This window comes from Lathyrus oleraceus, chromosome 7 (assembly GCF_024323335.1).
Source record: "Lathyrus oleraceus cultivar Zhongwan6 chromosome 7, CAAS_Psat_ZW6_1.0, whole genome shotgun sequence".
NCBI lineage: Eukaryota > Viridiplantae > Streptophyta > Magnoliopsida > Fabales > Fabaceae > Lathyrus > Lathyrus oleraceus.
The window spans coordinates 438299677-438371765 of record NC_066585.1 but is presented as its reverse complement, the minus strand read 5'-3'; the positions used below and the strand labels follow the sequence as shown (position 1 = coordinate 438371765).

Sequence of the window (72089 nt, the reverse complement as noted above, 5' to 3'; positions counted from 1 at the left end):
AAATATTAGCAATAGAAACAAGTAGAGGAGTGATAAGGATTTCCTCCCACATTTAAAAATTTGCATTATCCTCAATGCGACAGTATACAGAAGTAGAAAGGAAAAGAAACAAAAAATCACTGCTCACCATTACGCGGTTGACTTCTTTGTGCTCTGGCTCTTGGCTCTTGGGCGCTCACCTTGTCCTCGCTGGGTAGGATCCAATCCTACGTGCTGAGTGTACTCCTGGATGGCATCTACGCGATAAGTCAGGGCACTCATCTGGTCTGGAAGTTCCGCCATCCCCTGATCATGCCAGTGAGCATAATCGTGTTGATCCCACTGCATTTGCTGGATCGCTTGCATCATTTCTGTTTGGCGGTCTTCCATTATTTGGTTGTGTATCAACATCTCGGTGTAGATGTTTTCCATGGAGGCGGGTCTTCGTTCGCTTCTTCTTTATCCTCGGGAGGAGGTCTCTGCAGCGTGCTCTTGAGAAGGTTGGGGCATGCCTCTGTCAAGCTCTTCTTCGACTTCATTTGTACCATTACCAGGATTTCCATCAGTTGGTTCGGGGGCCTCTAGATCAAAAGTCCAATTTGTCATTTCTCTTGGATCTGTGCGGTTCTTGTTGGGCATGATGATGCTCTTTACTGGCTTGTTTCTGACAATAGGATGCTACTTCCCATCATCTCTTGCTTTGATTAGGTGTGAGGCACGACAGTAGTCGATGTCGAGGAATTCTGCTTCCAGGGCTGGCAAGTTGGCTAGCCTATCTCCCAGGTTCAAGCCCAATGCTATGGAGGTGATAATTCCCCCACAACAAAATGCCTGGCTGCCTCTCATGAAAGCAGCCTGGATGTTGGCTAGTAGGAACGGAGTAACATTGAATGCAATTTGGGGAAACACACAGTGGAGAAGGAAAAGTTCCTTAGAGTTTACCTTGTGGTTGCTGACTCTTCCAAAAACTGTGTGCCCCAGGACTCGGTGAAAGTATCTAATGGTTGGGTTGTGGATATATGTTGCGTTAAGTGTATCCCAGCTCGTTGCGTTCATGTGGGTGAGGTTGTGCCAAACTTGGAATGCTATATCTGACCATCCTTCTGGGATGCAGTAGTGGATTCCTTCTCCATGTCGGAAACCAAGCATTCTTGCAATCAAGGTTTGATTAAGGGAATACTCGGTGCCAAACATTCTAAATGTGGCTACACCGGTGAGATATTGGGTAGCGCCAGGTGGAGTGATGTAAGAGTAGGAACTTAGAAATTCCAGGGTCAGCGCTTTGTAGGTTGGCTGCGGTGTGGTACAGAGTTGCGTCAAGCTAGAGGCAGCTAGCATCCATTCTACACCCTCCAAAAGTCCTAACTCCCTTAGGCATTCGTGATCCACATACCTCGTGGCTTGAACGGAGCGTTGATAGAATTTGAGGGAGTTGCTCCTTTGGCATTCGTCGACTTCTCCATCGTGGAATGTGACGATTGATAGGTCGGGAGTGCCTCTTTCTTGACGGGCCATTTGATGAGTTGGATGTAACTTTTGGTGTTGGTGGATGAGGTGGAAGGTTTGTGAGTTATGCGCTCGCAGAAAAATAGTGAAGAATTGAATAGATGATGATCAGAATATAGGAGAGTGAATATTGGTGAGGAGAAAAGGGAGAAAGAGCGCTTGCTTTTATAGGCGAGCTCTCTGGAATTCGTGACGGTTGTCACAGGGGTGTGACGGTCGTCACGAGCAACGAATGCGTAACGGTCGTCTGCAATGGTCACTTGCTCGTAACGGTCACTTTCATGTGTGTGACGATCGTTCCAGATTCGTGACGGTTGTCACGCGCTAAATTCAAAAAAATTCTCAACACAGCAAAACACAGCAGAATAGCAGCATAAATAATAGCTAAGCAAGATGAATTTAACAACATAAATGCAGAAATGAATAAATAGATGAAATAAGCTTAATTAAATAAATAGCAATTGAATTAGTAAATTGAAATTGGATGTATCATAGAAAAAAAATGTAGCGATAACATAGCAAATGAAAACAATAGAACAAAAGTAATGCAATAAATAAAAGTGCTCCTGTCATACCCCAAAATTTGCCCGTTAACTGTTCAGGACATTTTTCAAGACATTCTAATCCATTTTCAAGACATTAATGTTAAAGGAACAAGGGTCCAGCGCACAGGTTACCAAATCCAGAAGATGACCTGAACTGGCATGCTCGCTAGGTGAGCAAACCCTTCGCTAGGCGAAGCCCACGCGTCATTCCTCGCTCCAGCGAGTTTTGATGAATTAGCTACTGGAATCCTTCGCTAGCTGCTCGCCTAGCGAACCCTTCGCTACCTCACTCGCCTAGCGAGCTCACGAAATACCAAAAAAATTTGGGCTTAATTCTGAGCCCACCAAGACAATTATTATAAATACCAGAACTTCACACAGAGATAAGGAGACGGAGGACAGAGAGGGAACAAGCAAACCCTAACAGAGGCAACCGGAAAAACCCTGGAGGCTAACGAAGAGAATTCAGAGTAACCCCCAGATACCCCGAAGGAAACTCATCTGCACAAAGGTTACCTCCGCCCAACTCAATCTGGTACAAACCATAAGAGTGATCTGCAAGTCCGACGGTGCAATTGCAATTGCAAACAGGTTTGCCACACCCCCACTATTTTATGCTCCTAATTTGACATCTTCAAATACATGAGGCATTATGATTGAATTTCTAAATATATCATTAGGTTTTGCATATGGGTTTAAGTATGCATGAATGTGTAACATGATATCTTGAATGTTTAACCATGTAATTTCTGTAATGAATGCCATAGGGTTTGGGGTTCCTGAAATCGCACTGTTATCAAAGAAGAACCCAGAACCCGCAGTCGTTCGCTAGCACTTCGCTGAGCGAACATGTAGCGAGGGTTCGCTAAGCCTTCGCTAGGCGAGGCAGTAGCGAACATGACAGTATTTGTTTCTTCGTTTGCATTCTAATCTGTTCTGTACTTGATTGACATGTCTTCTATTGCATCTATACGCTGTTTGCCTGACACTATTATTGCTGTGATTCTTTTGTTTGGTGCAACTCTTGGTTGCATCCTAGCTTCGTATTCTAACCCGTTTGTCGAATTTTTGTGAGGGTTCACATACTCCTGAAGAGACAGTTTGCTAGGTATTCCACTTTATTTGTGGGATACCCTTGTGAAGATTCATTTTAATTACTTGACTGATTACATTGCCTTCGAACATATGATTTGGGCCCTCTCTTTGTTGCCTTACGATATTACGGCCATGTCCCGCGAATGTAAGGATACCCTTAGCAAAGACCCTTCGGTTAAATCATCATAGTCCCTCGAATGTTGCCTTCGAATACATGACTTTGTCCCTCGATGACCCTTCGTGGTAGCCTACGGTTAAATGATGATCGTCCCTTCGAATGCTAAGGTATCCTTACAAATGTTGCCTTCAATGACCGATCGACGACCCCACGAAGTCCTCTTACATCCAAAGGATAAGACTACTTACTTCTCAATAGTAAGGACAGTTTTACCCTCCTAAGGATAGGAAACACCTATAAAGACCTTGGTTAAGTATAACTCTTAAATGCTTTCTCGCAGCTTAAAATACTTTTCACACCTCCCACTTTTCAAAACATCTTTTAGAAAATCACCACTTGGTATACATTCGCACCAGAATCATCGCCGAGTTATATTTTTCTAAACATCTTTCAAAATCAAACGAGATAAACACTTTGTACACATTCGTACAAGAATCATTATAAAGTTAAACTCTCTTTTCAAAATATTTTCTAAACACACCACATTTCTCAAACACTTTCTCAAACGAGGAAAACATAAGTGAGTTAAGCAATTAAGAGCCCATGGATAACCATGGATACAAAGGGTGCTAACACCTTCCCTTTGTATAATGTACCTCCCGAACCCAAAATCTAATCAAGGTCTTTCCTGTTCTTTTCCGCCTTTCCTTATTGGATAAAAGAAAAGTCGGTGGCGACTCTTGCTATCCGCGACATTGCTTTTCAAAGCAAAACACAAAAGTCAGTTCACCGTATAACAGAACTGGTGACTCTGCTGGGGAACTTAAAAAGAGAGGTTACCTTAAAAAAAAAAAAAAAAAAAAAAAAAAAAGGTCATTTATGTTTTCGAATTGTTTCTTTGTCTGATTTACTTTTAAGGGATTGTTTAGGTATTATATGCTTGAGTGAAAGATCCTACACCCGGATGTAGTGTACCTTAGGTAAGTAGCAAGAGATCATCGCGACTGTCCGGCGTATACTGGAATGGTTAAAATGATGGCTACGGTTAATGTGACACTTTGGATGTCCTGGCGTCTGCGTGGTGTCATCAAAGCATTAACCAGACCTTTAGAACCCTAATTGACTCATCCTAGCCATTAGAAAGTAGTGAGATAACTGACTTCGGTTCCGACTGGGGTTGGTTGATACTCGATACTACACTCTTTGAGATTGGACTTTAGGGAAATTTTGGTCAACCGCTTGGTGTTGCACTGAAGTGGACTTAAGGAAAGGTCAATGATTTGAGATCCTTCTAGAACCCGGTTACTATTCTAGGACAGGTTGAACCAACCAAACTTCAATGGGGAGGGTATTTACCTATGGAACTCATGCAAGCCTTAAAACCTAGGAATGATTGTGGTGTGACTTGTTTGTGCTTGTTACTTACTTGACATCATAACATCATAACATCATGACATCGTGGCAGAGTACTAACCATTTCGAGGACTTAGGGATTTAACTTTGCTCTGTTTTGTAGGGCTATGGCTTCTAGGAAGACCATCCGGATCAATTTTGTAGTGACCTCTCCTCAACTCAATAATTTAGTGTCAGAACTTCCCGATCATGCTCAGTTCATCAAGAAACGTGGTTATCTCCTCAATTTAGTTACCACCGGTTTCAAGGAAGATATGATGAGAGTTCTATTCCAGTTCTTCGATCCTAAACATCATTGCTTCACCTTCCCAGATTATCAGTTGGTACCCACATTAGAAGAATTTTCCAGGCTGCTTGGGATACCTATCCTTGATCAAATACCTTTCAGTGGTTTAGAAAAGATTCCGAAGTCTGAAGAAGTTTCCGCGGCTTTACACATGACAAAGTCCGACATTGAAATTAATTGGGTAACAAGAAGTGAAGTTAAGGGTTTACTTGCCAAATTTATGATAAATAAGGCCCGAGAATTCCTAAAAGCTATGAGTGTCCACGCTTTCGAAGATCTTCTAGCATTACTAATCTATGGTTTGGTGCTATTTCCTAATCCGGATCAATTCATAGACATGAATGCTATTAAGATATTTCTCACTCATAACCCTGTGCCCACCTTGCTTGGAGACATTTTGCATTCCCTTCACACTCGTACTATGAAAAGGCAAGGGACTCTCATGTGTTGCGTACCTTTATTATCTAGGTGGTTTATTTCGCACCTTCCTCAATCAGTCTTGAAGAATGAGCAAAATTTGAAATGGTCTCAAAGGATAATGTCGCTCTCACATTCAGACATCCATTGGTGTCCCCAACCCAAAGAAAATGTTATCATCATTGACCATTGTGGAGAATTCTCTAACGTACCACTTCTGGGGATAAGAGGAGGTATTACTTATAACCCAACTTTAGCCCTACGTCAGTTTGGTTATGCTCGAAGAGATGGTCCACATGAAATAATTATTCAAGGCACTGTGTTTGACTATGACAACGACTCTCAAGGTCTCCGTCAAAGGTTTGTACGAGCTTGGGGCATGGTGAAAAGAAGTACTTTAGGACAGAAAAACTCTATTCCTATGGAACCTTATCTCAGATGGGTACGCGCCAGAGCTCGTGAGCTTACCATGCCATATCTTGCAATCGGACCTCTGATTGTCGAACCAAAAGTTGAAGGAGGTGCCCCTCAGATCATTCCTTATCCAGATATGCCTACCAATATTGAAGAATTGAAGAAATCCTGGATCCAGTTGAGAGAGGAAAGGGATACTTTTGAAACTCAGTTCGGTGCAGAAAGGAAGAAAGTATTAGAGCTCACCAGCCAGCTTAATGAGGAACGAAGACTCAATGCATATCTCCGCCCAAAAAGAAGCCGTCCCTGGGAGACTTGAGCTTTCATTGTATTTTTAATATTTTTTGTAATGAATATTGATTAAAGAAATTATTAATAAAAGTTCCCCTTTTTGGTGGTTTACGCAAAGTTAAATTCCAAAAGTCCTTGAAAACATTTCATACATTGCATAACATAACATAACATTGCATAACATGTATTCTAAAGGACCAATGTTCTCACGGTCTTCCTTCTAAACAGAAAGATGGCTCTCGAACAAACTGTCAAAGATCTCCAGGCTCAGAATGCTCAATTCCAGGAGATGATCTTGAACTTATCCAAGGGGCAGGAGGAGCTGAAGGCTCTCTTGCTCGAGAAGAAGAAAGACAAGAAAGCTGTGAGTTACATTAACCCGGGAAGAAGGCTTAAAGGACAGGCCGCAGGAGTCAAGATTAGAATTCCGAAGGATCAAGAAGAGGAGACAAAAAATGATTCGGAAGAGAAGAATGTTGATCCCTTCCACCCTGAGGACGATGATGAAGATTATGAAAATGAACAGTACTCTCCAAAAGATGATAAGTATAAGTTGCTGGAAGAACGCATGTTAGCTATGGAGGGTCAGAAGGCGCCCGGTCTGGATTTCGAAGGCTTAGGTCTGGTCTCTAATGTGGTCATTCCCCGCAAATTCAAGGTCCCCGCTTTCACTAAGTATGATGGTGCGTCTTGTCCTCAGATGCATCTGAGAGCTTATGTGAGAAAGATTCAGTCGTATACCACTGATAGGAAGCTATAGATCCATTTCTTTCAAGAGAGTCTGTCTGGCACACAGTTAGAGTGGTATTATCAGCTCGAGAGCTCTAACATCCGCACCTGGACTGATTTAGCGACAGCTTTCTACAAGCACTACCAGTATAATTCTGAATTGGCGCCTACTCGGCTACAGTTGCAGAATATGACTATGGGATCTAAAGAAAGTTTCAAAGAATATGCTCAAAAATGGAGAGATTTGGCTGGCAGAGTCAAACCCCCTATGACTGATCGAGAATTAGTGGACATGTTCATGGGTACACTGCCTGGCCCATTCTACAGCCATCTATTGGGAAGTTCCTCATCGGGTTTCACTGAACTTATATTAACAGGTGAACGTGTTGAAAGTGGCATTCGAAGTGGAAAGATACAGGTGGCTACCTCTGCAAGCACCAAAAAGTCCTATCAGGGGAGGAACGAATCAAATGCTGTGTACGGTCAAAGGGGTCATAACAAGAAAAATCGTGACCATGCTGTCGGAGCAGTTACGATTACAACACCGCCATCTCAAAACTTCCAACACAGACAAGACAGGCCAAGAAGACAGTTTACGAAGATCAATATGACTTTAGCACAAGCACTGCAGGGTATGCTAAAAGCAAATTTAATTACCCTCAGAGATCCTCCTGCAAATCCCAACACTACTTCTCCTTGTTATAATCCCAATGCCAGGTGTGCATATCACTCCGATAGCCCCGGGCATGATACAAACGATTGTTGGTTGTTGAAGAATAAGATTCAGGATATGATCGACGCTGGAGAAATTGAATTTGATCCTCCGGAGACTCCTAATGTCATCACTGCTCCTATGCCTAATCATGACAAGACTGTTAACGCTGTGGATGACGATTCTCACATTTCTAATGTAGCTGACTTAGCATCTCCTCTCCTGATCATCAAGAAGAATTTATTGCAAGCTGGTTTATTTCCAGGTTGTGCTGAAAATTGCGATCTTTGTATACTCCGACCCAATGATTGTTTGAAGTTGAGGAATGGTATTCAACAGCTGATGGATGATCGTACAATTCTCTTTGAAAAGATTCCTAAGGTGGAAAACCCTATTGAAGAAATATCTGTGATTGCTAGGTCCAAAGTTCCAATGAAGATTACCGCTACTAGAGTGCCTGTGAAGATTACTGCTGAGCCCAAGGTAGCTCCCCTAATTATTACTGCACCTAGCCCAGTACCGTATTCCTCAAGCAAAGCCATTCCGTGGAATTATGGAGGTGATGTTTACATCCACGGCATAAAGCAAGATGATAATTCTGCTAATCCTAATGACGTTGACATTGTTGGGACTAGTAAAATTACTCGAAGCGGAAGGATATTTTCTCCAGAAATCTTACCTCCCGTCCCTGAAACTCGAGGAAAGGAACCAGTAATCAATCCTTCTCAGTCAAGGACACCAGTCGAAGTTACTACCGAAGATGTTGCCAAACAGGAAATGGAAGAAATGCTGAAAATCATCCGCAAGAGTGATTTTGATGTGGTAGAACAGTTGGGGCATACTCCGTCTAAAATTTCGATGTTATCCTTGTTGTTATCTTCTGAATCTCATGCCAATGCATTGATAAAATTCTTGAAGACCGCTCATGTGCCTCAGGAGACATCTGTCGATCAATTCGAAAATTATGTTGCTAACTTGGCTGTTGACAATGGCCTAGGCTTTTCCGATGCTGACCTGACACCAGCAGGAAAGAATCACAATAAAGCTCTGCATATCTCCATTGAGTGTAAGGGGATCACCTTGTCTCATGTGTTGATCGATAATGGCTCTTCTTTGAATGTGCTACCGAAAGCTGTGCTCGATAAACTTGACTGTAAAAGCATTGAACTGAAACCTAGTGACGTTGTGGTACGTGCTTACGATGGTGCGAAAAGTGTTGTCCATGGTGAAGTAGTTCTCCCTATCAAGATAGGACCTCAAGTCTTCAACACTACCTTTCACATAATGAACATTCGTCCTGCCTATTCCTGCTTGCTGGGACGCCCTTGGATTCATGGGGCAAGTGTTGTAGCTTCGTCTCTCCATCAAAAGCTGAGGTATCCAATAGAGGGTAAGATTGTCACTGTGTGTGGAGAAGAAGACTATATTGTCAGTAGTGTGCATGCCTTCAGATACGTCGAGATGGATGGTGAATTCTTTGAGACTCCTTCTCAGTCATTTGAAGTAGTTCCTCCGACCAGTCCTGTCCTTAAACCAACTTCCCGTGTGCCCAAGGTCATTCATGCTCCTCCTGCTATGACTTCTCTGAAAGACGCTCAAGCCGTGGTCGAAGATGGTGGTCGTACTGGCTGGGGTCAACTGATCGATGTACCGTATAAGTCTGATAGATTTGGCCTGGGATTTAGCTCTGAAAAGGTGGTCAAAAATCAGATTAATGTTGTAGAAGATGCTGATAGCGATTGCGACTGGGATAGCTGGATTTTCCCAACAATTGGTGACGGACTCAATAATTGGAAGGCTGAAGACACTATCTTGATTTCGTTTAGTCAGGAGTAATTGTTATTGCCTATTTTAGTGTTGCAAATTTTTAATTTTTACAATTGAACTTCTTAAAGCATTGTGTCTATGCCTGGGGCACAAATAGTTAATTTGTTAAGGGTTTTGTCATTTTCATAAGCATATCCATATTCAATAAATCAATGGACTTTTTGCATTCAAATATTGCGCTCTTTATCTTTCCTGTCATCTTTTAAACAAGCTATGATTTCTTACACACACTCACGTAACAAATTGCAGATCCATATCCACTCTGGATCCTGTTGATAATAATTCTGCTACTGTTCATTATGACTTTGAAAATCCGATCTACCAAGCCGAGGATGGAAGCGAGGAAGATTGTGAAGTACCTGGAGAGCTTGCCAGACTGTTACTGCAAGAAGAAAAGACTATACAACCGCATGAGGAATCAATTGAAACTGTAAATCTGGGTACTGAAGTATGTAGCACCTCAAATTTGCACCTACCTCTTGTACATACATTCTCATATTAGGTCATAGCATTAACATGGTCCACTACATAACATTGCATTGTCCCTTTGCCCAAGTGCAAGCCATTTAGAAGAATTAGGTCAAACTGGTCAGGAGATCAGTCAGTCAAGCAAGCCAGTGCAATTTCCATTGAGACAAGGCCCTAGGGTTGGTCCAACATGTTCACATGACCTAGGGGTCCTTTTGAAGTGATTTGGTCAAGGTTTGATTGCTCAGAAGTCATCAATCAGTGTGCAGTCCACCAGAAACCCTAGAAAGTCAACTGTTGGTCAACTGTGCATTTAATCAGGGATTTGATGGTGGGAATTGGTTTGAGAGGTCTCATTTATGTCCATATAAGCCTCATATAACATTTCAAGCATCATCATTGAAGAATTTGAAGTCAAACAAGAAATTTCCAAAAATAGAAAGTTGACCCGTAATTGGAATTTGCCAAAAATGGAAAGTCTTGATCCTCAAAATTACATCATGATACAAGCTTCAAATGAATTTTTGCCCAACATGAAAGTTGAAGATCTTGCTCTCACCTTTCCAAAAAGTCCAAGAACACTCATTTATCGTTTATGGTTGGCAAGTTATGATCAAATCATTCTCAAGAATTTTTGAACTTCAAAGTGGCATATCTTCCAAACCATTTGGCCAAATTGGGTGGGGTTTTTTGCTACAAGTCATATTTGATGCCCTATTTCCAAATCTTTCATCACATTTTACCAAAACTCAACCAAGCAAAATGGCATTTTTTTAGTTGACTTGAATTAAGTAAGTGAGGTGAAAAATTGAGTTTTCAAATTAAGCCTTTGCTATGCATTATACCACTTGCCAAAGTTCATAAATGATATTTAGAGTTTGTTCAAGGCCCAATTCGTGTATGTACATGCACCCCATGCAAGTTGGAGTGATTTTTAGCAATTGGTCAAAAACACTCATTTTAAGCAATTGTGATTATCATTTGACTAACCAAGCTTAACCAACCTTAAACAGACTATATATTATTCATTTTCATTCTGAAAAGCCCTAGCCACAACTTTCTAAAGAGACCAAAAATCCATTTTGCTCTAAAATATTCAATTCTTCATTTTGGGAATTTCTTGGTAAAACTTCAAAGAGCTCGAGCCTTGGTCCTTTGTGTCATCATCTACCAACATCTGTGGAGCATTTTCAAGCATCAAAGCACAACTGTAAGCAAAGAATCGTGACTGTCACCTTAAAGCTCCTTCCATGGCAGATTTTGTTTGGAGCTCGAATCCAGGTTGCTAAGCCAAAGTTCCTTCTCCATTCATCATCTAAAGCATATTAGTGCATCTGCTTCAACCATTTACAGCCTAACAACCATCAAATCACAACTGTGCTCCAAATTTGGTAAGAATTCGACTCTCCCATTTCTCAAAATCATGCCATGCTTTGTATAGATCTCTTCACACTGAACACTTTGAGCTTTGAATCATTGAAAATGGTCAAGTATTGTAGAAGTTATGCTGAGTTGAAATTCGATGTGTGAACATGTTTGTGCTTGGTTCATGTTGTTTAGCTCGATTCAATCAAAATTAGGGTTAGATTTGGTTTGTAGGTTGTTAGACGAGTCGTTTGGTATGCTTGATTCAAGTTTCTAGGAAAATTGTTCTTCCATGGATGATGATGAACACTGTAGCTCGAAACCCTAATGCATAAACCCAGGAAATCGTGTTTGGTCTTTTTGATTTTTCTGTTTTGCATGAGAACACTATTCCATTGCCATGTGACCGTTAGCCGAGTGACACGCAGGCTAAATGGAACGCAGCGTTCCATTTAAGTTCCAGATAATTTCAAAAATGCCATTGCCGTGTTACAATTTCAATTAAATCATTTTATTTCTTAATTTTTATTTCATCTTGATCACCAATCTTACAAAAATCATAGCACACTCATTTCTTATCCAAAATTCATGGGATTTTTTGCTAAATGTTCATCTTGATCCCTAGTTTTTTATCATGATTTTTCCAGATTTTTTGCATGAGTGGATTTTAAATTGTGCTAGGGTTTGTCATATGTGTCCATTTTGTGTATGTCTTACCAACTCAATTGTGAAATGATGATACCTTATGCAATGACTCCCAAATTTTTTGTGCTTAAACTAGACACATTCATGGTGATTTTGGTGTAGAGTTTGTGAATTTATCATTGCTGTCTTGTGAGTTATGATTTTTTGAATTAGGGTGTGACAATTTGTGTCACACCATTGATGTCCAACTTCATGATTTTAATTACCTTGCCTAATGAACTCAAATTGGTCTGATTTTTTGCATGAACATGCTTATAGATATTGAGAATGTGTATGAATTTTTCTGGAATTTTGGAGTGCATTTTCTATTTTATTGATAATTTCTCCCCTGTTAGACCAAAATGTTGACTTTTGTGACACATGATGCCATATGATTTGTGAAATTCTCATACATTATTGGATGGACATGAAATTTGACATGTAATAAGTAGACATCTTATGGTTTATCATGGTTCTAATCCCATTCATTTCTCATATGTTGTCACTGATTTATGATTTATTGAATTTGGTGCATGTTTGGTTGACTTCTTTGAGCATGTTTGAACTTGCCCTGCATTTCTGATTTTCATTTCCCTACTTCCCATGATCCAATTGAGCTGAAATTTGGTGTGCTTGTCATGTTATGGTTTATGTTTGAACATGAATTATTTGATGATTTATTGAATTGTTTATGATTGTATTTGAGTTGCATATTTCTGTTGATTCCTTTGAGCTTCTATATGCCATGCCTTGACCTAATTTGCTTATGAAATCATAATGATGAATGATATGAACATGGAACCACTTGAATTTGCTTCTTGATTGTTTGAATATGATTTTGATTGGATTCCACTTGCTGTTTTGACTTTCGCATCCCCTTTTGACCCTAGGCTTGTCCTAGGGGTCTTGTTGCTCATGTTTGAGTTCATTTTTTCAGGTTAAGAAGCAATTGCCCAAAGAAACTTATACAAGTTGAATGAGTTTGATTTTATTATCATGACTAACTTGTTTGTTTTGTAGGTTGCTTGGCTCACATGCTTTGAGCCTTGTGCATTGCACATTTAACTGATTGTGTTGACTGTTGATCTCTATCTCATTTTGATTTAACTTTGAGTTGTGTACTGATTCTGTTTGACTGGTTTCAGGTACCTTTAGTTGATTTTAGTTCCTTGTGAACTTTGCTTTGCTTTGCTTAAGAGCAATTTGCATTGAGGTATAACTTCTTATCTTCATGTAGTCTGGAAGACCTGGCCTGTTACTTGGCCAGACAACTGTCTGAAGTCCTCCTTAAGAGGCAATGTTTGTGACTGTTTACATTTGTCCTTGTATAGAGTCAAAGACCTCCTAAGTGAAGAGGCAATTGGCAGAACCCAAGGGATATGCAATCTATCCCCTGCTATTCTGTGTGTCATCTGCTTTGCTCACACCACTGTGTTAATGCATTGCAGATACAAACCCAAGATCTTGTAACATTGTACAGTTGAGTCAAAATCGAATGTGTAGAAGGGTTCCCACTTTCTGAACCCACACATTCTTGTCTTGAGCTCTCCCAGGCCAGGGATAAGAGCTGTGAAGTCTCATCTTCACTCACCTTTCATCAGCTTCACCTTATCCCCTCAATGGCAAGGTTAAGAGCTAACACTACCCAGTTCCAGTGGTTTGTTTGTTGAGGTTGATATGACCCCTCGACTAAAACCTAACCTTGATTGAGCCCATTGTTTGCATATAGTGTGTGCTACTTGTGCTTGTGTGTTTGTTTGACTTGCTTCCTGTGCAAGTTAGGTTTAGTTTAGCTTGCTTCCTGTGCAAGTTAGGTTAGGTGTGGCTTGCTTCCTGTGCAAGTCATGTTTAGGATAGGCTTGCTTCCTGTGCAAGTTAGCTAGAAACCTTAACTTAGGGATGATTTTGCATGATAACATCTAGGCTCGAGTCGTAGTCTCCCTAGTTGTGTCTCCCTCTGTTATCTGGTTAGGCTAGTCCTGTGTCCCTCCGTAGGGGAACTACGTCGCCCTGATCCTCATACCAGATGAGGTACGTAGGCAGGAGATGAGCAGATCTCTCCGGGCGCCTGTGTCTTTGTTTTGTGTTGTTGTGTGCTTGGAAGCTGATGTAAGTCCATCGAGTGGCATTCGGGTTCCAGTGTTTGTGTGTGTTTGTTGGTTCGGATGCTGATGTAAGTCCAGTGATTGGCATTCAGGCTCCATGTTTGCCTTTGCTTGTGTTTGTTTGTGTGCGTGTTAGCCGAGCTACGAATGCTCTGATTCTCCTTCGTCCAAAGGAGATACGTATGCATAGGATGCGACATCCTAGCGAGCATGTGTCGTTTCCCCAGTCCGAACTACTTTGACTCTGATGTCTATGCCTGATAGACTAAGTAGGCCCAGGATGCGATCTCCTGCCGAGTCAGTTTCAGTCTGTTTTCTTGTGTCTCTTTCAGCCAGTGTGTTTGTGTGAGCAGTGTTTTAGCAACCATTTTCCTTCCTTTTGTGCGTGGATCCCGTCGAGTACGACGGATGCGTAGGGGTGCTAATACCTTCCGTTCGCATAACCGACTCCCGATCCCATTCTCTTTGGTCGCGAGACCATGCTTTTTCCAGGTTTACTCTGAGCGTTTCCTTTCCCTCTTTTGGGATAAATAACGCACGGTGGCGGCTCTGTTGTTCTTGTTTTCCCGCCGGTTTTTCGCGTAATGCGACAGCTGGCGACTCTGCTGGGGACCTAGAGAAGTTGACCTGTGCTGGTCCATCTTCCCTAAGCGAGTCTCTCCTAGCGCTCTCTAGGTTAGGGTTTTGGGTTGCTGTTTGCTGTTTTGTTATTTCATTCATTATTTATTGTTTGCATTCATTATTTATTGTTTGCATTTATGTTTGCACTTATGTTTGCATTCATTCACATTCATTATTCATCTGGCTGGTTGTTTGTTTCTCTCTGTTGGGGTGGGAGTCACTTGAGGTAAAAGGTCCAATACCCAGACCATGAGTGAAATCTAGGATGCTTAGGAATAGAGTGATTCATGGGAAGCGGGTGGTATTGCGCCACTTAGCGGAACATTGATATCACGAGCAGTTCAGACCCTGGTGGGATATTGTCGTTGCATACTTCAGGTGTGTATATGATGGTATTCTGCGAAAGGTTATTTATGCTGTGTTTCTCTCGACCTTACCCTGGCCTAGACGACACCCGTGAGTGGGGAAGGGTTTGATCATTATTATAGGTACCGTTGGTGACTTGTGGTTCTGTTGGTGACTTTGGGTTCAGACGACAGTGTCTCAGTTGACCTTGGGTTTCAAGTTGGATTTGGGTTCTGAGTTTAGACCGAAGCTTCGACCTTGTGATCAGAGATGCACTGCCAGCCAGTCCCGTCTGCATCATGTGCATCATAGCATATTTAATTTCAAAAGATACGCAATAAAAAAAAGGAAGAAAAGAAAAATGAAAAAAAAAGGAAAAAAAAACTAATCTCTGCATGCATATCATTTCTCAGGTACATTCCAGAGCTTGTTCACTGATAGAGATGGCAACAATCCCAGAGCTGAAGCGGAAGACCTGTTCCTACAGCTTTTATCGTGAGCCGTTGACTTCATTGATAGAGTTGGGTAGCTTTGTGACTAGTGATCGTCTGAAGGGATTTGTTGACCAGTTTGGGGATATTCTGACGCTGTTGAAGACGGTAGTTGATCCGGTACCGCTGCAGACTCTTCTTCAGTTCTACGACCCGGAGCTTAGATGTTTTACTTTTCAAAACTATCAGTTGGCACCTACTCTCGAGGAGTATTCTATTCTGTTGAGTGTTCCAATCCAGCATCAGGTTCCTTTCTTGGACGTACCGAAGGAAATTGATTTCAGAGTTGTTGCCAGAGCTCTCCGGTTGAGTGTCAAAGAAGTCTGTGATAATTGGAAGCCCAGTGGGGGAGTTGTGGGTCTGCCGTTGAAGTTTCTCTTGAGGGTTGCCAGAGATGAAGCCGAGAAGGGGAATTGGGAAGCTTTTCATGCCCAGCTTGCTGTTATGATTTATGGGATCGTCCTATTCCCGAGCATGCCCAATTTCATTGACCATGCTGCCGTCAGTATCTTCATTGGAGGAAATCCAGTTCCCACTCTATTAGCTGACACTTATTATGCCATCCACAGTAGGCATGGTAAGGGTGGAGCTATCAGATGTTGTCTACCTCTCCTACTCAGATGGTTCATGTCCCTTCTGCCAGCCAGTGGACCCTTTATGGATACTTAGAGCACTCTTAAGTGGACTCAGAGGGTCATGTCGCTCACCTCCTACGACATCAGATGGCAATCTTACCGGATGGATGTGAAGAATGTTATTATGAGTTGTGGAGAATTCCGGAATGTGCCACTTGTGGGGACCAAAGGTTGCATAAATTATAATCCAGTTCTTTCTCTTCGTCAGTTAGGGTTTGTGATGAAAGGAAGACCACTTGAGGCTGAGGTAGCTGAAAGTGTATACTTTGAGAAGCAGAGTGACCCGACTAGATTGGAGCAGATAGGAAGAGCTTGGAAGTCTGTTGGAGTGAAGGATGGATCTGTCTTAGGGAAGAAGTTTGCCATTGCTATGCCTGATTACACTGATTGGGTAAAGAAGAGAGTGGAAACTTTGTTGCTATCCTACGATAGGATGGAGCCGTTGCAAGAGAAACTGCCTTTGATCCTTGTTGAGAGTGTGCCTGCTGAGCACTATAAGCAAGCTATGATGGAGAATCGTCGGTTGAGGGAGAAAGAGCAAGATACCCAGATGGAGCTCTACAAAGCCAAAGCTGATAGGTTGCACTTGGACCATCAAGTCAGGGAAGTGCAAGGAGAGGATGCTAGCAGAGCAAGAAACAAGAAGAGATCTTACGAGGAGATGGAATCCATGTTGGATGCAGAACACCGGGAGTGTTTGAGACTACAGAGAGCCGAAGCCAACTATCAGAAGAAGATCAGAGACCTAGAGAAGCAACTCAGAGACAAAGACGTCCAGTTGAAGAAAGAGGTGGATTTGAGACAGGCATCAGAGGATTATCTTGGAGGAGAAGTCATGGAGCTTAGAAGACAATTGAAGGAGAAGATTACCCCTCTACCAGAATGTTCAGAATGCACACTGTTGATAGACCAGTGCCAGTACCTGAAGACCCTCATTCCGGAAGACCGTTTATCTTAGATTGTACCTTTTTTGTTTATGTTGAGAATCACCTCCAGGCTTGTTGGATGGGATTCATTTCTTTGTACTCTGTTTATTCGAATATTTGTTGACTCGGTTGTATGATCTTTTTTGCCCTTATTTATAGATAAGGTTGTTGGTATTTCCCTGTTGTTTTCATTTGCCTTGTACTTTGTTGTTTCCTTGTTGCTGCAGGTTGCCATCTTTTGAGGATGGATCAGGCTCTTTGAATGCCTGAGAAATGAGCATATCATGTGCATCATACGCATCATTAAACATCATACTCATCTCATTTGCATAACAGGTGTTCTTGTGCCGACTTCTCACTTTGGTTCCTGTGTTCAGGCAGGATAGCTGATCAGAGGCCGCATCGCTACTCAACGAGACTCAACCATCAAAGGAACATGGATCAAGTACAAGCTGAGTTAGCAGAGATGAGGGCTAACATGGCCCAGTTCATGCACATGATGCAAGGGGTTGCGCAAGGACAAGAAGAACTCCGAGCTCTAGTTCAGAGGCAAGAAGATGTAATTCCACCGGTCAATCCACCTCTGCCTGAGGGAGGCCCGATCAATGATAACCCTACTGCTACTGTGCCCATCAACAACTATGCTGTAGGTGAAGAGTTAAGGGGTATTCGAATCAACGGTCAGCCTATTGCTCCAGATACTGCTAATGCCAGAGTAGTCCGTGCTCCGGCCCGTAATCAGGCTCCGATTGTTGACAGACAGGAGGATATGTTCACTCTGCTCAGTGAAGACGAAGACATCTTGGGAAGGGTTGATGAGAGAGACCGCAAAGTTGAGGCCCTCGCTGAAAAGATCCGTGCTATGGAGTGTCAAAACTCTCTTGGTTTTGACGTAACTAATATGGGATTAGTGGAAGGTCTGAGAATCCCACACAAGTTCAAAGCACCCACCTTCGACAAATACAACGACACTTCTTGCCCTCGCACTCATGTGCAAGCATACTATCGAAAGGTCTCGGCGTATACTGACGACGAGAAAATGTGGATGTACTTTTTCCAAGATAGCCTATCTGGGGCATCTTTGGACTGGTATATGGAGTTGAAAAGAGATTCGATCAGATGCTGGAGGGATTTGGGTGAAGCGTTCCTCAGACAATACAAACATAATATGGATATGGCGCCGACCCGGACTCAGCTGCAGAGTTTGTGTCAGAAAAACAATGAGAGCTTTAAAGAGTACGCCCAGAGATGGCGCGAGCTTGCTGCGAGAGTTCAACCCCCTATGCTGGAAAGGGAGTTGACAGACATGTTCATCGGCACTCTTCAAGGTGTGTTCATGGACCGGATGGGAAGCTGCCCGTTCGGTAGTTTTTCTGATGTCGTCATCTGTGGCGAGAGAACAGAAAGTTTAATCAAGGCCGGTAGGATTCATGATGTGGGTTCTTCTTCGTCATCGAAGAAACCCTTCTCTGGGGCACCTCGCCGTAGAGAAGGAGAGACCAATGCTGTACAACACCGAGGGAATATGTACAGAGGAAGTGTAAACAGAGATCAGTATCGCCCGGTTGCTGCAGTGACCATTCCTGCACCACCACCTCGTCAACAACAACAAAGGGTTCAACAACCGCAACAACAACAACAGCAACAACGTCCGTATCAGCCCAGGCAGAGAATGGCTGATCGACGTTTTGATCCGCTGCCAATGTCGTACGCCGAACTATTGCCCGAACTACTCCGGTTAGGGTTTGTTGAGCTGCGTACAATGGCTCCGCCAACGGTATTGCCACCTGGGTACGACGCCAACGTCTGCTGTGACTTTCATTCTGGGGCACCAGGGCACCATACTGAGAAATGCCGGGCTTTCCAGCACAAGGTCCAGGATTTGATTGACTCCAAAGCGATCAACTTTGCTCCGGTACCTAATGTAGTGAACAATCCTATGCCTCAGCATGGAGGACATAGGGTGAATTGTGTTGAAGGGGCTGAAGCTGAAGATTTTGTTGTCAGAGAGGATGAGATTCAGACTCCTTTGTTGACTGTAAAGGGCCGTCTGCTGAAGGGGGGTGTCTACCCGGACTGTAATGAGGGTTGTTTGGGCTGTGTTGAAGCTGTTAATGGTTGTGACCAGTTGAGGGCTGGTGTTCAAAAGTTGATTGATGAAGGTCGTGTTCAGTTCAGTCGGGCTGTCAAAGATAATGGGTCGGTGTCAACTGTCACCATCTACTTTAAACCGGCTGAAGGGCGAGGACAAGGGGTTGTTAGTTCATCTGCAGCAAGTGGTACCCCAGTTACCATTTCCGCTCCGGTAACCATCAGTGCTCCGACTACTATAGTGGCGTCTGAAAGAAGACCAGTTGAGAATAGTAGGGTTGTCCCTTGGAGGTATGATAATGCCTATCGCAGCAATCGAAGGGCTGATAATCAGGTGAGGCCAGCAAGTCAAGCGCCTGTGATTATCAGTGCACCGGTTAAAACTCCTGTGGTTGTAAGTCCTGTGGTGGACAACGTTGGTGGACCAGGAGGTTTTACCCGGAGTGGACGACTGTTTGCTCCTCAGCCGTTGAGAGATGCTAATGCTGAGGCGTCTGCTAGGGCGAAAGGCAAACAGGTTGTTGTTGACGAAGAACCGGCTTAGAAGGAGGCTGAGGGTTCATTTGAAAAGGACGTGGAAGAATTCATGAAGATTATAAAGAAGAGTGACTACAAGATCGTAAATCAGCTCAACCAGACTCCGTCCAAAATTTCAATTCTCTCTTTGCTGCTGTGCTCTGAGGCACATCGTGATGCTTTGCTGAAGATGCTGAACATGGCATATGTACCGCAAGAGATTTCCGTCAACCAACTGGAGGGTGTGTTGGCCAACGTGAGCACCAGGCATGGTGTAGGTTTCACTGACCTAGACTTAACGCCTGAGGGTCGCAATCATAACAAAGCCTTGCATATCACTATGGAATGTAAGGGGGAAGTTCTGTCTCACGTGTTGGTAGACACCGGGTCGTCCTTGAATGTCTTGCCCAAACAGATTCTGAAGAAGATTGATGTTGAGGGAGTTGTGCTCACTCCTAGTGACCTTATTGTGCGCGCTTTTGATGGATCCAAACGTTCTGTGTTTGGTGAAGTTACCTTGCCGGTGAAAATAGGTCTAGAGGTTTTTGACATCATTTTCTATGTTATGGACATTCAACCCGCCTACAGCTGTCTGTTGGGACGTCCTTGGATTCACGCAGCAGGAGCAGTCTCGTCAACTCTCCATCAAAAACTCAAGTATGTCTGGAACGGCCAAATTGTGACCGTGTGTGGCGAAGAAGAGATTCTGGTGAGTCACCTATCCTCGTTCAAGTATGTTGAGGTAGATGGCGAGATCCACGAAACATTATGCCAGGCATTTGAGACCGTGGCGCTTGAGAAGGTAGCCTATGCTGATCAGAGGAAGCCGGGTGCTTCGATTGCTTCGTACAAGCAAGCCAAGGAGGTTGTGGACTCCGGCAAAGCTGAGGGCTGGGGCAAGATGGTAGACTTGCCTGTCAAGGAGGACAAGTTCGGTATCGGTTATGAGCCTCTCCAAGCAGAGCAAAGTGCGGGTCCAAGTACCTTTACCAGCGTCGGGCTGATGAATCATGGCGACGTCTTTGCAACTAGTGAAGACCGTGACAATGATTGTGATCTGGACATCTGGATTCGCCCATGTGCACCAGGGGAGTCTATCAACAATTGGACGGCTGAAGAAGTGGTCCAAGTTACTCTTCTGACAGAGTAATTTTCCTTTGTTTTTTCATTTTGCATGAAAACCCTACGTTCTGCCCAAGACGTAGTGGTTCATTGTAGGGCCTCATCATGTTTTAATGATTATTATAAATAAAGGACGTTTTGCAATCAAATTTTGTGATCTTTATCTTTCTATTTTTTGTTTTCACTTTTTCTGAAGAAAAAAAAAACAACAATAAAATGGCAATGTTTTTGTTTTTTGTGACTTTTTTGAACTCTTTTCTAAAATAAGGCATTAACATGCAGAAGTGATCTTTTGGCATCCACTGTGAACAATTCTGTTATGGCTCAGTATGATTTTGATAATCTCATCTACCAAGCTGAAGAGGAGAGTGAGGAAGGCTGTGAACTCCCCGCAGAATTGGTCAGATTGCTGAAGCAGGAGGAAAGGGTCATCCAACCTCATCAGGAGGAGTTGGAGATTGTTAATCTGGGTACTGAGGACGCCAGAAGAGAGATCAAGATTGGGGCTGCTTTAGAGGACTCTGTCAAGAAGAGGCTGGTTGAGATGCTGAAAGAATATGTGGAAATATTCGCCTGGTCATATCAAGATATGCCTGGTTTGGATACAGACATCGTAGTGCATCGGTTACCTCTTAGAGAAGAGTGTCCTTCGGTCAAGCAGAAGCTTCGCAGAACAAGTCCTGATATGGCTGTAAAAATCAAGGAAGAGGTTCAGAAGCAGTGGGATGCAGGTTTTCTGGCTGTTACCAGTTATCCACCGTGGGTGGCCAACATTGTTCCTGTGCCGAAGAAGGATGGCAAAGTCAGAATGTGTGTCGACTACCGGGATTTGAACAGAGCGAGTCCGAAAGACGATTTCCCATTACCTCACATCGATGTATTGGTTGATAACACGGCTCAGTCCTCGGTATTCTCTTTCATGGACGGTTTCTCGGGCTATAATAAGATCAAGATGGCGCCAGAAGACATGGAAAAGACGACATTCATTACACCTTGGGGCACGTTCTGCTACAAAGTGATGCCATTTTGGCTGAAGAATGCCGGTGCTACCTATCAGAGGGCAATGACGACTCTCTTTCATGACATTATGCACAAAGAAATTGAAGTGTACGTGGATGATATGATTGCGAAGTCGCAGACAAAAGAGGAGCACCTGGTTAATTTGCAGAAGTTGTTTGACAGATTGGTCAAGTTCAAGCTGAGGCTGAATCCGAACAAGTGTACGTTTGGGGTGAGATCAGGGAAGCTGTTAGGCTTCATTGTCAGTGAAAAAGGGATTGAGGTTGATCCAGCTAAAGTCAAAGCTATTCAGGAGATGCCTGAACCGAAGACGGAAAAGCAAGTCCGTGGGTTTTTAGGGAGGTTGAACTACATTGCAAGGTTCATATCTCACCTAACTGCCACGTGTGAACCAATTTTCAAATTGCTTAGAAAGAATCAGGCGATCAGGTGGAATGATGACTGTCAGAAAGCTTTTGACAAGATCAAAGAATATTTACAAAAACCTCCAATCCTAATTCCTCCAGTTCCTGGGAGGCCATTGATAATGTACCTATCAGTTACCGAGAACTCTATGGGGTGTGTATTGGGGCAGCATGACGAGTCTGGTCGAAAAGAGCATGCCATATACTACCTTAGCAAAAAGTTTACCGACTGTGAAACAAGATATTCACTGCTCGAGAAAACTTGCTGTGCTTTGGCTTGGGCTGCTCGCCGACTAAGGCAGTATATGTTGAACCATACTACCTTGTTGATTTCTAAGATGGATCCAGTGAAATACATCTTTGAGAAGCCGGCTCTCACCGGGCGCGTTGCTCGATGGCAGATGATCTTAACAGAATACGACATTCAATACACATCACAGAAGGCTATCAAGGGTAGTATCCTGTCAGACTATCTTGCCGAGCAACCAATTGATGACTATCAGCCGATGATGTTTGAATTCCCTGATGAAGACATCATGTATCTAAAGATAAAAGATTGTGAAGAGCCGCTTGTCGAGGAAGGACCAGATCCTGATGACAAGTGGACACTGATGTTCGATGGGGCTGTGAATATGAATGGTAATGGTGTTGGGGCAGTGTTGATCAATCCCAAAGGTGCTCATATACCTTTCTCTGCCAGATTGACTTTCGACGTCACCAACAATGAAGCTGAGTATGAGGCTTGTATCATGGGGATAGAAGAAGCCATTGATCTGAGGATCAAAACTCTTGACATTTTTGGAGATTCTGCTCTAGTGATCAATCAGGTCAATGGAGATTGGAATACGAACCAGCCGCATCTGATTCCGTATAGAGATTACACCAGAAGAATACTGACGTTCTTCAAGAAAGTAAAGTTGTATCATGTCCCCCGGGATGAGAATCAGATGGCTGATGCCTTAGCTACTTTATCTTCCATGATAAAAGTTCATTGGTGGAATCATGTGCCACATGTTGCGGTAAATCGACTCGAGAGGCCTGCGTATGTGTTTGCAGCCGAGTCTGTTGCGATTGATGAGAAACCGTGGTATTACGACATCGAGAACTTCCTCAAGACTCAAGAGTATCCTGAAGGTGCGTCGAAGAATGACAAGAAGACCCTGAGAAGGCTAGCTGGAAGCTTTTATTTGAATCAGGATGACGTGTTGTACAAGAGGAACTTTGACATGGTCTTGCTCAGATGCGTGGATAGACACGAAGCAGACATGTTGATGCAAGAAGTGCACGAGGGTTCGTTTGGTACCCATGCTGGTGGTCATGCAATGTCAAAGAAACTGTTGAGAGCCGGATATTACTGGATGACTATGGAATCCGATTGCTTCAAATACGCTCGGAAGTGCCATAAGTGTCAAATTTATGCTGATAAGGTGCATGTGCCACCAAGCCCTTTGAATGTCATGAATTCGCCTTGGCCGTTTTCCATGTGGGGCATTGACATGATTGGGAAGATCGAGCCTACTGCTTCTAATGGACATCGTTTCATCTTGGTCGCGATCGATTACTTCACCAAATGGGTGGAAGCAGCTTCCTTTGTCAGCGTCACCAAACAAGTGGTTGCCCGGTTCATCAAAAAAGAAATCATCTGTCGTTATGGAGTCCCTGAGAGAATCATCACTGACAATGGTTCAAATCTCAACAACAAGATGATGAAAGAACTATGCAGAGATTTCAAGATTGAACATCACAATTCTTCTCCTTACAGACCGAAGATGAATGGTGCTGTAGAGGCGGCAAACAAGAATATCAAGAAGATTGTGCAGAAGATGGTCGTAACGTACAAAGATTGGCATGCGATGCTGCCTTTCGCTTTGCATGGGTACCGTACCTCAGTGCGTACGTCGACCGGGGCAACCCCCTACTCCCTTGTGTATGGTATGGAAGCAGTCCTACCTGTTGAAGTGGAGATCCCTTCTCTGAGGGTATTATTGGATGTCAAGCTGGACGAAGCCGAGTGGATTCAAACAAGGTTTAATGAGTTGAGCCTTATCAAAGAGAGACGGCTAGCAGCTGTGTGCCACGGGAAGTTATATCAGAGAAGGATGAAGCGAGCCTTTGATCAGAAAGTGCGTCCTCGGAGCTACCAGATTGGGGATCTAGTTTTGAAGAGGATCCTTCCTCCCGGTACAGATAACAGGGGCAAGTGGACTCCTAATTACGAAGGTCCATATGTTGTGAAGAAGGTCTTCTCCGGTGGAGCCTTGATGCTTACAACGATGGATGGTGAAGATTTTCCGTCCCCTGTTAACTCAGATGTAGTCAAAAAATACTTCGCATAAATTGACCCGCTGGACAAAAAGAATAAAAGAGTCCAGGCAAAAAAGGGCATCCCGGCGAACCAAAAAACAGAAAGAAAAGGTTCGGGCAAAAATTAGGGATAAGAATGAAAAGAATTTGTACACCCGGTAAGTCGAAAACCCGCAAGGGCGGCTTAGGCAAAAATGGGCATCCCAGTGGATTGAAAACCCGAAAGGGCGATCCAGCCAAAAGAGGGATTAGAGCGAAGACTACAGTCTGAGTTATCTGTACTTCATCGCGCTTCGTCAGTTGCCATCTCGAAAGATGTGATCGGTCCAGTCATTCTTCTCAGAAAGCAAGGAGTTGGGAGAAAAACTGATGATCTATGAGTTATAACAGAGTTGGGAAACAGTGGATGCCGTGTTCACATTGCCATTAGGATAGTTTATTTTCCTTTTGTGCGCAATTACCTCTTTCTAGGAATTGCTTCCCAATGTATTCGCCTTTTCAGGCACATTTTCAATCAATAAAAGTCGTTATTCAGATAAATAGCTCTCTTGTTCTTATTTTTACTGTTTTGTTTGCAAAAACGTCCGAATTTTTGATAAGCATTGCATATAAAAACATGAAGGCTAAACAATAACGTGCAAAAGATCAAAACATTTGAAAATCATTTTGAATGTTGAGGACACTTGAGCGTATCTTGTCCATGTATCCCCTGGGGGCATTTGTTGTTCTGTTTTGCAGATCGTCATCTGTTGAGCATTCCCCAGCAGTTACTTCCCAGAGCAGAATTCATCCTACTTGTGGTTTGGTTGGGCTTCCCCCAGTGAGTTGCCGGTTTGTCCGTAACAAATTGCTTTATCACTCCCCAGCGAGTTGCCTTGTTTTCCCCTAGCGGAATTGTATTGATTCTTTCTCAGCACAGTCGTCCTGTGTATTCCCCGGCGGAATTTTCATCATTTTGCATCTTGCATGTAGTGAGCATTGCATCCTCAAATTGCGTAGCATTCCCATTCCATATGGAGCATTACGCCATAGAAAAACTCAAACATATGCATTCATGTGTTCGAAACCCAGTCAGACTATATCCCCGGCAGAGGCGGATCATTTTGTTCGAACATCGGTACAACACGTCTGCTACAATTGATATCCCCACAGAGGTTTATTTCCTCACCCGTTGGTGACAGAAAGTTTGTTTCTCCCCAGTGAGATCCCCAGCAAGTGATCAGCCTTGCCTTGGCATATTTAAGATGTCATTCTTGTGATACCGGTAAGTGTCGTGTCAGCACCCGCGTGTGTTTCCCTTTTTGGTGTCGGTAAACACCATTGTTTCGGTGTCGGTAAACATCGAGTCTCACCCCAGTCATCAGTAAATGTCTGGTCATTTTTTGGTGTCAGTAAACACCATTGTTTCGGTGTCGGTAAACATCGAGTCTCACTCCAGTCATCAGTAAATGTCTGGTCGTCTTTGTTGGATGTCAGTAAACATCATCTTTCGATGTCGGTAAACATCGAGTCTTTTCCTCAGTCATCGGTAAATGTCTGATAATTCCCCAGCTAGAGATCCCCAGTAGAGTCATCGGTAAATGTCCTATCCGGTTTCCGGTTGCGAATATTTGTTTTTCTCTTCCCAGTAAATTTTTCACCAGTCATCGGTAAATGTCTGGTCATTTTTGGATGTCGGTAAACATCATCTTTCGATGTCGGTAAACATCAAGTCTCATCCCAGTCATCGGTAAATGTCTGGTCGTGTGTTACTTTCTTATTAATAAAATCAAGATCCCCAGAGTCATCAGTACACGTCTTGTCTGATTCCATTACAAGAACATTTTATGTCTCCCCAAGCAGAGATGCCATCAGTAAATGGCCCCGTTTTCTTCGATATTGGTAAATATCGAATTCCCAGTTGCAGTAGCCATCGGTAAATGGTCTTGTTGAAGTTGATATCGGTAAATGTCAAGTTTCTTTGAAGCCACCATCGGTAAATGGTCTTGCTTCCTTTTACATCAAGTTGTTTCCCAGCAACCATCGGTAAATGGTCTCGCTGAAGTTGATATCGGTAAATATCAAGTTTCCAGTTTCCAACCATCGGTAAATGGTTTTGCTTTCTGAAGTTGTCATGCAGCAGTCATCGGTAAATGACGTGGTTCTTCTTGTATCTTATCCATCAGGGTGCAAATTTCTACGGTTCTTTGGTATTCAATCCCTGTTTACTCTGAAAGTCTGACAGCCGTTGCTATCATCCGTTCAGGTTCCCAGCTGATTGAATAGGGGCAGTTGTAGCACCTCAAATTTGCACCTACCTCTTGTACATACATTCTCATATTAGGTCATAGCATTAACATGGTCCACTGCATAACATTGCATTGTCCCTTTGCCCAAGTGCAAACCATTCAGAAGAATTAGGTCAAACTGGTCAGGAGATCAGTCAGTCAAGCAAGCCAGTGCAATTTCCATTGAGACAAGGCCCTAGGGTTGGTCCAACATGTTCACATGACCTAGGGGTCCTTTTGAAGTGATTTGGTCAAGGTTTGATTGCTCAGAAGTCATCAGTCAGTGTGTAGTCCACCAGAAACCCTAGAAAGTCAACTGTTGGTCAACTGTGCATTTAATCAGGGATTTGATGGTGGGAATTGGTTTGAGAGGTCTCATTTATGTCCATATAAGCCTCATATAACATGTCAAGCATCATCATTGAAAAATTTGAAGTCAAACAAGAAATTTCCAAAAATAGAAAGTTGACCTGTAATTGGAATTTGCCAAAAATGGAAAGTCTTGATCCTCAAAATTAAATCATGATATAAGCTTCAAATGAATTTTTTCCCAACATGAAAGTTGAAGATCTTGCTCTCACCTTTCCAAAAAGTCCAAGAACACTCATTTATCATTTATGGTTGGCAAGTTATGATCAAATCATTCTCAAGAATTTTTGAACTTCAAAGTGGCATATCTTCCAAACCATTTGGCCAAATTGGGTGGGGTTTTTTGCTACAAGTCATATTTGATGCCCTCTTTCCAAATCTTTCATCACATTTTACCAAAACTCAACCAAGCAAAATGGCATTTTTTTAGTTGACTTGAATTAATTAAGTGAGGTGAAAAATTGAGTTTTCAAATTAAGCCTTTGTTATGCATTATACCACTTGCCAAAGTTCAGAAATGATATTTAGAGTTTGTTCAAGGCCCAATTCGTGTATATACATGCACCCCATGCAAGTTGGAGTGATTTTTAGCAATTGGTCAAAAACACTCATTTTAAGCAATTGTGATTATCATTTGACTAACCAAGCTTAACCAACCTTAAACAGACTATATATTATTCATTTTCATTCTGAAAAGCCCTAGCCACAACTTTCTAAAGAGACCAAAAATCCATTTTGCTCTAAAATATTCAATTCTTCATTTTGGGAATTTCTTGGTAAAACTTCAAAGAGCTCGAGCGTTGGTCCTTTGTGTCATCATCTACCAACATCTGTGGAGCATTTTCAAGCATCAAAGCACAACTGTAAGCAAAGAATCGTGACTGTCACCTTAAAGCTCCTTCCATGGCAGATTTTGTTTGGAGCTCGAATCCAGGTTGCTAAGCCAAAGTTCCTTCTCCATTCATCATCTAAAGCATATTAGTGCATCTGCTTCAACCATTTACAGCCTAACAACCATCAAATCACAACTGTGCTCCAAATTTGGTAAGAATTCGACTCTCCCATTTCTCAAAATCATGCCATGCTTTGTATAGATCTCTTCACACTGAACACTTTGAGCTTTGAATCATTGAAAATGGTCAAGTATTGTAGAAGTTATGCTGAGTTGAAATTCGATGTGTGAAAATTGTTCTTCCATGGATGATGATGAACACTGTAGCTCGAAACCCTAATGCATAAACCCAGGAAATCGTGTTTGGTCTTTTTGATTTTTCTGTTTTTCATGAGAACACTATTCCATTGCCATGTGACAGTTAGCCGAGTGACACGCGGGCTAAGTGGAACGCAGCGTTCCATTTAAGTTCCAGATAATTTCAAAAATTCCACTGCCGTGTTACAATTTCAATTAAATCATTTTATTTCTTAATTTTTATTTCATCTTGATCACCAATCTTACAAAAATCATAGCACACTCATTTCTTATCCAAAATTCATGGGATTTTCTGCTAAATGTTCATCTTGATCCCTAGTTTTTTATCATGATTTTTCCAGATTTTTTGCATGAGTGGATTTTAAATTGTGCTAGGGTTTGTCATATGTGTCCATTTTGTGTATGTCTTACCAAATCAATTGTGAAATGATGATACCTTATCCAATGACTCCAAAACTTTTTGTGCTTAAACTAGACACATTCATGGTGATTTTGGTGTAGAGTTTGTGAATTTATCATTGCTGTATTGTGAGTTATGATTTGTTGAATTAGGGTGTGACAATTTGTGTCACACCATTGATGTCCAACTTCATGATTTTAATTACCTTGCCTAATGAACTCAAATTGGTCTGATTTTTTTGCATGAACATGCTTATAGATATGGAGAATGTGTATGAATTTTTCTGGAATTTTGGAGTGCATTTTATATTTGATTGATAATTTCTCCCCCTGTTAGACCAAAATGTTGACTTTTGTGACACATGATGCCATATGATTTGTGAAATTCTCATACATTATTGGATGGACATGAAATTTGACATGTAATTAGTAGACATCTTAAGGTTTATCATGGTTCTAATCCCATTCATTTCTCATATGTTGTCACTGATTTATGATTTATTGAAGTTGGTGCATGTTTGGTTGACTTCTTTAAGCATGTTTGAACTTGCCCTGCCTTTCTGATTTTCATTTCCCTACTTCCCATGATCCAATTGAGCTGATTTTTGGTGTGCTTGTCATGTTATGGTTGATGTTTGAACATGAATTATTTGATGATTTATAGAATTGTTTATGATTGGATTTGAGTTGCATATTTCTGTTGACTCCTTTGAGCTTCTATATGCCATGCCTTGACCTAATTTGCTTATGAAATCATAATGATGAATGATATGAACATGGAACCACTTGAGTTTGCTTCTTGATTGTTTGAATATGATTTTGATTGGATTCCACTTGCTGTTTTGACTTTCTCATCCCCTTTTGACCCTAGGCTTGTCCTAGGGGTCTTGTTGCTCATGTTTGAGTTCATTTTTTCAGGTTAAGAAGCAATTGCCCAAAGAAACTTATACAAGTTGAATGAGTTTGATTTGATTATCATGACTAACTTGTTTGTTTTGTAGGTTGCTTGGCTCACATGCTTTGAGCCTTGTGCATTGCACATTTAACTGATTGTGTTGACTGTTGATCTCTATCTCATTTTGATTTAACTTTGAGTTGTGTACTGATTCTGTTTGACTGGTTTCAGGTACCTTTAGTTGCTTTTAGTTCCTTGTGAACTTTGCTTTGCTTTGCTTAAGAGCAATTTGCATTGAGGTATAACTTCTTATCTTCATGTAGTCTGGAAGACCTGGCCTGTTACTTGGCCAGGCAACTGTCTGAAGTCCTCCTTAAGAGGCAATGTTTGTGACTGTTTACATTTGTCCTTGTATAGAGTCAAAGACCTCCTAAGTGAAGAGGCAATTGGCAGAACCCAAGGGATATGCAATCTATCCCCTGCTATTCTGTGTGTCATCTGCTTTGCTCACACCACTGTGTTGATGCATTGCAGATACAAACCCAAGATCTTGTAACATTGTACAGTTGAGTCAGTATCAAATGTGTAGAAGGGTTCCCACTTTCTGAACCCACACATTCTTGTCTTGAACTCTCCCAGGCCAGGGATAAGAGCTGTGAAGTCTCATCTTCACTCACCTTTCATCAGCTTCACCTTAGCCCCTCAATGGCAAGGTTAAGAGCTAACACTATCCAGTTCCAGTGGTTTGTTTGTTGAGGTTGATATGACCCCTCGACTAAAACATAACCTTGATTGAGCCCATTGTTTGCATATAGTGTGTGCTACTTGTGCTTGTGTGTTTGTTTGACTAGCTTCCTGTGCAAGTTAGGTTTAGTTTAGCTTGCTTCCTGTGCAAGTTAGGTTAGGTGTGGCTTGCTTCCTGTGCATGTCATGTTTAGGATAGGCTTGCTTCCTGTGCAAGTTAGCTAGAAACCTTAACTTAGGGATGATTTTGCATGATAACATCTAGGCTCGAGTCGTAGTCTCCCTAGTTGTGTCTCCCTCTGTTATCTGGTTAGGCTAGTCCTGTATCCCTCCGTAGGGGAACTACGTCGCCCTGATCCTCATACCAGATGAGGTACGTAGGCAGGAGATGAGCAGATCTCTCCGGGCGCCTGTGTCTTTGTTTTGTGTTGTTGTGTGCTTGGAAGCTGATGTAAGTCCATCGAGTGGCATTCGGGTTCCAGTGTTTATGTGTGTTTGTTGGTTCGGATGCTGATGTAAGTCCAGTGATTGGCATTCAGGCTCCATGTTTGCCTTTGCCTGTGTTTGTTTGTGTGCGTGTTAGCCGAGCTACGAATGCTCTGATTCTCCTTCGTCCAAAGGAGATACGTATGCATAGGATGCGACATCCTAGCGAGCATGTGTCGTTTCCCCAGTCCGAACTACTTTGACTCTGATGTCTATGCCTGATAGACTAAGTAGGCCCAGGATGCGATCTCCTGCCGAGTCAGTTTCAGTCTGTTTTCTTGTGTCTCTTTCAGCCAGTGTGTGTGTGTGAGCAGTGTTTTAGCAACCATTTTCCTTCCTTTTGTGCGTGGATCCCGTTGAGTACGACGGATACGTAGGGGTGCTAATACCTTCCCTTCGCATAACCGACTCCCGATCCCATTCTCTTTGGTCGCGAGACCATGCTTTTTCCAGGTTTACTCTGAGCGTTTCCTTTCCCTCTTTTGGGATAAATAACGCACGGTGGCGGCTCTGTTGTTCTTGTTTTCCCACCGGTTTTTCGCGTAATGCGACAAAGTAGACAAGAAAGAAGTCAAAATAGGAGCAGGCTTGGAAAACAGTGTCAAAGAAAGATTGATTCAGATGTTACATGACTATATAGAGATTTTTGCTTGGTCTTATGAAGACATGCCAGGACTGGATACTGATATAGTAGTGCATCATTTTCCAATGAAGGAGGATTGTCATCCTGTTAAGCAAAAGGTTCATCACATGCGTCCTGAAATGTCTGAGAAAATCAAAGCCGAGGTTATGAAACAATTTGATGTAGGTTTTCTGGCTGTTACTTCTTATCCTCAATGGGTTGCTAATGTGGTACCAGTGCCAAAGAAGGATGGTAAGGTGTGAATGTGTGTAGATTACAGAGATTTGAATAAAGCGAGTCCCAAAGACGACTTTCCACTTCCGCACATTGATGTTCTGGTAGATAACACCGCTCAACACGAGGTATTCTCATTCATGGATGGATTCTCAGGTTATAACCAAATTAAGATGGCACCTGAAGACATGGAGAAAACTACGTTTGTGACGCAATGGGGCACTTTCTGTTACAAAGTAATGCCATTCGGTTTAAAAAATGCGGGGGCAACATACCAGCGTGCTATGGTGGTTTTGTTCCATGATATGATCCATCATGAAATAGAGGTATATGTGGATGACATGATAGCCAGATCTCATACTGAAGAAGAACATCTCGATCATTTATACAAACTGTTTGAGAGGTTGAAGAGGTACAAGTTGAGATTGAACCCGAACAAATGCACCTTTGGAGTAAGATCCGATAAACTCTTGGGCTTTATTGTCAGTGGTAAAGGAATTGAGGTTGACCCGACTAAGGTGAGAGCTATTCAAGAAATGCCAGTTCCCCGTACAGATAAAGAAGTCAGAGGTTTCCCATTTGACTGCTACCTGCAAACCCATCTTCAAATTACTGAGGAAAAATCAAGAGATGATATGGAATGAAGAATGTCAAGAAGCTTTTGACAAAATCAAGAAGTATCTCCAAGAACCTCCAATTCTGATGCCACCAGTTGAAGGAAGACCTCTAATCATGTATTTGACCGTGTTAGAAAATTCAATGGGGTGTGTGTTGGGGCAACATGACGAGTCTGGTCGAAAAGAGCATGCCATATACTACCTTAGCAAAAAGTTTACCGACTGTGAAACAAGATACTCATTGCTCGAGAAAACTTGCTGTGCTTTGGCTTGGGCTGCTCGCCGATTAAGACAGTATATGTTGAATCATACCACTTTATTGATTTCTAAGATGGATCCTATCAAATATATATTTGAGAAACCTGCCCTCTCCGGAAGAATAGCAAGATGGCAGATGATTTTAACAGAGTACGACATCCAATATACTACTCAGAAAGCAATCAAAGGAAGCGTGTTAGCTGATCATTTGGCTCATCAAGCAGTTGATGATTACCAATCTATGAATTTTGAGTTCCCAGATGAGGATGTCATGCTTGTTACTGATTATGAAGAACCTGGACCAGATGAAGGACCCGAACTGGGATCCCGATGGACTATGGTTTTTGACGGATCTTCTAATGCATTGGGCAATGGTGTTGGTGTTGTAATTATTTCTCCCAGGGGTTGCCATACGCCTTTCACTGCTAGACTATGCTTTGACTGTACCAACAATATGGCTGAGTATGAAGCATGTATTTTGGGACTCAAGGCTGCTATAGACCTGAGAATCAAGTTTTTGAGTGTGTACGGAGACTCAGCCTTAGTAATCAGTCAGATCAAAGGGGAATGGGACACTAAACATCCGAATCTCATCCCTTATCGAGAGCGGGTGTTGACATTAATCCCATACTTTGAAGAGATTACATTCGAACATATTCCACGAGAAGAGAATCAGTTGGCAGACGCATTGGCCACCATGTCATCTATGTTCAGAGTCAGATGGGATGATGAAGCTCCCATGATCACCGTTGAACGATTAGATGAACCAGCATATTGTTATGAACTTAATACCGATGAAGTAGAAGAGAAACCTTGGTTCCACGAAGTAAAAAGATATTTAGAAACTCAGGAATACCCTGAAGGGGCATCCATCAATGACAGAAAATTTCTGAGGAGGTTCTCCGCTAAATTCTTTTTGAGTAATGGAGTATTATACAAACGTAATCATGATTCGACTTTGCTGCGCTGTGTGGATAAAAGGGAAGCAGAAAAGATTATGGAAGACATACATGACGGTGTTTTTGGGACTCATTCTAGTGGACATACGATGGCCAAGAAGATTCTGAGATTAGGGTATTATTGGTCTACCATGGAAGCTGATTGCCACCATCACTCCAGAATTTATCACAAGTGCCAGATCTATGCGGACAAAGTACATGTACCTCCTGCTCCATTGAACGTGTTGACAGCACCTTGGCCCTTTGCAATGTGGGGCATTGATATGATTGGAGAGATTAAACCTACTACTTCTAATGGACATCGTTTCATTCTTGTTGCTATTGATTATTTTACGAAGTGGGTAGAGGCTGCCTCATTTGCTTCTGTCACCAAGAATGTGGTGGCACGGTTCATCAAGAATAGTCTCATTTGGCGGTATGGCATCCCTGAAAGAGTTATCACTGATAATGGTACTAATTTGAACAACAAGATGATTACTGAACTCTGTGCGCAGTTCAAAATAAAACACCATAACTCTTCTCCGTACCGGCCAAAGATGAATGGCGCCGTAGAAGCTGCTAATAAGAATATTAAGAAGATCATACAAAAGATGACAGTAACATACAAAGACTGGCATGAAATGTTACCCTTTGCTCTTCATGGTTATCGCACTTCAGTGCGCACTTCGACAGGGGCAACTCCTTTCTCTTTAGTCTACAGAATGGAAGCCATTTTACCAGTGGAAGTTCAGATTCCCTCTCTAAGAATTATGAAAGATGCAGGCTTAGATGAAGAGGAATGGATTCAGACTCGACTCGATCAGATAAATTTGATTGATGAAAAGAGACTTGCGGCTGTTTGTCATGGGCAGATATATCAGAAGCGCATGACCCAGGCGTTTAATAAAAAAGTCAAGAGACAGGTATATCAAATTGGCGACTTGGTAATAAAGCGTATCATTCTACCACAAGGTGATTCTAGAGGCAAATGGACTCCCACATACAAAGGGCCATTTGTAGTTAAGAAGGTATTCTCTGGTGGAGCCATGATGCTTGCTACAATGGATGGCGAAGACTTCCCACATCCCGTGAACGCAAACATAGTTAAAAAATACTACGCATAAAAGAGACCCGCTAGGTCGACGTATCTAGGCAAAAGTAAGGGCATCCCGGCGAACCAAAAGGGTTCGGGCAAAAATTAGGGATAAACATATAAAAATGTACACCCGGCAAGTCGAAAACCTGAAAAGGCGGCTTGGGCAAAAAAGGGTATCCTGGTGGACTGAAAACCTGAAAAGGCGGTCCAGGCAAAAATTAGGGATTAAAGCGTATGACTATGTCCCGTTCTCGGTCAGCTTCACCCAAGTCAAAGGGACTGAACAAGCCGATCACTTCTATCCGACAGCAGGAGATGAGAGGCTTGAAGACATAATGACAGTAGTGGAATTAAAATCAATAGGACTTTTTCTTCATAACTTTTTCCTTGTTTTCTTGACAAATTCCTCTTACTAGGATTTCTGTCTCCTTGTACTCAAATTGCCTATTTATAGGCCCTCTTTCAAAATCAATACAATTTTATTTCCAAAAAGATGCTTTTGTTTTACTTTCTCTGTTTTGTTTGCATAAACGTCCATTGATTTAATTCGAATTGATATATGCATTTGAACATGATTGATATTTACCGAAAATACATGCACAAAATAGAAATAGCAGTTACTAAAAGACTTTAGGGTCGAGGATAAAGTCACCATGCTTTCCGATGAATCCGGTTGCTAATCTTATTCCCCAGCAAAACCAGTTATTTCCCAGAAGAAATTGGCATTACTAGACAGACTGGTCATCTCTTTTATCCCCCAGCCAGGTCCTGTTGAATATTTCTACCATCAGATAAGAAATCAAATATCCCCAGCTAAGAAGGGGTCATCAATACAAATATCTCCAACCAGAATATGGGGATTTATTTTCCCCTGGTAAAAATTTTCAGACGCATAATTCATTCATGCATCATTTCACATCATATACATGCATGCAATGTTCACATTTATTTTCAAAAGCATAAAACATCTCATGCATCATGACCTGGCATGAGGCTAACTTTTTTCAGGTTAATTATCCTCCCGATACAGTAAAAATAAAGGTTCATTCAGACGGACACCCTCATCGGTTACATTCGAGATTCAGATGCATCTTTCATATATAATCCATATGAATGTTCATTCTGACAAGCATTCTGACATCCTCCTAGTGATGGCATCTTTAAGCCCATCCCAGACATTTATTGCAAATACAACATATACAAATATTATCAAATATAGCCTAACGTATGGTTCATTCTGATTCGGCCTAACGTATGGTTCCTTCAACTATTCCAATACGGTCTAGCGTACGACCCATTTGAATATTCATCCCCTCAAATACTGCCTAGCGTACGGTACATTCTGAAATGTAGTCTAGCGTATGACTACCCCTTTTATCATCAGATACAGCCTAACGGACGACTCATTCTGCTATTCAGATACGATCTAGCGTACGATCCATTCTGATCTTTATTTCTCCAGATACAGCTTAACGGACGACTCATTCTGCTACTCAGATACTGCCTAGCGTACGGTACATTCTGAAATGTGGTCTAGCATACGACTACCCTTTCATCCTCAGATACATCCTGATGGACGGCTCATTCTGCAACTCAGATACGATCTAGCGTATGATCCATTCTGATCTTTCATCCCCAGTGAAGTCGCCAGCCTAACAGACGACTCATTCTGCTATTCAGATACGATCTAGCATACGATCCATTCTGATCTTTATTTCTCCAGATACAGCCTAACGAACGACTCATTCTGCTATTCAGATACGATCTAGCGTACGATCCATTCTGATCTTTCATCATCAAACTTCCTGGATGGCATCTTTAAGCCCATCTCCATCAAGACTAACTTTTAATTAACAAGCGCAAATTTTTGGGGTATTCTAAGTGTTCAATAATCTTCCACCTCCAGATCACGAATGGCATACATACCATTCTAACTCTCTCGGTTTATGAATATCGAACAGGGGCAGCTGTCATACCCCAAAATTTGCCCGTTAAGTGTTCAGGACATTTTTCAAGACATTCTAATCCATTTTCAAGACATTAATGTTAAAGGAACAAGGGTCTAGCGCACAGGTTACCAAATCCAGAAGATGACCTAAACTGGCATGCTCGCTAGGCGAGCAAACCCTTCGCTAGGCGAAGCCCACGCGTCATTCCTCGCTCCAGCGAGTTTTGATGAATTAGCTACTGGAATCCTTCGCTAGCTGCTCGCCTAGCGAACCCTTCGCTATCTCACTCGCCTAGCGAGCTCACGAAATACCAAAAAAATTTGGGCTTAATTCTGAGCCCACCAAGACAATTATTATAAATACCAGAACTTCACACAGAGATAAGGAGACGGAGGACATAGAGGGAACAAGCAAACCCTAACAGAGGAAACCGGAAAAACCCTGGAGGCTAACGAACAGAATTCAGAGTAACCCCCGGATACCCCGAAGGAAACTCATCTGCACAAAGGTTACCTCCGCCCAACTCAATCTGGTACAAACCATAAGAGTGATCTGCAAGTCCGACGGTGCAATTGCAATTGCAAACAGGTTTGCCACACCCCCACTATTTTATGCTCCTAATTTGACATCTTCAAATACATGAGGCATTATGATTGAATTTCTAAATATATCATTAGGTTTTGCATATGGGTTTAAGTATGCATGAATGTGTAACACGATATCTTGAATGTTTAACCATGTAATTTCTGTAATGAATGCCATAGGGTTTGGGGTTCCTGAAATCGCACTGTTATCAAAGAAGAACCCAGAACCCGCAGCCGTTCGCTAGCACTTCGCTGAGCGAACATGTAGCGAGGGTTCGCTAAGCCTTCGCTAGGCGAGGCAGTAGCGAACATGACAGTATTCGTTTCTTCGTTTGCATTCTAATCTGTTTTGTACTTGATTGACATGTCTTCTATTGCATCTATACGCTGTTTGCCTGACACTATTATTGTTGTGATTCTTTTGTTTGGTGCAACTCTTGGTTGCATCCTAACTTCGTATTCTAACCCGTTTGTCGAATTTTTGTGAGGGTTCACATACTCCTGAAGAGACAGTTTGCTAGGTATTCCACTTTATTTGTGGGATACCCTTGTGAAGATTCATTTTAATTACTTGACTGATTACATTGCCTTCGAACATATGATTTGGGCCCTCTCTTTGTTTCCTTACGATATTACGGCCATGTCCCGCGAATGTAAGGATACCCTTAGCAAAGACCCTTCGGTTAAATCATCATAGTCCCTCGAATGTTGCCTTCGAATACATGACTTTGTCCCTCGATGACCCTTCGTGGTAGCCTACGGTTAAATGATGATCGTCCCTTCGAATGCTAAGGTATCCTTACAAATGTTGCCTTCAATGACCGATCGACGACCCCACGACGTCCTCTTACATCCAAAGGATAAGACTACTTACTTCTCAATAGTAAGGACAGTTTTACCCTCCTAAGGATAGGAAACACCTATAAAGACCTTGGTTAAGTATAACTCTTAAATGCTTGCTTGCAGCTTAAAATACTTTTCTCACCTCCCACTTTTCAAAATATCTTTTAGAAAATCACCACTTGGTATACATTCGCACCAGAATCATCGCCGAGTTATATTTTTCTAAACATCTTTAAAAATCAAACGAGATAAACACTTTGTACACATTCGTACAAGAATCATTATAAAGTTAAACTCTCTTTTCAAAATATTTTCTAAACACACCACATTTCTCAAACACTTTCTCAAACGAGGAAAACATAAGTGAGTTAAGCAATTAAGAGCCCATGGATAACCATGGATACTAAGGGTGCTAACACCTTCCCTTTGTATAATGTACCTCCCGAACCCAAAATCTAGTCAAGGTCTTTCCTGTTCTTTTCCGCCTTTCCTTATTGGATAAAAGAAAAGTCGGTGGCGACTCTTGCTATCCGCGACATTGCTTTTCAAAGCAAAACACAAAAGTCAGTTCACCGTATAACAACTCCCTCCCCACACAAAACAAAGCAGTGTCCTCATTGCTTAATGCGAGTAGGAGAAATCAGTGGTCAGTAGTTTCAGCCACGTTTTTGCCCCAATGCAGCAACAACTTCGTTCAGATAATGAAACTGCTCAACGGCTATATCCATCCGGCCTAGGACATCAAAACGTATGAGCTTTATCTCTTCTTTCACAATGGTGATGTCAGCTTGGAAAGTATTCAGACGGGTGATGAGCATGGCATGATTATCATCACAAGATGGAGGAACCGGTTCAGCAATGTTATAATAGTTGGGAGGTGTTTCAGGGTTAGATTCTTCCTTAAGGATAGGGTCATTAACACACTCATATTTGGGCGGTGTAGCGGGAGGTGAAGGTGGGTCGATAGGGTGTTCCTCTAAGTCATAGAGCCAGTTATCTCGGTTATGAACACTCATTTTCTCATGGTTAGGCAAGGTGAAAAGTCGAACCACTTCATTACTGATTAGATAATCAAAGGTATTCGTCCCAATGTTACTTATGATTCTGCGATTAAAGCAAAAGTCGATATCCATTGGGCGGATGTTTCCAAAAGGTATAAGCTCATAAAGTGGGCGTACAAGTCCTATAGCGTCTGCTATCATAGTAACTAGGCCTCCTATGATTAGTGGGGTACAGTTATTCTTAGCAAGGTGGACAAATCTTTCCATCATGAATGATACTATATTGACGTGGCGACCTTGATCGACACACAGCAGGATGAAGAGTTCATCTCGGGACACTAATGTGTTATTCTCTTCCTTACCAAATAAGGCGTGGGCTAGTATTTTATGAAAATAGCGGATAGCAGGGTTATGGATCTTTTGTGAGTGCATCTCATTCGGGTTTGGGTTGGATTCTTCGTATATGCAACCCCAAAAGTCATCGAGATTGATGTCATCGATAAGGTCCTCCTTGCGGGTAGTAAAGACGAAAGGGCCGCTAGGGAATCCTAAGAGGTCAGCAAGGTCTCGACGGGTGTAGGTGAAGTCCATGCTAAATAACCTAAAGGATATTAACCCTTTGTTAAGTCTGTAACCATGTTCAGGGATGTATACAAGGGAACTCAGGAATTCTAAGGTTAGCTCACGGTACGTGACAAACCGTCTCTTAATGGCTGCGTTCTCCCACCCCAGCTGGTTAAACATATATAGGATGCTATCTCGGATGCCTAATTTATCCATGGTCAGTCCATCATAATATATGGTCAATGCCATATTCTTCCTGGCTAGATAATCATACTGCCTGCGTTGAACTCGGCCTCTGAAAACTGTCTCTGGTTGTTGCATGATGAATGTAATTAACTAACTAATTAGTAATTATCCTGTTAGTCAGTATCCAATATATCTAAGTTAGTTACTAGAAACAACAAGAGTGACTGCAAAGAATCAAGAAGGGGGAGCAAACAAAAATAACGAAGAAAATTAAAGAAATGAGAAACTAGATAGTAAGAAAAATAACGAAAAGAAATAAGGTGGGTTGTCTCCCATTAAGCACTTTGTTTAATGTCGGAAGTTCGACAGTAGTGTCGCGTTGTACTAGGTTTGGGGTTGAGCGGGCAACTCTATGAATCTGAGACTGTTCGAATAGTCTCTGTTTTCTATATTATGATAATGCTTTAAGCGCTTCCCGATTACTATGAAAGGGTCACTATTTCTACCTTTTATTTCTATCGCACCATTAGTGAGAACCTTGGTGATCTCCAAAGGGCCAGACCAGCGAGATTTGAGTTTTCCTGGAAAGAGTTTAAGTCATGAATTAAATAGCAGCACTACATCGCCGACTTTGAACTCCTTCCTAGAGATGCGTTTGTCATGCCATCTTTTGGTTCGTTCTTTGTAGATCCTGGCGTTCTCGTAAGCGTCCAATCTGAGCTCTTCTAGTTCGTGGATGTCCAGTCCGTTTCTCTCCTGCGGAAGTGTGGTTGATGTTAAGGGTTTTAATTGCCCAATATGCTTTGTGTTCCAGTTCCACAGGGAGGTGGCAAGATTTACCATAAACTAGTTTGAAGGGTGTGGTTCCTATCGGGGTCTTGTAAGCCGTCCTGTAGGCCCACAAAGCTTCGTTTAGCTTGGATGACCAGTCTTTTCTGGATATTCCTACGGTTTTCTCAAGAATTTGTTTTATTTCTCGATTCGAGACTTCGACTTGCCCGCTAGTTTGTGGATGATACGGTGTTGTTACGTGGTGTCGGACTCCATACTTCAGAAGGAGTTTTCCAAATATATTCAATATGAAGTGGGAGCCACCGTCACTAACTACTAGTCTCGGCACACCGAATCTGGGAAAGATAATATTTTTGAATAGCTTGATTACTACTCGTGTGTCATTTGTTGGAGAGGCTACAGCCTCGATCCATTTTGAGACATAGTCGACAACAACGAGTATGCATTTATTGCCAAAAGAACCTGGGAATGGTCCCATGAAGTCAATCCCCCATACGTCAAAGACTTCGACTTCTAAGATTCCTGTTTGTGGCATTTCATCGCGTCTTGAGATGTTGCCAGTGCGTTGGCACCGGTCGCATTTTATAACCGCGTTTATGGACGTCTTTCCATAGGGTAGGCCAAAATAGGCCGGATTGCAAGATCTTAGTGCAGGTCTTTGAGGTGCTTGCATGCCCTCCATAGGGGGCGGAATGGCAATTAGAGATTATATCTTCAATTTCATCCTCAGGAACACATCGACGGAAAATACCGTCGGTCCCTCTTTTGAAAAGAAGGGGTTCATCCCAGTAATACTGTATTAGGTCATGAAAGAACTTTTTCTTTTGTTGATAAGATAGGTCCGGCGGAAGTACTCCGACGACTAGGTAGTTTACGAAGTCAGCGTACCATGGCAGAGTTGCATTCGCGTGTACTTCTTCCACAGATTCTTCTATTTCTGTATCGCTTAATGTCAGTTCAGACATATCACTTTCCATTTGGGCTATGAGTCGTTCGTAAGGGAAATCGTCATTAATTGGGGTTTGTTCAGGCTTGTTCCCTTCGATACGAGATAAGTGGTATACTACTACGTTCTCAGTACCTTTCTTATCTTTTATTTCTAAATCAAATTCTTGTAAGAGCAGGATCCATCTTAAAAGTCTTGGTTTGACATCCTTCTTACTTAACAAATATCTAATAGCAGCGTGGTCGGTACAGATGATAATTTTTGCCCCCACCAGGTAGGAACAGAATTTGTCCAATGCGAACACGACAGCTAGAAGTTCTTTTTCAGTGGTGGCGTAGTTCATTTGGGCAGAATCAAGCGTTCTACTCGCATAGTAAATAGCATGAAGCTTCTTATCCTTCCTTTGTCCTAGTACTGCGTCCACTGCGTAATCACTTGCATCGCACATGTCTTCAAATGGTAATCTCCAGTCATGTGGTTGCATTATGGGTGCGGTGATTAAAGATGTTTTCAGTTGGTTGAACATTGTTAAGCATTTTTCATCAAATATGAAGTCAGCGTCCTTCATTAATAATTCTGTAAGTGGCTTGGTTATTTTTTAGAAATCTTTTTCTTATTGGATAGGATTTCCTTAAGAAATTTGGCATAGGAGGGCATTTGTGTGATGGCTTCTGTAAAGGGTATCGTAATGTTTAATTGCTTCAAAAGCTCAACAAATTTCCTAAATTGATTCGCAGTTTTAGAACTTTTGAGTCTTTGAGGATACAGAATGGGTGGTTTATAAGGAGGTGGAGGCACATAAGGTTTCTCTTTCTCTTCGGCCTCCTGGGTATTATCTTCTGTTTCCTTTGGTTCATTCACCTGCTCAGTTGAGGTTTTATCTGGTTATTGGTACATGGCAGGGTTTTGGAGTCTCGGATCTACGGGTCCATCTACTTCTTTTCCACTTCTCAGTATAACGGCATTTGCACGTCCCTTCGGATTAGGTTGCGGTTGTCCAGGAAATGTTCTAGCTGGAGCGGCTATAGATGCTTGATGTTGAGCCACTTGTGAAATCTGTGTTTCAAGCATTTTATTGTGGGTGGCTAAGGCGTCTACTTTATTCGCTAGTTGTTTCAGTTGCTCGCTAGTATGTATGTTTTGGTTCAAGAAGTCCTTGTTTGTTTGAGCTTGAGTAGCTATGAAGCTTTCCATCATTAACTCGAGATTTGACTTCCTAGGCATGTTAGGAGCATTATTAGCTGGCTTTTGATATCCAGGCGGAACAACTGGTGTTTGGCCAGGTGCATAAAGGGCATTGTTATTCTTACACGAGAAATTTGGATGGTTTTTCCAACCAGGGTTGTAAGTATTTGAATAGGGATTTCCTTGTGTGTAGTTCACTTGATCTGTTGGGACTCCTGCTAATATTTGATATTCTTGCGTAGTGTGTCCAGGGTTTCCACATAACTCACAGTTTGGAGTTACAGCAGCCACGGTGGCTGCAGGTGGTATGGTCAAGTTATCTAATTTTTGGACAAGGGCATCTACCTTTGCATGAACATGGTCAAGGCTACTGATTTCGTACATTCCACCCTTAGTCTAGGACTTTTCCACTGGAGTTCGTTCACCTCCCCATTGGCAATGGTTTTGGGCCATGTTTTCAATGAGTTGATAGGCTTCGGTGTATGGCTTATCCATAAGCGCACCGCCCGCGGTAGCATCTATTGTAAGTCTTGTGTTGTACAGAAGCCCTTTATAAAACGTGTGAATGATCACCCAGTCTTCTAGACCGTGATGTGGACATATCCTCATCATGTCCTTGTATCTCTCCCACGCTTCGTAGAAAGATTCCACATTTTTTTGCCTGAATCCGTTGATTTGAGCTCTCAGCATAGCAGTTTTGCTCGGCGGAAAGTATCGGGATAAGAAGACGTTCTTCAGCTCCTCCCATGTTGTAACGGAGTTGGAGGGCAAGGATTGCAACCAAGCCCAAGCTTTGTCTCTTAGAGAAAAGGGAAAAAGGCGCAGTCTTATCGCATCTTGAGATACACCATTCGCTTTTACAGTATCTGCGTACTGCACAAACTTGGTCAGGTGTTCATTAGGATCTTCTGTTGGATTTCCAGCAATTTGATGTTGTTGGACGGCTGATAAGAGTGAGGGTTTCAGCTCGAAATCGTTTCGATTAATAGTGGGGGCAGCAATGCTGTTGTGAGGTTCTTGTTGAGATGGGGTAGCGTAGAATTTGAGAGGACGATTCTGTGGTACTTCGTCAGCCATGTTTGGTTTTTTTTTCTGAATTAAGAGGAAATGAGATATCGGGAATACCATACTTTTGTTGATATTCGTGTATTCGGCGTCTCACGTATAGGAAACGCTCTAATTCAGGGATTGGTGGTGCTAAGTTATCGCCTTGTGAGCGAGTACTTGGCATACAATCAGGGAAAGAAAAGGAGAGAAGATAAGTTTTTATTTTTACCTTAGTCTATACCGTGCAACAGAAGAATCGCACTATTCGACTAAAACAGGTCACCGGCAACGGCGCCAAAAACTTGATGGTTCGTCTGGCTACATATAAAATATAGTCTGTCGGGTACTTGACTGCAAGTGCACAGTCTAGTCGCTTTAGTTTTAAAAGATATCGATCCCACAGGGACCTATGGTCAAATTAGTGTTGCTAACGTCACTATGTTTAGCTAAGGGAATTGATTAGTAAGAGTTCGGGGGTAATATAGTAAATCTAAGGGAAATTTTCGGTTTTAAGAAAGAATTAAAGGAAGGAATCAGTATGCAGCGCATTAATCGTCAGGGATTCGATAAGTCACCGGTGAATAGTTTAAATGTCAAATATCTCTCAGTAGAAAATGTTTATTTAAAAGACTTTATCTCACACTCTCGTGGTTGTTGATTTGGCCTATAACTTTAAGTCAGAATGTACGCTCTCGCTGTCCCATTTGAAGTCAAAATTACTTTTTGAAAATAAATAAATTCTAATTGTTTTTAAAGTGCTCTCGCTGTTTTTAAACCCAATGCCTAATTTTTACTATCCAGCTCGAGCCTCACGCTCTCGCGATTGTTGGTTTTCACCTTAGTTAATTTCCCACTCTCGTGGCAAAATCGTATTAAATAGCTTTTGACGCTTTTGTGATAAAGTTAATTAAATTCATATTAAAAACTTCAGCCTAAAAGGTTATTTGAGAAAAAGGGTTTTCACCGGTTATTATTAAATCCCATCAAATTAAGTTGCTACATATCGATACCGGTAGTTTAGCCGGACATATTAATTAAAGCAATCGCAAGGCATAAACAGCTTAACTCAGCGGCAAACATGCTTATAACAATAAATAGGAAATAATAATAATAATTCAATAAAAACCTGGAGATCGAAGTACAGAGTATAGCGATTCTTGGAGCACTTGAGCAGTCCTCCACAAGTCGGTAGGCTTTACTTCTTCAATACAAATTACTACTTAAAATTAAATAAAGTGTAGTAGTTCCCCAGTGTAGGAAACTACTACTATGGCTAACTAGAAAACTAACTAGAAAAGGGAAACTATGAAAAGAATGGTGAATACAATAAGGCAATGGAAACAAGGTTGCTCGAAAGAAAGTAAAAAATGTTGAATGCTAAAAACTAGAAATTAAATTGCAGAGCATCAAATCAAAGTAGGCGTTCCCAATTTTCCCCAATTGAGTCCTTTATATAGTGTCCATTAGGTCTTGGTAGTTGAGGAATTCAAGGAACACTTGGTCTTGAGAGAGGAAATCGTGGGAAAAGTTTGTTGGAGGAAATATAGGCACTTTTGGGTGCCTGTTGCTGACTGCTTCAAAGCGCAGTTTGTGGCCGTGTGACGCTCATCATGGGCCTGTGACGGTCGTCACAGTCTGGGCCGTGACGAGCGTCATGAATGTGTGGCGATCGTCACATCAGCAGAATCTGCTTTTTCTATTCTTCTGGTTTTTCTATGCTTTTTTTACTTGTTTCTTCTTCTTTTTCTTCCTTTTCTTCATTTTGCTCTTTAATGCATGGAGATTTAAATACCTGCAAAAACAACACGAATACTTGCGCAAAAATCGGGATATTAATCGAAATGATGTGATTTCTGAGTGTAAGTATAGGCAATTATCTGATGTGTTTTCGCGTTATCAGATATATGAGACCTTTTGTTGCTTGAGCTTTGGATTTCCATTTTTGTTGTGTTGCATTGTTTCAAGAGGCTAACTTTGTGTTAGTCCTCTAACATGTCTAGCACATACATTTTTATTGATCGGCCTCAGATAGGTGTGGCTTCTACATAAGTCCACTTACGATTGCTTAACATAGTGCTAAGGTGTCACAACTCGAGTAAAATCTTTCCTTTGATCATTAACCACTGACATTTGGAATTTAGTGTTTAACTTTTATCTCATTTGATTTTATTTGTGGTTACTCAATTGATAGATCTTCCACATTTCAAATCATCGATAGATTTACGTTTTGGTCGATTCAATCTTCTTTGATTCAAACATGTCGATAAATGATCATTGTATTATTTTTGACACTTTGAATCAATGATAGGTTATCCCTTATTGCGCCATATTTTGAGTCCTTTAACTTGTGGATAGAAAATCCCTAGGTGATCACCTTTTGTAACTTTGTCACTAACTATTAACTTCTAACTCTAACATTATTGCACTTTATTTCCTCGTTATTTAAATTCTCGCAATTTACTTTCCGTGATTTATTTGTATTTCTCATTTTATTTCAAGCCCTTTCTATTTATGTTTATTACAATCCACTCACCTCATACGCCCTTTATTTTATGCCATTTTATTTCTTTTCATTTCTTTATTGCTTTGCATAATCAAAAATAACAAAAACATAATAAAATGAAAAGACTAAAAAGATGTATCATTTGTGACCTTTTGTTGGACTTAGATGACTCATTAGGAACCTTGCACTTGGGTCTTGGATCATGATTCTTGACCAATTGCTTTGACTTGGAGTTTCATCAGTGACTTGTACTCTTTTATTGTAAGAATGACATTCGTGACACTACCCTAGGGAGACATGTTTTGAGCCCATTAACCACTTGTTAGCTTAGGTCACTTTGCACGCACAAGGCTTTCTCTTGGGATACCTTACAATAATACCCTTTATTTCTTGCATTATTTCCTTGTAAATATATGTGTACTTCACCATTTTAAAACCAATAAGCAATAAACTCTTGATCCAACATCAAGCGGCATTTTCTTAATCAAATTCAAAATGCAATAAAAATATGATTAAAATTGTGTGCCACGAGCTTTAAGTGGTAGAGAAGGAATGATAATGGACCTTTCCCACCCTCACTCTAAGTATTTTGGAAACAAGACACTTGTCTTGTTTGTCTGAAATATTCACCTATTCCCATAGTCTTTAGTGCAATTCTAATAAAAAACAATCTCTTTTCAAAACCCAAAATCAACATTAACTCATCAAACTCTTTTTCCACCTTAGGGCATCATTCCACAAAAACCTTTTTTCCACAAAAGGACATGTTTCTTCCGTTCTACCGTGGTACAAATCCTCTCATGCGCGAGCATACAAGTAAATATTTAACTGCTAGAATACGACTCAAGCGCGTCCTTTCTACCGCAAATAAACAAATTCTTAAGTCTCCCATCCGCGAGCATACAAGGAACGTTTAATCGTTACTACATGAACGCTAAAACTATTCACTAAAAACTACCAACAAACAAGCATTTTCTACTCCGAACTATGGACCTCTGATTCTTCATCCCACGATGATGATACGTAGGCACAAGGGACCCAATCCTTGGCGAGCACAATAATAAAAAACCAACCATTTCCATTTTTTCTCCAATAGTATGTAAGCATTAAGATAGATAAACACGCATTTCACGTATATAACTTAGATGGTTCCCATTGGTACAATGGTTGTGACGGGTGCTAATACCTTCCCCTTGCATAACCGGCTTCCGAACCTTAATTTTGTTACGAGACGAATTTTCTTTTTATTTAGAGGGTTTTTTTGATTATTTTCCCTTTCCTCTTTTTTTGGAATAAACAAAATCTGGTGGCGACTCTGTGCTTTGAGCATTTTTCTCGTAGTGATAATCACCCTTTGTGACCACTTTAGTTTAACTTTGTTCTCCATAAAGGCTTCTTCTTTTGGCAAATGGGATAGGAACCATTTGTATATTAATAGAGCACAACACAAGAATCTCCCACCTTTTTTCTCATGACTGAGGGTAATGGAGTAGTAGATATCTGCCAATAATGTTGATGTCGGATTCTAAGTCAGGAATACATGAATATCTAGTATGTCAACAAATTCATCAATGTTGGGAAACAGGATGATCCCATAAATGAGTAATGCCAACACTGACTTGAAGGCATCCAAATTTCCTTCATCTGCCAAGATTGTTTCTTTTTCCATTAAGAACTTGCTAGTGAAACCCACAGTATTGCCTTTGGGCCATACATTTTCCTTCACATCTTGCTTGGTCATGTGTAAAGCGACAGCCACCACCTTCGATTTAGGAAGCTCTTCCAAACTAAGGAACATATACTTGCCCTTCATCGGGATATCCAGGATATGTTCAACTTCTTCCAATGTCGGTGCCAATTGGTAATCCTGGAAGGTAAAACACCTAAGGGGAGGATCATAAAACTGGGATAGAATTGGAAGAACCCAAGGATCAATTTATGTGTTGAGCAAAGCCAAGAGGTTTCCACACTTGTCCCTGAAGTTATTTCTGCTGATAGGGGTATTCTGGAACTTAATTCTTTCAGCCCTTTAAGTTTAGGAGTTTTGTACTTGAACAAGCATGTAGTTTTTCTTTCTGAACCCATATCTTTGAATGCTCGTAACAACCGTCCCTTCTATAGATTCCTTGAAAAATGCAAATGATAAATGTTATGATAATGGAAATTTAATGCATGATTTAAGATCACAAGTATATCATGTAAGTCATGGTAATAGCAGGAGAAAGTATAGGTATATCTAATTATTGAAATTCCCAAGGGTATGCTCTAAGGTGGCAGGTTCCCAGAGTCATGGAATCTTCTTAGGGATATAGTCTCTGTAAAGACTAATCGTTGGACAATCAAATTCCCAAGAGAATCTACTTTGAGTGAGGTCTTCGTATCAACCCAATGAGTCCTAAGTCTCGATGGCCCATACTACTCAACCATCGACTTCAAGGTTCTAAAAAGGTCCTCAGAATTATGGATCGAGGTTGAAAGTATTACCTTCAAAACGATTAATTGTAAGATAATAATACTTTCAAGGGATCTCATTTGAGTGGGTTCTCGTGTCAACTAATGAGTTATAAGTCTCACAGTTCAAACACTACCACTTTCCTAATCCTATAATTTTTCTCAGACTCTGATATAGAGCCTATCTAATGAAGCCAATAATTAGAAATTCCCCACAGTATCATGAGAACCAACAACAAATAGCAACAATACAATGAGATAAAGAAAAAAATAGAAGAAAACAAGTAAATAAAGTTAACATTTATTGCAAATTGAACTAAGTTAGGTTTGACTCTCTCTTGCATTAAGCATAATGTCACTAGCAGAGTAGCCAACTATCGCATCTCAAAAAATATGATCCTTCATGATGGTCGTGGAAAAGATGGATTCAAACAGATTCGCCACTTAACTTTATTTATTCTAAAAGAGGAAAGAGAAAATATCGGGAAAAAAAAAGAAAAAGAAAATGATTGTCGTAACCAAATTCAGAGTTCGGGAGTCGATTACACAAGGGGAATGTATTAGCACCCCCCACGTCTGTTGTACTCAACATGAACCTTTTAGTTAAACTTTCAATTGAATATTAGCTTATGTTAATTTTTTTCTTCGATTTATTGAAAGTGTAAAAGGAAAAGGGGTCACGAAAATGTGTTAATTAGGGTGCTTGACGAGATTGTGGGTCTCGCTCCTACATACCCTCTAGTACAATGAGGAACTTAATGCTTCATAGTTCAGGGAGCTACGGTTTGTTTGTTTGTGTTTTTTAATGAACGAGTGTTTAGATCGCGTTCTAAGGGTTAAGCATTGACTTGTTCGCTCGCGGTGGAGGCTTAAGCGCTAGTTTGTATTCACATTAGAACAGACTAAACAATGTTCTTTTGAAAATAGTCTAATGGTTGATCGCACGGGGGTGAGAAATTAGGTTTAATGTGTTAGATATATTTTAGGAGGAAAACGATTATCCAAACTTGAAATGGCAACCATGTTCTCAATTTTTTTGGCATACTTAGTCACTGGCATGTTACCTTGTTTGAGCTGTTGAAATTAAAATTGTATCTGAGTCCTCAAACTACTCAAAAAATGCTTGCCTATAAAAGTGGTCTTAAAGTGTTCCTAATCTTTTGGAATTACCTGGTGATCTCATAAGAGTAGAAGCACTTTCCCACCATCTTGTGGAAGAACCCTTCAACATGTGCGATGAGAAAGTCACCTTGTTCCCTTCACTACAAAGTACAATCTGAAACAACCTTTCCATATTAGACAGCCAATCATGAGCTTTCAATGTATCTAAGATACCTATGAATTTAGGAGAATTCATCCGAGAGAAGTCCTTAAAATTTACATTTGGGGCAACTTGCGGAACAACTGATGGTTGAGGACCAACATTTGCTAATTGCATCACATGTTGCAACATCTATAAGAACTGAGGCGACCACTGAGTCCCATTATCTTCAATCGTTGGCTCTAATTCTTCATTACGGGTTCTGGGCCTTCTAGGACCTTTGCGTTTGTCAGTCATGCTCCTAAGTTCTATACCAATAGAATTAAGTTGCTCAGGCTCAATGTTATAACATATGACATTAAGGACAACGACGACAATTAGACATATGAGGTAGAACTTAATTCACTTATGATGCTTCATGGATGCGTCGATAATTGACCTTCTATCATACCAATTTTAACACCCAAACATAATACAGATCAATAAAATTTATTATACATAATGTAATATTGATACTGATACACATAAGTGCATATCGACATCATTGTATACATGTCCAAAAGAATAATACACAGTGTGGCATATGATATACAAAGGTGCCTAAACAAAATTAATATCTATGCACAATATCCACATATGCACATAAGCCCCAATGGAAGATTACGAGCACAATTTTTTTTGAAACATCATCATAAAAGCTTACCCTTGCCTTTAACCTACTCAGAACTTCCTGGAAAATAACAATAATAATGGGGTGTGATAATAATCTCAATAGGTTCCTTATCTTATGGGTCCACTCGAATCTACGTGGCTCTATATCTGATTCCATAACTTAATCTCCTCAACTTGAAATGCTTGTATACACTTACACAATATATCAAAGTTTAAGTACCTAAGGGATTTTCACATTGTATACAAAACATGTAAACTTGAGTTCACACAACTCAATAAATCACTATTCGGAAATGTAACAAAGCATCTTTCTCCGAATAGGCCTACGTCTAGGTAAAAGGACACGAGTCACGAATCCTTGTATCATGATTCGATTTACACTATGAATTCGGATTCTCCACGGGACTCGAACACACTTTAAGAATTGTCAAGAGTCCGAGATGCGAGAAGCTTATCCTCATCTCTTTCAAGTAAATCTTTAAAATTCGAGGACAAATTTTTATTTAGGGGGGGGGGAGATTGTAATATCATATATCCTCTAAAACACTTTAATCTTTGTCAATTGGGACAAACTTAGTTCCTATGTGCTCTATTACTTGTCAGTTGAAACAAATAAAGTAATTAGTGAAATCGTATGAGCTTAATTCTTATTCTATTCAATCGACCTTGTTTATTAATTAAAGAAAGGAAACTTTTTGTATTATTAATGAATGATCAATTATCCTCTAGAAGAAAAATGTCATTTAAGATATTTTCTTATCCCTCTTTCCTTTTCAAGCCCTTATTTTGTTAGTAACAAGAGAAATAAGAGAAGAGAAATAAGAGGAAAGCTTAGAAGTGATACCCAAGAGCTTGAATTACCAAGATTTCATCTCAAACCTCTATCATTTTCATCTACTAGAGGTGGATTCTAGGTAGTTCTAGCTTTTGGGGGAGTTTTCATAAAAAGGGATTAGGGCTTTGTGTGTGTTTTGTTAGGATCATGAAATTTGTGTTAATACATGATGTTCTAGTTGTCTTCTATGTTTACTTGTGATAATCCACGTTTTTGGTATTGTTTTGTGTGATTTGTTGCTGGCTGAGTTCTGCAAGTCTCGCTAGGCGAGCAAATCAGTGGCTTGATGTAGAAAATATTTTGTTATCCTCGCTAGTTGAAAGTAAATCTCTTTATGTGGGACAACTTATTTTGAGGAAAAATATCATTTTTCATGGCCTCGCCTGAGTCTCGTTAGGAGCTCGCAAAGTGAAACAGGGTAAATTCTGAACATTCAAATTTATGCCTCGCCTCGAGCTCACTAAGCAAAGGTTCTGATACTTTGAAAAATGTTTATTGTTCATGTTTTCACTATTAAACGGGAACTATAACTCTGATTGACACGAGGCTGGAAGCTTTGGGAAACTAGTTTAATCCTCTCTCTATTAGTGAAGTTAAATCGTGCATGTAATCTAATTAATGCTTGATGATTAATGATAAACTATCATGTTTATGCCATGAACTATACTATGAGTTATTGCTTATGTTGAATGTATAATAATTGAAGAAAACTTATGATAATGAGTGAGTTAAACCTAGGGTTGTAAATAGGTGAATGAATTAGCAAGAATGACTTAGGTTATAATAAATAACTTAGGCAGTGATGCTTGAACGCAAAGGTACCTCGGTGTATACCGTGGGCAAGTAATCACTTAATTAAATTGTTCCATTATGAGAATGCTGAATGGATCAATAAGATAGGGAACCTACTGAGATTATTATCTCACCCAATTATTATTGTTGTTTTTCAGGTAGTTCTGAGAAAGTTAAAGGCAATGATAAGCTTATTTGATGATGTTTTGAAGAATTTTGTGCTCGCGATCATCCATTGTGGTTTATGTGCTTATGTGGATATTGTACATAGATCTTAGTTTTGTTTAGACACCTTTGTTTATCATGTGTCATATTGTACATTATTCTTTTGGACATGTATACAATGATGTCGATAGGCACCTATGTGTATCAGTATTACACTATGTATAATATAATTTTTAGATGTGTATTATATGTGAGTGTTACAGTAATCTATATATATATATGGTGATGATCAATTAGGATTCACTACAACATTTTGACTCTACAACATCGCAACAAAACCGTTGCAAAAACTTACAAATCCGTTGCCTTTCTCTATTAGAACGGTTTTCAGACCGTGTCAAACTAAGGCGTTGCTCTAACCTATTGCAACGGTTATTGTGTCCAATGGCAACACCCCGTACATAACCGTTTTTTTAGTATTCCTTAGAGAACGGCTACCAATAGCAACAGTTGTACTTCGTTCTCATATTAAAACCGTTGACTTTCTGGTGTTTTGGGGAACGGCTGTTTCATTTGATATAACAACGGTTCGTAGCTGTTGTTCATTTGAAACCGTTCTAGTAGATCCATATCCAAATTTCTTCTTCAAAAGCTATTGCAACGATTTTATACTACGACAATACTTTATAACAGTTGTAACAAATGATTTTTTTTAATGTGAAACCATTTTGTTTTATAAACCTGATAATTATTCATAATTTTTTATACATACCAATATTCATATACAAATTTTAAAATGATCTTTCAATTTAAAATATATAATCAACAAAACATCTTCAATATACATTTCATATTGTCAATCATTGTTCATAATGAAAATAACACCTTTAACCTATAAAAGTAAACTTAAACATCTACATCTACATCTCCATATCTACGTCTCTTCATCATCAAATGACTGAAAATCTTCATTGATATTATCATTCATGATTTGCAAAATAAAAGTAATAAAATGAAAATAAGATTATTATAAAGCTCTAAAACTATAATGTAAAGCATAAGACAATTCAATCTTAATTACTTGATCATTAGTCGGAGCATGTGTTGATGCAGAAGAACATAAGGCACTGTTAGCATCGGCTGCAGGAGCTGATATCAGAGCCGCGAGAGCCTCTATATTCAACTCTGAGGTGTTTTGATTCAAAATGGTCTTAAGAAGTAGTTGCATTTTTCTTTCCATTTCTTCCTTATCTTGAAGACGTTTCTCCTCAATTTCTTGTATCTTATCATTAAATTGTCTAACCTCATCCGCATGCTCTTTTTTTAGTTTGGCAATTTCTTCATTTCTTTTCAAGAGAGTCGGTGTTGTGGTTCTTCCATGGCAACACATTCTTCCAGGTTTTTGTTTGCCAAATATACTTTCAAAAGCTTCTGAAGAAGGTTGCCCATGATTTTCAATCAAGTCTTGAAGCTTTATCTAGCATATACATAATATAGTAGTAGTGAATGAAATGCAAAGTACAAGACAGAACAATCAAAATATCACAACTTTAAGAAATAAAAAAGCTTACTCTTAGATTAATTAAAAGATTAAGACATGATTAATTAATCAAAATACCGTGGAGGATAAATCAGATTTTTTCTAGGTATGATTAATTAAAAGACTAACAAAAAAAATTATTGAGAAAAAGGAATGATTGATTATTATTAATAGGATGAAATTTTTGGATTCTTTCATGAAAAATCATTGGAACTTTTTGTACTCATCGGTTACTTGTGAATATTCATGTGTTGATTTAGCTAGACTCCTTGTTTTTTGAATATATACATGTGTTACTCTAATGGATTTTCTGCAATTAATAGTGGCAACAAGATGATTATTAAACTCCTAGAAGAAACAAATTCCTCTCAATTACCTGAATTCCCTGACCATTCTCAAGAGATTAAAGGTATCACATTTGACTACTTCATTCCCATTCCTATGTTGCAGCGAATTCTTATTTATTACAGATCAAAGGCATTACTACAAGTGTCTTATTCACATATTTACATATTCCAACCTTAAACCTATTATTTCTAACCTGAACTATTGTTTTTCACATGTAACTAATATAACACAAGGTTATGCACAACAACTCTTAACAATAATAATAACATTTAACAACGGTAACTTACTATTGCATGGTTAATTTCTTGATCCAACTTCTTTCCTTTTCTACTTTGTCGAGTAGCAATGAACATTTCAGCCTGCATTGGAGGTTCTTTATCTTCATTACTTTCACGCTAAACCAAGTAAAACAAGATTATGAGAATATTAATACAATAATATAATTTAATATTCAATGAGAATAATTTAAAAAATAATACCATTTTTTCTCTTATAACAACAAAGGCTTTATTCCCCACTCGATGTCTCCATTTTAGTTGAGTTATATTTTCGGCATTTTGATGACTGACTTCCTACATTCATTTGTGTTTATTGTGAAGTGTGTATCAGGATGATGGACAACAGTTATATGTACAAGTTCAGTCAAGCTTTTATGGATATTCAAAAGTCACATAGTAGTAAGATGTTATTGAAGACACAAGATATAGGGTTTTAGATGGAGGGAGGAGGAACAGACTTTTCTCTACAATCTTCACTTATATTCAAATGTCTTAATGTTTTACAAAGAGGTCTGGTCCTTATATAGAGATAGGGCCAGACAAGAAAGGACAAGTAATTAAATGCAGTAATGAATACTATCAGGTCCCTAGGATAGTTTGATTACCCAAGAGAATAAACTTTTGAACTCCCCCATACACATTTAAATTTATTCCAACAAAACTCCCCCATAAATTTAAATGCTCTTCCGATCAATCATGCCCAACATCTTCTTGCCTCTATCGAACAGCTCCTTCGATAGTGGTTTGGTCAAAATGTCTGCTGCTTGGTCCTTGCTTGCAACATGTTTAAGTTCGACACTTCCTTCCTTCACGTGTTCTCGAATGAAATGGAAGCGGACGTCAATGTGCTTGCTCCTTTCGTGATTTACTGGATTCTTCGCCAGTTCGATAGCAGATTTGTTATCAACTCTTATCAATGTTGCGTCTTCCTGTTTCGATTCTATTTTGTTTAGCAATCTCCTTAGCCAAATTGCATGACACACGCACCAAGATGCTGCAACGTATTCAGCTTCACACGTCGAGAGAGTCACAATTGGCTGCTTCCTCGAAAGCCATGTGAAAGCAGTGTTTCCCATGAAGAAAACATAGCCTGAGGTGCTCTTTCGATCATCAACATCCCCGCACCAATCACTATCTGAGTATCCAGTCAGCTTGTACTCTTCTGCCTTCGAATAAAACATTCCAAGTGACACAGTTCCTTGGACGTATCGAAGAATTCTCTTTAAAGCTTTCCAGTGAGCATAGATTGGTTCCTCCATGAATCTACTCACAATTCCCACACTTAGTGAGAGGTCAGGCCTTGTGCAAGTAAGGTATCGGAGGCTTCCAACCAAGCTTCGAAATTTGTTCGCTTCGACGCGTTCTCCCCCATCAAATTTCGAAAGCTTTGCTCCAGGTTCCATTGGTGTCGAGATTGGATTGCAGCTATCCATGTTGAACCTCTTCAGAATATCTTTGGCATACTTTTCCTGAGAGACAAAAATGCCATCTTCTTCTTGTCGAACCTCCAGTCCAAGAAAATATTTCATCAGACCTAAGTCTGTCATCTCGAATTCCTGTGTCATTTCTCTTTTGAATTCTTCAATTAACTGTTTGTTGTTGCCCAGAAAAATCAGGTCATCGACGTAGAGGGCAACAAGCAGCAATCTTTCTCCAGCCTTCTTTACATATACAGCATGTTCATAAGGACATTGCTGAAAGCCATTTTCTTTGAAGTACGTGTCTATTCGAGTATTCCACGCTCTTGGCGCTTGCTTCAGCCCATAGAGTGCTTTCTTTAATTTCAGCACTTTTCCTTCGCTTTCGATCTTCATATATCCTGGTGGCTGTTCGACGTACACTTCTTCTTTGAGCACACCATTCAGGAACGCTGACTTGACATCCATCTGTTGTATTGGCCATTTGTATTGAGCTGCATGTGAAATGAGTAATCGAATAGTTTCCATTCTGGCAACAGGCGCAAACACTTCATCATAATCAATTCCTGCTTTCTGCTTATAGCCTTTCGCTACCAGCCTTGCTTTGTATCTTTCGATCTCGCCTTCAGCATTCATCTTCTTCTTAAATACCCACTTCACGCCAATAGTCTGACTTCCTTTTGGTAACTCTGCTAGTTCCCAAGTATTGTTCTTTTCGATGGCTTTGATTTCTTCATCCATTGCATTCTTCCAGTTTCGATTTCTCATAGCTTCTTCGAAACTTACATCTTCAGTATCTGCCAGCAAGCATACAAGGTGTACCTCTTCTGTGTTTTCATACAAATCTTGCAGACTTCTTAATCTGGGTTGTGAAGGCTCATTTTCATCATCGGAATCTTCAGGTTCTATCGAAGTGTCTGTTGGCACAACAACTGGTGCTGCTGCTTCTTCTTCGACGAGAGCTTCAATCGAACTGCTCCAGTCCCATCTGCTTGCTTCATTTACTCGAACGTCCCTGCTTACAATCACCTTTTTGTTTATTGGGTCGAAAAGCCTATAGCCTTTCGATTTCTCATCATACCCAATAAGTATATACTTCTGACTCTTATCCTCCAGCTTCGTTCTCCTTTGATCAGGCACATGTGCATAAGCCACGCTTCCAAAAATTCTAAAGTGAGACACAGTTGGCTTCTGTCCACTCCAGGCTTCTTGAGGTGTTATGTCTCCAAGCTTCGAGTGAGGACATCTATTCTGGACATAAACTGCACATTGTACAGCTTCTGCCCAAAATTCCTTCGACATGTTCTTGCTCTTCAGCATTGATCGAACCATATCAAGCACTGTTCGATTCTTCCTCTCAGCTACTCCATTTTGTTGAGGTGAGTATGCTGTGGTCAGAAATCTTCTTATGCCTTGTTCCTCACAGTACTTCATGAATGCTGTCGAAGTATATTCTCCTCCTCTGTCTGATCGAAGCGCCTTGATGCGTCTGTCAGTTGCATTTTCAACCATCACTTTAAACTTTCTAAATGTCTCGAATGCTTCAGACTTCTCCTTCAGAAAATACACCCAAGTCTTTCTCGAATAGTCATCGATGAAAGAAATGAAGTATTTCTTGCCACTGAATGATTCTGGAGTGATTGGTCCACATATGTCAGTGTGGATTAGTTCCAGAATTTTCTTTGCCTGATATTCTGCCTTCTTTTGAAAGGATGTTCTGGTTTGCTTGCCAAAAACACAGTCTTCACAGAATTTTTCATCGAACTCCACGTCTGGTAGTCCATGCACCATATTCTTCTTCGACAGTCTTCTTAGTCCAGCCTGATGTAAGTGTCCAAAACGCAAGTGCCATAGGGATGCTTGTTCTTCGACATTAACATGCAAGCATTTCTCTCGAATGCTCTTCAGGTTCAGCTTATACATTCGATTCTTCCCCATTTCGACTAAGGCAACTAGACGTCCTGTCTTGTCCTTCAGCTGCAGGTTTCGATCCTCCATGAGTATCGAATACCCCTTCTCTGTTAGTTGTCCCAAACTCAAGATATTTGCTTTGAGATTTGGTACATAGTAGACTCCTTCGATTGATCCTACTACACCTTTTTTCTGTAAGAAACATATAGTTCCTTTTCCTTCGACCTTCACCTTCGAGGCATCTCCAAATGAGACGTGTCCATCTTCGACAGTCTTTAATTCTTTGAACAGGTGTTTGTGACCACACATGTGATTGCTTGCACCTGAGTCGAGGTACCACATTGTGTCACTCTCTGCATCTTCTTCCTTCTGCGCCATTAACAAGAATCCTTCATTCGATTCTGATTCTAGGGCAAAGTTAGACGTTTCTTCAACTCTCCTCCTCGATCGACAGTCTCTAGCAAGATGTCCCATCTTTCCACAGTTGTGGCAACTGTAGGAATTGCAATCCTTCGCGTAATGCCCCTGTTTGTTGCACTTATAGCATTCGATACTGTTGTAATTTGTTCTTCCACCTCTTTGATTTCGACCTCTACCATGCCAGTTTTGTTGGCTAGATTGTCCTCTGTCGAAACTATAGTTTTGGTAGCTTCGACCGCCATCACGTCCTCCATGACCACGTCCTCTCCCTCTCCAGTTTTGAGAGAAAAGTGCCTTTTCATCTCTGCTCGAATCTGCCTCTTCGATTGCCTCTTCTTTCTTTTTCATTATTCGCTGCTCATGTGCTTCGAGCGACCCAGCAACCTCTTCGACAGTGATTGTCGAAAGGTCCTTTGCTTCCTCTATAGCGCACACAATGTTTTCGAACTTGTCCGTTAAAGATCTTAGAATCTTTTCGACAATTCGGCCCTCTGTCATTGCCTCTCCATTTCGACTCATCTGATTCGCCACTGTCTGCACGCGCGTAATATAGTCCGCTACGGACTCTGTCTTCTTCATCTTCATCCTCTCCATCTCCCCTCGAAGAGTTTGCAATCTAACTTGCTTCACTCTGTCTGCTCCTCTGTACGCTTTCTCTAAAGTGTCCCAGGCCCCCTTCGACGTGGTTGAACCAACAATCTTCTCGAATGCTGATTCGTCCACTGCTCTGAACAGCATGTATAATGCTGTTTTGTCTTTCGACCGCGTCTCTTTCAACGCCTTCGTCTGGGCGGCATTGAGACCTGTTGTGTTACCTGGATCTTCAAAGCCATCATTGGTGACTTCCCACGCATCCAATGAGCCCAGCAACGCTTTCATCTGGATGCTCCAATTCTCATAATTGGACTTCGTCAGCCGTGGCAACGGCATTTGACTGGTCAGGCTCGCCATGAGCTCTGATACCAATTTGAAGACACAAGATATAGGGTTTTAGACGGAGGGAGGAGGAACAGACTTTTCTCTACAATCTTCACTTATATTCAAATGTCTTAATGTTTTACAAAGAGGTCTGGTCCTTATATAGAGATAGGGCCAGACAAGAAAGGACAAGTAATTAAATGCAGTAATGAATACTATCAGGTCCCTAGGATAGTTTGATTACCCAAGAGAATAAACTTTTGAACTCCCCCATACGCATTTAAATTTATTCCAACAGTTATGACTAAAGTCCGTAAGAAATGTTACTTATCAGATTCAGTATATAATTCATTTGAAACTTCTGCTAGAACCCAAAAGTGATTTTAATTCAGTACATAATTCAGCATTGTAAAACATAAATATGAATATATCTTACTTGAGTTTTTTTATCTCTCCAATAATCCAATAATTTTCTAAAATCTTCTTCTAGTACCTCTTGTGGACGATTTTTTAGCTGCTCGCGTAAGATTTTATACTTACTAAAATGATTCCTTTTAAGAAAACATTTGTATCGTCTCCAAGCATCATTTATAATAGCAAATACATCCTTCCTTCCTTCCTTTGGAACATTGTATTTTTCCTGCAAAAATATATATTTAGATAGATGTATACATTAAAGTATGCTAACAAACACAAAATCAAATAAAAAAATTAATTACATTGACATAATCCCACACAGGATCTATATTGTGTTGCTCCCAAAACTTAACCAAAGCAATCCAACTAGTGAAAGTGAGAGGACATAAATCTGAACTTCTTCCTATTGTCCCTAAAAAACTACTGAGTTCAGACACTGTTTTTTCACCTGGCCCAATTGGTTGTCCTTCTTCATTCAAGGTGATCTCTTGTCTATCTTTGAATTCTCGTGCATGAATTTTCCGACATAAAGTCTTTCCTCATTTTCTTATTAGTCCCGAGGATGAAGCACCTAAGCTATTACCTTCAGCTTTATTTGCACATGTTCCCTCAACTTCCTCACTATCATGGTTTCTACTATTATCTGTATATTCTTCCATTTCATTTTCTTCTATATCATAATCGTCAAATTCCTCAACTCCATTTTGTTCTTTATTTTTATCTAGACATTCAGTAAGTGGCATGGATATACACTTTGGAATACTTTTTTTCTTCTCAAATGCTTCTTAAGACTTGTTCATTGTATTGTTGAGGCTTTGCAGAATCTGAATGTAAAAGAATAATGAATTTGATATTAACAAATAGTAATTAAAAATCCATTTAATAAAATAATAAATTACTATAAGTGATTTTTAATGAATTTGATATTAACAAATAATAATTAAAAATCCATTTAATAAAATAATAAATTACTATAAGTGGTTTTGTCCCCATTTTTATTATTAGGATTGAATTAGAAATTACTAAATATTACCTCTTTGGTTTGCTCATTGTTGTTCTTTAAGACTTGTGATTCAATCGAACCTTTAATTTGATGATCCACCGTAGACTTCAATTTCTTCGTAGTATTATTGTTCAGAACAAACACTTTTTTTGGCTCAATACTTTCCTTTGTGGCTTTTACTTCAAGTTGTCTCTTATTATTATTCAGAACAGACACTTTTCTCGGCTTGACAACTTCTACTTCTGATTGGCTCCTAGTGTTACTGTTATGTACAGATACTTTTCTTGGTTCGATAGTTTTCTTGGAGGATTCTACATCCAACCGATTCTTATTATTGTTCTGAATAGAAACCATGCATGGCTTAACCATTTTCTTAGAGACTTCTACTTTTGATTGCTTTTGATGGTTTAGCTTTTGAATGTTTTCAACATTGGTGTTTATATGAATGCTTCCTTGATTTGTTGGGCTGTCTTTTAAAGCTTTTTCAGTTTCAACCTTGATTTTCATCTTCCACCTTAAATCTGTACTAGACTTAGCTTGGAAATCAAACACAAAATCATTCTTGTTTGTCATTATCCTGCAACAGAAACAATTAAACAATATGTTTTTCATTATTTTATTATGATTGAAAATTGACTAGACCCAGCTCAATTCTAAGAATTAGTTCAAGAGGGAAAAATTGCTCAAGTCGTGCATCTATGTGTTGCTTGTTGAGTATTAGATCTGCATGTCATCTGAGTATATTATATAGCAATCAGCAAAAATCAATAAAATCCATTTTATATGCGGATAGTAAATATGAAATAAAAAGCAACTTATTAGGCCTAAATACTATAATATTTAGAATAAAACTAATTAAATTGATTCACAAACTAAATTAAATTGATTCTAGCACACATTTTTCAGAATTGTTAGAATAAAAAAAACTCAATCTTAATAACAGTCTGTGAAATTAATGGTCTCAACTTTGTGCCTAAATACTATAATAATAGGAAAGTGCAAAAATAAAATCCACAACATATATATACTATTTCAAAATGAAATTCACAAAACATAGATAAAAAATTATCATAAATTTGAATCGTCATCAGATTCTATTAGATCTGACACAGGTACAAAATTATCAACAATGGTTGGTGGAATGTCATTCCTAACAAATTCAACTTCACAAATTTCATCGTTTGAAGCTAGATTCACTGCATGATCTGATAGATCACAATCATATGATTGATGGAGATTTGAATCTGATTGTTCATTCATGTTAAAAAATCCCTCGGAATAGATTTCATAACATAGTGTTTATTTGCATCAGAGGGATCTTGAATGTAGAAGCATTGGTGAACTTGAGAAGCCAATACAAAAGGATCATCCACGTAACATCTCTTGTTGAAGTAAACACAAGTCATCCCATATTTTTCCTCTTCAACTTCAAACCAGTCACATCTAAATAACACAAACTTCAACTTACCATAATAGTCTACCTCAATTATTTCTGTAATTAATCCATAGTAAGTTATTGACTGTGTTATTGGATTTTCATCTTTGGTACTTGAAAAACTTTCAGTTATTGCCGCTAGTGTCACACCACTATTTTGTGTTTTACGTTTAGCATCACGTTGTTTTGTATGAAACCTATATCCATTAATTACATAACCAGAAAAACATCGTGCAATTTCATTTGGTCCTCTGGATAGCTTCCTAAGGTTTTCAGATACATCACTTAACAATGCACGCTTCTTAAACCATTCAACAAAATCTAAACCTTGACTCTTTGCTTTGCTCCATCCCTTTCTCTTATTGGGATTTTTATTTTCATGCTCACTACAATTAAAACTACACTGTTAAAGTTATTGTAAAACAATTCTTTTATGCAATTGAAATCTACAAGTATATTCACTTACCGTATAAATTTTTGGACATCTTCATGATTGAATAAGATGTAACGATGGGCTAAACTCCTGGATTTGCAATCCAAAGAAATTGCTTCACCCTTTCTCTTTCCTCCAATAGGATGACCAACGTTGAGACAAGAGCTTGAACTTTCACGTTCAGGAGGATCACATATATCGTTATTCCTTGTTATTCTAGTGAACCTTGTTTCAACACCACTATGAAAATACCTAGAGCAAAATGTCAAGCATTCTTCAACCAAATAACCCTCAGCAATAGAACCTTCAGGGCGACTTTTATTACGAACATAACCCTTCAATTTTCCTAGATATTTTTCTGGAAAATACATCCACCGAAATTGAACAGGTCCTCCCATTCTCACCTCATTCACTAAATGTATTGGCAAATGAACCATTATATCAAAGAAACTCGGGGGGAAAATTGTCTCGAATTGGCAAAGTGTCTCTACAATCTCAGATTGCAAGATATTTAAATCTTCCACCTCAATCACCTTCTGACACAAACAACGAAAAAATGAACAAAGACGAATTAATGGGTGTGCAACCTGGTTTGACATTGTACTTCTCACAGCCACTTGAAGCAAGTAATGCATCATGAAATGTGCATCATGGCTCTTGTATCCGCTAACTTTCTTTAGTTAATCACTTAATCAATAAATCTCTTAATTTGATAAATAACTAATATAGTTAATCTAAATCCATATGTCCATCTAATAATTATTAGAATATAATATTTAAATCTAAAATATTCCAACATAAGCGGCATGATCGGAAGAAAAGTAAAAGAAAGGATCACATGTAAGTCGAATAACTATTTCTTTCTCGTTGCGACTAGACTTGCTATAGTTGTTGTTTTTGTTCAGGAAGGAATTAATGGAGGTTGAGCCAATCCGAAACTTGTTGGTAGCTTCGTTATTGGTCGGTCTTCGTAGATGGTAGTGTTATTCCGCTCGAGGAAGCTAAGAAAACATAAAAAAAAATTGTTGAAATATGGAAGAGAATCACAGTCTCTGCCTAAGCATTGTGAGTTGATGTGTAAAGGCCTGATAAAGAAGATATTTTTGAAGTATTCACGGTATAACTAAAATCATAGTTATAATTGTACCACATGAAGAAGTATAAATAATGCGATAAACATTTACCTGTCATGATTAAATCTATTTGATAAGTATAAATACAATAAACTAAGAATACTACTGCATGATTAAATCTATTTGATAAGTATAAATACAATAAATTAAGAATACTACTGCATTCTTTCTCATGGAAAAGCGATAGTTAATTTCTAAACTAATGAGATAGTCTGAATATATAACAAAAAGTTGAGAGAAGAGAACTCCCAACAGGAATGATCCAATCCATTACAGATTATTCAACAATTAAGTCCAATATAATATTCATTTTTATTTATTTAAATTAATAATTAATATAATAATTAGATTTTATTTAATAGTTAATTAAAATAAATCCATAAAATTTAACAAATATTGCAAGCCATATTTGATAACTCAGGCTAGTACAAGCTTTGTAGTCCTCTGAAATGTCCGACATATTTTTGGAAGACAATTTGTTGGTGCTTGCTCAAGTTGAATTAAGAAACAGTTGTCATCCTTGAAAAGCCATTTGTGTGGTTCGGTTAGTAATTCTTATCGCTTCATTGTTTTGATGTGACATCTTATAGCCCATGTGCTGACTAAGATTTACCCCGTTGTTCTTGAAATGCCATTTGTTTGGTTCGCTAGTAATTTGTAAATATTTAAGCATATGTACACTAATTTCCTGAATGATGTTCTTAATATGCTCTAATCTAATGCAATGCAATACGATGCAGCAAATATTATTTACTATTGGCAGGTTGGTGAAGTCTTCGGTTAATCTATTTTTGATAGAATTATTCTAATAATTGTGCAAATAATATGGTAAAGATTCTTGGAACAATTAGGGTTTTCAAGAGGAGAGAGAGGGAAGGCGGGAGGGAGAGAGACTATATTGATAACATGGGAAAATGTATTGTAGTGAAAATTGTTGTATTTAGATTTACATCTTCACTTGTAAATATATGCAACCAAAACACAATTCAATAACGACAGTATTCGACCCCCGTCAAAAATAACTTACTTTTATTTAGCTTATTTCGACTATGACGTTTAACACGACTATATCGAATATAACATTCCTACTAAAACATTGAGTATATCAACTAGTTTCCATTTTGACTTGTAATGCTCAAGTTCAGAATGCTTCTCTTCAACTCATCAAACCTGACTTTCTTCAGAGGTTTGGTGAGTATATCAGCTAGTTTCCATTCTGACTTGCAATGCTCAAGTTCATGTTTCTCTTTGTTTACTTGATCCTTAAGGAAATGATACCTCATCTCTACGTGCTTATTTTCACCAGGACACATAGGATAATTTGTCAGGTTGATAGTTGACTTGTCATCAAAAAACAACTTCAGTTTATTAGATTCCAAGATCTTGAGCCCTTTGAGCAACATCTTTATCCATATTACTTGACACATTGTATACGATATAGATACGTACTCAACTTCACAATATGACAAAGCCATAATGTTTTGTTTTCTTGAGCTCCGAGAGATCGGAGCACCTCCAATCATGAATACGTAGCATGTAGTACTCTTCTTCTCATCTTGATCTCCACTATAGTCTAAGTCGACCTAACCATGTACTTCAGCATCTGTGTTGTTATTCTTTTGCCTTGGCATCAGTACACCATGATCAATTGTACCTTTTATGTATCTCAACACTCTCTTGACTACAGTGAGATGTCATTCTTGTGACTTCTCCATGAATTTGCTTAACAACCGACACTTTGACAAACATTTAGCCTGGTGTTGCATAAATACCTTAAGGATCAAATTATTTTCTTTTATAGTGTTGTACTTCCAAACTCATCATTTGTCTTGTTTCTCAATTTTTCTCCAGTCTCCAATGGTGTGATTGTTGCATTACTGTTACTCATCTTGAATCCTTTCAAGATATCTTGGACATACTTCGTCTAATGCAGAAACAATCTTTCACTTGTGTCTTTAAACTCCATCCCTAAGAAATACGACAAGTTCCCTAGGATCATGCATTTCAAATTCCAACATCAGTTTTAACTTGACCCTTTTTATTTATGTTTCATTTGCACCTGTAATTAGCAAGTCATCCATATACAAGCATATAATGACTCGACTGAGTCTGCTTGCGTTGTTGACATACACTCCATGTTCTGAGACATATTTTGTGAAATTTTCCTTGATTATGAAGTCATCTATTCTCTTATTCCAAGTCCTCGGGACTTTCTTCAAACCATATAGAGCCTTCCTTAATATGTACATCTTATGTTCATGTCCTCTGATTTCGAATCCTGGTGGTTCACAGACATATACCTCTTCTTCCAATGGTCCATTCAGAAATGATGACTTTACATCTAATTGATGTATCTTTCGTCCTTTGTATGTTATGATCGACACAATAATTTTGATGGTTTCTAGTGTTGTAACATGTGCATAGACTTCGTCAAAGTTAATACCGAGTTTTTGTAGAAAACCTCTCACTACCAGTCTTGCATGTGCTTGGCAATTTCTCCATTTACCTTAGTTTCAACTTGTAGAACCATTTCACATCAATTGGATTCTTGATCGACTTTCCTATAAGCTCACATGTCTTGTTCTTATCGATTTCTCTGAGTTCTTCTTGTATGACTGCCAACCAATTTGAATAATCCATGTCTTGATCCAGATCAATTGGTTCTGATTTATCCATCACTTTCCCTTCTTCTGTGAAGTCACCATCTACATCGATTTCTTGATCTAGAAATATATCATATCCATCTAGCCTTGTCGATTCACTAGAGGTGGACATGAAATTTATTGTGGTCTCTGTAAATATAAATTTATCCCAAGTCCTCAACTGGGGGCGACCATGGAATCCATTGGGCTCTCTATGAATTTAGCCCAAGTTCTTCACTAGAGGCGGCCAAGGAATCCACTAGGATCTTTATGAATGTGAATTTAACCCATTTCCTCTGATGGGGGAGACCATGGAACCCACTGGGAAGTAAAAAGAATTTAACTTATGTCCTCCCTTGGGGGAGGCTATGGAACCCACTAGGATATTTGTGTACTTTACTCAATACCTCTCCTGAGGGAAACCATTGTCAGACCGAGAATGTTTGAATAAACACAAACATAAATATGAAACTTTAAAGAAACAAATGAAGATTCCGAAAACACTACCTTGATGAGAAGGAAAAGAGGATTAGAAAATATATATCGACCTCTATCTTGACATATAATACTTCACTACTGTGAAAACCCCCTTTTACCTTGGCTGGAAAAGGGGTTTTACCTCGATTTCATGTTCGAGGTAAAGAAGGGCGTCATGAAAACTTGCCACTTTTCTCCTCGATTTCGATCCCCAACACAACATTTTAGAATTTTTAAATGGCAAAAAGCATATTTCTCCTCGGTGGTAGATTTTAACTAAGGGCAAATATACAGTTTATTTTATTATAACTAGTGTGGATTCTTAGTTCAGCAAAACCCTAACTGAACATATAACATTTCAAGTTGATTTATAAAATAATTATATGAAAAATTATGTTATATTTGAATAACAACTTGCACGAACCAATGATTTTTGGGCATTCTGTAACTTATTAACCATCTCTCATTCTTTGACGGTTAGAATTTCGCTCAATGTTTCAAGTTCTTCATTTAACACTTATTTCTCGACTAATTCATTCTTCAAAGCTTAAAATTTGATGCTTTACAAAATGAACAAGTATAAAGGAAAGACTTGAATGAAAACTAAAAGAATTGAAAGAAATTTTAACCGTCAAAGAACGAGGGATGGATATTGAGTTACATAATGCTCGAAAAACATTGATTAGTGTAAGTTGTTTCTTCAAATAAAATTTAATTTTTCATGTTATTTTAAAAACAAGATTTGGTTCTGCATTTGGACTTTAATTTTGATGATAACAATACATTGTTTCTTAGAGAATAGTTTTGTAACCTAATGCTTTTCTCTAGTGTGTAGATTTTGTTAACAGGTTCTGACTCTGAAGAATTGATATGTGACGTCTTCAGATTCTGAACTCAACACACTCGGACACTGAAGAGATACAAACGAGCTCTACAAGGTTTTATCAAGTTCTAGAAAGCTCTTAGAGGACGATTTTGATGAACGTTTATGCTAAAGCTTTTGATTGTGATTCTGATAGAAGAGCCTCTGAAGGTGTGTCAAGCCTTTAAGATTTTACGCTCTCAAGTTCTAAAGACTCTTAAGAACAATATCTAAATATTCTGAAGACCAGGTTCTGAGGAACTGTGTCAAGACTCTGAAGACCAAGGTTCTAAAGATTCTCTCAACTAGTCTCTTGATCCTTCTAAGCATGCTTCAACATCATTTATTCATAAGCCTCTAAAGATTAAAAGATAAGATCAAAAGGTTTTGTGTTAGGAAAATAGTACATAGTACAAGATAGCCTTCCCTCCATTACGCTGATTTTGTGGGCTAAGGACAATACTATTGTACCATTTTTCCTCCTATTATGCAAACCGTTATACAAGGAGACAAATGCATTCTTGATGATGTTCAACTTTGTTCAGCGTCTTGCTTTATCCAATATCTGGCTTGTTTACATTCTGCACACTTAACAAAACTATAGAGTGTAAAATTGTTCTTTATACTTTGTTATCATCAAAACTCAAGGATTGTAGATGTAGAACCAAACTTGTTCCAACAATCTCCCCCTTTTTGAAGATGACAATTATTATAATTTTGATGAACAATTTTTACTTAATAAATAATCAGCTAAAAATCATATTTAGGTTTGTAAGCTCCCCCTGAGTTTTAGACCTTCAAATTTTTCTTAGCTTAAGTTCACAAAATCGGGTTTGCAAGCTCCCTTGAGTTTAAAACTTAGAAAAAAATTTATTTTCAATCAACACAAATAGTCTCATAATTTATCTAATAAATTGTAAAAATGTGTGGGATTTATATTGGAATAAAAATGAATCAAAATCATATCATTTCTCCCCCTTTGTCATCAATAAAAAAAAGATATCATTTAAAGACATTAAAATTGATTTTTGAAAGTGACACTAAAAAATGATAAATACATAATAAATCTAGCAAAAAAGATTTTAGGATGGCGGTGGTAATCTGGATAGAATGGTTGTTAACTCTTCAATTCTTGAGTTAGTTCAATCTTGTTCTGACAACTGAGCATTTTAGAGAATCAGTAAGAGACAAAGCTTGGGAGATGTTCTTGAAGACCAAAAGTATTTCTCTCTTTTATGTCCATTGGTTCACATTAAATAAAGACGATTTTTCTTTATCCCAATCTCTCTATACAAGTGAGGTTTCGTTACTAGCAAGGTCACATTCCTCTCTTTTCCATATATCTCTTCTCATATCCGACAATATGAGTAAATCATCTGATAAATCTAAGAAGGGCTGCTCCAAGAAAGTTAGCTAGGCCATTGGGAAACTCAAAGATGATAGGTTCAATTGCTCTGAAGGTGCAAGAACACAAGCTGGCACATCTGCTGAAACATCTATGTTAGGAAGGAATTATGTGTCAAGGATGAAAAACCTCAAGATGAAGATGGAAACTAATGACAGTGGATCAGACACTAATGAGGATTGAAGGACCTTCATCATGTTAAGTGGTTAGACTGCCAACCAAGTGTGAAAACGGTAACCTTTTGTAGTGCTTCTATTTACTTTTATAATTGATTATGGATATGTAATAGTTTTTGAGCAATAATAACTGATCCTTTTCTCATTTATTTTGATTATGATTATCTTGCCACTAACATCCTCCGAGTGAGTCATCGGTGTTGATATATATATGTTCTAGAGAAGTTTTCAACCATTTCAGTCGGGTTTTGTTGAATATCCATTAGGGTTGAAAAGATTCAAGTGTGAGTAGTGAGAATTGCATTGTGTATCAAAAGAGTGATATGGTGAGTTTTGAAAATTGTTTTAAACATACAAACATTTGAAAAGACAAGTAATGATGACCTAGAGGGTGAAAGGCATGATTTTATTTTATCCGAGTAAAATAATAATTACTCCCAAGGTTTATTCAAGTGTTTTTCTACTGTAAGACTTAGTTATACATGTGTCAACAAAGTTCTTAGCCACAATGAAAGCGCATGTATTAAAACATTAATAACATTCAGAGTCCAGAATACAGAAATTCCCAGAGGGATTCTAACTTAGGACCTTCTGTAGCACCTCAAATTTGCACCTATCATTGTACATACATTCTCATATTAGGTCATAACATAACATGGTCCACTGCATAGCATTGCATTGTCCCTTTTGCTCAAGTGCAAGCCAATCAAGAAATTAGGTCAAACTGATCAAGAGATCAGTCAACCAAGCAAGCAAGGGTGTTTCTCAAGGAGCCAAGGCCCTAGGGTTGGTCCAACATGTTCACATGACTTGGGGATCCATTTGAAGTGTTTAGGTCAAGGATTGGATGTTCAGAAGTCATCAGTCAATGCACAGTCAGTCAGAAACCCTAAAAAGTCAAACTTGGTCAACTGTCCATTTAATCAGTGATTTGATGATGGAAATTGGTTTGAGAGGTCTCATTCATGTCCATATAGTCCTCATATATCATGTCAAACACCATCATGGAAGAATTTGAAGCCAGATCAGAAATTTCCAAAAATGGAAACTGGACCTGTAATTGAAACCTGCCCAAAATGGAAAGTCTTGATCCTCAAACTTACATCATGATACAAGCTTCAAATGAATTTTTTGCCCAACATGAAAGTTGAAGATCTTGTTCTCCCATTTCCAAAAAGTCCAAGAACACTCAATTCCCATGTATGGTTGGCAAGTTATGATCAATTCATTTTCAAAAATTCTTGAACTTCAAAAGGCCATATCTCTCAAACCATTTGGCCAATTTGGGTGGGGTTTTTTCCTACAAGTCACATTTGACCCTCTTTCCAAAAATGTAACTTTCATGTACCAAAACTTTATGGATCAAAATGGCATTTTTGAACCTACTTGAATTAATTTTAAGTGAGGTGAAAAAGTGAACTTTGGATTTAATCATTTCCAACCATTTTTGCCATTCAAATATGTTCAGATACATTGTTTATGACTTGTTGCAAGCCCATTCTCATGCAGTACACACACCCATGCCAACTTGCTTGAAAATTGGAAAGAAAGTACACTTTTACCAACTCTACTCCACATTTTCATGAACCATGATTAGCATTCATTAGCACCAGTAAACAACATATATATTCATCTCTTTTTCTGCTGAGAAAAACCCTAGCTGCAGCCTCCAAACACAGAAACTCATTCATTCTCTCAAAAATCCATTTTCTTAACATTTTTCAAATTCTTCCAAAAACTTCAAAGGCCACGATCTGGACATTGTTTATCCATCATCCAAGCAACCTTGTGAACACATTTCAGCTATCATTCCACATCTGTAAGAGGGTTTTGTGGACTGTTTTTGCAAAGCATCATCAATGGCAGAAGTTGTTTGCATCCAAACCAAGCCATTTCAAGCCAAACCTTCTTCATCATTCATCATTTGAAGATCTTTGGGACACCTGTTTCAGGCCAAAAACACCAAATAACAACTGAATCTCATCTGCCTTTCCACTTTGGTAAAATTTCGACTTCCTTGTTTCTTAAAATAGATACATGCTTTAGAAAGGTCTATCCATGCTGAGCTTCATGATGCTTTTGTTTTTGAAAATGGTTGTTTATTTCTGAAGTTATGTTGTCTTGAAGTTTGATGATAAAACTTGTTTGTACTCGATTCATGATGTGTGTGATGTTTTAATGAAAAGTGATGATGGATTCGTGTTTGCCATGCCTTGATGATCATTTGTGTGTGTTCAATTGAGAATTCTGGAAAAATTTTGATGAGCTCGAATTTGGAATGATGAACATGCATACTGTGCCCAGAAACCCTAGAAATCTTCAAGCCACGCCCAGAAAATTGGAACATCACGTACGCATGTTACTGTTTCCCCATGCCAGCCAATGAAAACATTTCTTTCCAGCGTCCAAAACGCGGCCGTTTGATTAAGTGGATGGTTTATTTACAAAAATGCCATGGCCGTGCCCCCATGTCCCATTAAGTCATGTTGTTTTTCCATTTTTATTTCAATTTGATACATCATCTTACAAAAATCATGGCGCATCCAATTTTAATCCAAATTTCATAGGATTTTTTGCATCATGTTCATCACAATCTCTAGTTTTTTATCATGATTTTTCCAGATTTTTTTGATGAGTGGATTTTAATTGGTATTAGGGTTTGTGACATGTGCTCATATTTTGTACCTTTTGCCAAAACATTTGTGAAATGGTGATACTTTATCCAATGGCTCCCAAATTTTTTGTGCTTAAACTAGACACACTCATGGTGATTTTGGTGTAGAGTTTGTGAATTTATCATTGCTGGTTTGTGAGATATGATTTTTTGAATTAGGGTGTGACAATTTGTGTCACACCAATGATGTCTAACTTCATGATTTTTGTATCCATGCTTCTTGACCTCCAAATGAATTGATTTTTTGCATGAATGTACT

The 72089-nt window shown here is 39.6% G+C and overlaps 1 protein-coding gene, 1 non-coding gene and 1 pseudogene across 2 annotated transcripts; 1 reads left to right on the top strand and 2 right to left on the bottom strand.

Moving 5' to 3' along the window:
• Nucleotides 1–40075: 40075 nt before the first annotated feature.
• Nucleotides 40076–50068, bottom strand: LOC127104225 (uncharacterized). Its single transcript, XM_051041421.1, has 2 exons — nt 49786–50068; nt 40076–40272 (listed from the first exon to the last, which is right to left on the bottom strand). The coding sequence occupies exons 1-2, from the start codon at nt 50066–50068 to the stop codon at nt 40076–40078; spliced, it is 480 nt and encodes a 159-aa protein (XP_050897378.1).
• Nucleotides 43198–43304, top strand: LOC127109812 (small nucleolar RNA R71). The gene has a single exon (XR_007797062.1). It is a non-coding gene; the product is annotated as a small nucleolar RNA R71 (small nucleolar RNA).
• A 2795-nt stretch (nt 50069–52863) lies between the features above and the next one.
• LOC127104224 (uncharacterized) lies at nt 52864–60333 on the bottom strand (annotated as a pseudogene).
• Nucleotides 60334–72089: the final 11756 nt, after the last annotated feature.

What these genes read in the sequence shown, in the direction of transcription:
- LOC127104225 (XM_051041421.1), bottom strand. Translation starts at nt 50,068, where the DNA reads ATGTTGCAACATGTGATGCAATTAGCAAATGTTGGTCCTCAACCATCA. An exon ending in TACTCTTATGAGATCACCAG is followed by an intron (nt 40,273 to 49,785) that starts GTAATTCCAAAA and finishes AACTCTTTCCAG; the next exon opens with GAAAACTCAAATCTCGCTGG.